General features: G+C 33.4%; 5 protein-coding genes and 1 pseudogene across 8 annotated transcripts in view; 1 reads left to right on the top strand and 5 right to left on the bottom strand.

Moving 5' to 3' along the window:
- The window catches only part of LOC111302644 (uncharacterized), a 5,961-nt gene extending 3,470 nt beyond the window's left edge, over window positions 1–2,491 (bottom strand). The window contains exons 1-4 of one of the 2 annotated variants that reach the window (XM_089742551.1): window positions 1,131–2,491; window positions 802–913; window positions 608–724; window positions 226–330 (exon numbers count right to left, since the gene is read on the bottom strand). In XM_089742551.1, the coding sequence (XP_089598677.1) occupies window positions 226–330; window positions 608–724; window positions 802–913; window positions 1,131–1,213 (417 nt within the window). In that variant the 5' untranslated portion in view covers window positions 1,214–2,491. The remainder of the gene's footprint in view (window positions 1–225; window positions 331–607; window positions 725–801; window positions 914–1,130) is intronic. The other variant, XM_089742550.1, reaches the window with a different exon arrangement.
- A 13,847-nt stretch (window positions 2,492–16,338) lies between these two features.
- On the bottom strand, window positions 16,339–20,240 carry LOC111302643 (uncharacterized). Its single transcript, XM_022898458.2, has 3 exons — window positions 18,726–20,240; window positions 17,859–18,529; window positions 16,339–17,767 (listed from the first exon to the last, which is right to left on the bottom strand). The coding sequence occupies exons 1-3, from the start codon at window positions 19,832–19,834 to the stop codon at window positions 16,743–16,745; spliced, it is 2,805 nt and encodes a 934-aa protein (XP_022754193.1). The 5' UTR covers window positions 19,835–20,240; the 3' UTR covers window positions 16,339–16,742.
- Window positions 20,241–23,918: 3,678 nt separating this feature from the next.
- Window positions 23,919–33,695, bottom strand: LOC111302642 (putative cyclic nucleotide-gated ion channel 15; annotated as a pseudogene).
- A 3,409-nt stretch (window positions 33,696–37,104) lies between these two features.
- Window positions 37,105–41,871, bottom strand: LOC111303541 (E3 ubiquitin-protein ligase WAV3-like). Of its 3 annotated transcripts, none has more exons than XM_089742549.1 (2): window positions 40,836–41,871; window positions 37,105–39,412 (listed from the first exon to the last, which is right to left on the bottom strand). In XM_089742549.1, the coding sequence occupies exon 2, from the start codon at window positions 39,383–39,385 to the stop codon at window positions 37,478–37,480; it is 1,908 nt and encodes a 635-aa protein (XP_089598675.1). In that variant the 5' UTR covers window positions 39,386–39,412; window positions 40,836–41,871; the 3' UTR covers window positions 37,105–37,477. The 3 variants fall into 3 exon arrangements, with proteins under 3 accessions (XP_089598675.1, XP_022755627.2, XP_022755628.2); XM_022899892.2 differs by having other exon boundaries at window positions 41,580–41,871; XM_022899893.2 differs by having other exon boundaries at window positions 40,501–40,907.
- Window positions 41,872–49,474: 7,603 nt separating this feature from the next.
- LOC111304300 (lysM domain receptor-like kinase 4) lies at window positions 49,475–52,525 on the top strand. Its single transcript, XM_022900841.2, has one exon. It carries the CDS (start codon window positions 50,111–50,113, stop codon window positions 51,998–52,000), a length of 1,890 nt encoding a protein of 629 aa, XP_022756576.1. The 5' UTR covers window positions 49,475–50,110; the 3' UTR covers window positions 52,001–52,525.
- A 471-nt stretch (window positions 52,526–52,996) lies between these two features.
- Window positions 52,997–55,014, bottom strand: LOC111304299 (alpha carbonic anhydrase 7-like). The gene is made up of 7 exons (XM_022900840.2): window positions 54,857–55,014; window positions 54,533–54,750; window positions 54,079–54,185; window positions 53,876–53,978; window positions 53,591–53,758; window positions 53,443–53,496; window positions 52,997–53,255 (listed from the first exon to the last, which is right to left on the bottom strand). The coding sequence occupies exons 1-7, from the start codon at window positions 54,945–54,947 to the stop codon at window positions 53,169–53,171; spliced, it is 828 nt and encodes a 275-aa protein (XP_022756575.1). The 5' UTR covers window positions 54,948–55,014; the 3' UTR covers window positions 52,997–53,168.
- Between the last annotated feature and the right edge of the window lie 304 nt (window positions 55,015–55,318).

Here is a 55,318-nt window from a genome sequence, read left to right as displayed (position 1 = left end):
TTGCAAGGCGTATGTTTTGAAGCCGACAATGATAGTGATATAATGCCAAAACAGCCCCCATGCATCAGAACTTTTCTAGTGGAAACAAAATGATAAGCTGCATGTAACGTTTCTAGTCAGCAAAGATGTTAAAAGACAAAGAAAGTTCCAGCCATTTACTTAGATAATATTACTAAAGCACCAGCATTATGATGTTTCTATGTAAATGGTGCTTATGTATCATACCTCACTAGGTTCACCCCATAATCTGTGCAGGTAAAAGTCAGATTCTGCAACAACAATTCCTGGAGGTAATAATTCTGCACCACGAGGATTTGTTGGAACGTATATCTGGGTGAAACACAGAAGCAGAAAACAATTAACAAACCGGATCAAAACCGAGTGCCATGCTGCAATTGTGAACAAAGAGAACTCCTCCAAACAAGAAGCAGGAAAACAGATATATAAGACTCAAGCTGATCTAAGACAAAATAATAATAATTCAAAAACACACTGGAAAACAAAACTTTCCCTGATAATTTGAAAACACGTAATCTGACAAGTATCAGTGAAATGTCTTCCCCAAACAAATAACAAAAGATTACAAGAAAAAAGGAACAGAGAGCACCACAGGCTCCTTAGGAACATTGCTCCCAGTTGTTGCAGGAGATCTGACTATAAAGAATTCTTGGTCATTAGATGTGGCTAGATCAAGTGATGACCTAAGGCTTGAAGGTAAGTGAATCTGCAGGGGTCGACAACAAATCATAAGAATGATAGATCTACTGCAGCATACACAAATATAAACGAAGGCAAACATACCTTGTAAAGGGAAACGGATGGAAACGAAGCACCAATAAAAAATCCAAAAACAACTCCAAGAATTGTTGTGATAATAAGCCTGGCACTATCATTTGTTTTCTTAAAAACTCCACTGCAAAACATTGAAATGGTTTGGTAGAAGCGGCCCCAAAAATTTTTCGTCACAAGCAATAAGCCAAGAAAGTTTGGCAATTCAAGAATCAAGACACGTAAGAAGGCTGTAAGGCTCAATACTATTATTTACAACACTACTTTCCAATAGTGAAAGATAATAATTAATAAGTAAACAAAAAAGCATAATAATTAATAAGTAAACAAAAAAGCCTAACATGTGGTGCATGGTGCCCATATCAGTATGCTCTCTTGTTCTTGATTTAAAAGATTGGATGCCCACAAGAAAGTTATCTCCCATAAGCACCTTCAGGAGCAAATGGACATTCTTCAAGATCACCAAAGCAATGCAACTCTAACTTTCAACCTAGCTTGACCTCTGATCAGTATGAGCGTTTGAGCTTCAATATATATACAAACAGAAGATCTGCAATACTTTATATTTCAAAAGGGTGTGCCAGATTCAATGAATATAAAAATTTGAAACGTTTTAGGTAGCCAAGAAAGGAAAGCAATAAACAGCAATTACAAGTCTATTTATTTTTAGAAAATGCATGTGTAATTACATTACATCCAAAAACTTAATACACTATTCAAACAAGTCACCATATTAATTATTTCCTTAACTCAGCCAATGATTCAAATTTCTAACTTTTGGAACCAATGACATAGTTCAGGCATGTTTTGACCATATTTTAGCTTTAGAATGCAATTTCTGCCAAAAAAAAAAAATTTATCTCAAAACTATTAACACTTAAATGAAAATTGGTATGAATTATGCTATTTATACTGTTTTCACTCTCCAGAATCACTCCTTTAAGTTTATCCACTTTATGGTTCGAACCATTTTAGCTTCCCTGATCCATCACATCTTTTCTAAAACCCAGAACGCAAATGAATTTAAAATAACAAAAAAACCGCCATATTACACAGTGAACATAAATAACCAATTAACCAAATTGCATCTAAAAAGATAACATTTTTACTATCTGCTAAGAAAAATAATTCAGCCATTCCATTGAATTTTTTTATCTGCATCAGGTTCAACAAAAACTCAGATGTTTAAACAAACAAAAATTTTTCAATTTAAGGGTAAAAATGGTCTTTTTCTTCTAAGGAATGAGAATTTTAGATTCCAAGATCAAAGCGGAGAAGTAGAAGAAGAAGAAAACAACATAAACCCAAGAAAAAAAAAAAGAAACTAACTTCATAAAATTTAGTCATCAAGTAACTATTTTTATGAAAAATAATAAAAATTCAACAACAAAATAAATCAAATTTCGACAAGAAAATGTTAGGGTTAGAAACCTAACGGCATTTGATCAATTGATCTTGTGTAACAGATAGAGAAACAGAGAAAAAAAGAGTTCTTTTTTTTCTATAAAATTTTAAAGAAAGACAAAGAGAGAAAGAAAGTAGAAAAATTTACACCTGGGTTTTATTGTTTTTCTTTTGGGCTTTGAACTATAATTAAATAAAAGAATTGTAAGAACTTTAGGAATCAATGTCCTCTACGAACACTACTAATAGATGTGTCTTATCGAGAATTCGAAGTTGTTTATCCACAACAGAGCCGTCTAAAAATGTTTTCTACAGTTGTAATTAGGAATGTTGAGCATGGTCGCTGGTCAAACATCCTTTTGCCATGCAGCCAATTTCTAAAATGAATTACCAATAGCTTTTCTAATAGTTGGCTTGTAAAATGAAGAACATTTTATCTTTGCCTTGCTAACCTGTTTCTCTAATATTAATTGAAAAAAAGTGTCATTTTGGGAATAATTTAAATCTAGATTACACTAGTTAAATTATTCATTTAATCATTTAAAAAAATATATTTAATAAATTTTTTAATTTTAATTTAAATATTTATAATTTTTTATTCTCAAACTACGATTTAATTAACAATAATCTTATTTGCTAGGTTAAATTTTGAGTATAAAAGAAGTGTACTATCTTACACAAGAATTTTAAGCTGTTATATTATTTATTTATTTATTTATATGATAAAAGATGAAGTTTTACTGTAGTGCCATCCAATGCAATTTGCTTGGCACATCACTAATCACCTTAATACCAATGGCCTTATCACGGAAGCTGCAGTTCCGTGGGATTTTGGTGATCAATCAAATATCATAAGAGATTTGAACAAATAAATGTATTTGCTGTTTACTTGTATCTACAAAATCTACCTAAGATCTTGATTTGCAAGCTACCTTGACGAATTTACACATCAATAATTGGTTGTTATTAGGGTTTTAAATAGCGTCGGCGTTGCAGTATAAAGGCTGTTATTTAGTGGTAGTGATACTTTTCATCACCGTTATTCACTTGTAATGAAGTTGTGAATGACAATTATGTTCATAGTGGAATTTTATGGCCACCAATGGCGGCGTAATAGCCAATAGCAGTTGTATCAAGATGTTTAAATTACTTTTCATATTTTTCAAATTAAATCACATAATAAATAAAATCAAATCAGAGAGAAAAACCTACCCTAACTTCAAACAATTAAGTCAAAATCCAATAAATTTAAACTTCGATCAAACTTTAAAAAAATAAATTAATTAATTCGTGATAAAAAACAAAATACCTAATTTTTAAAATTTGAGTTGTGGATAGTTTGAAGAAGGAGATCTCATATAACCTCTATACCCATTGACTTTAGGCTGTGCTCTATGTTGTCTTTTCCAATTTTGACTTTTGAGATAGATAGATAAATGAGACATGGTAATTTAAAAGTTTTGGAAAAAGAGGCAGCGGGGATCTAAGCAAGATATGAGGGTGATTGGTTGTATTTGGTAACTTTATTGCAAAATGAAGAAGAAAAATAGAGATAAAGGAGGAAAAATAAATAGAGGAAAATGGGATGAGGATTTGGAAAGCTAAAGACCATGTTGGCATGCTCTACTATTGGCGAGAAAGAGAAGAAAGAGGAATTCTATTTACATTTTATTTAATATTATATACACTCGATTTCTATACATACTCAAATTTAAAACTCAATTTCCTATTTTTACTTAATAAAGCTCATTCCTTACTTTGTATTTTCTATTCCTACCCTTTCTCTCTTTTTCTCTCTTTATTTTTTGAAATTGAATTTCTCAAAAATGAATATTAAAGAAGTTTTGAAATTTCTCGAAAATGAATATTTGAAAAACTTTAAGAATTTTCGAATATTTACTTTTGATAAGTCTCAAAACTTCTCGAATATTCATTTTTAAGAAGACTTAAATTTTTTTTGAATATCCATTTTCAAGAAATCTTGAGTATTCTCGAAAATAAAAATTTGAGAAGATTTGAGGCTTCTTGGATATTTATTTTCAAGTTCAATTTCACTTTTAATCATTGAAAAATCTTTATTATGTACTTATGAACCTATTTACTTGATTATGTATGTGAATGGAATTGAAATCGAAGTTTTAACATGTATGGCATAAACTTATTCTTTCTCTTACACTTTTAAAAAATTGAGAACACCATTTTTTTTTTAGTTTTGTATGGGCAAAATGGAGTTCTTGCTTTTCTAAGCTTACCACAAATACATTTTTATGTTCATGCATATTTGAGAACTAACATATTTTTTTCATTCACACTTATAATCAAGTAAGAAAGGGCACATCGATAACTCATGTGAATGCATGTATGCTAGTCCGAGCTTAATACCTTATAAAGCATTGACATTGATAATATCATTAGTAGATTAGCAAATTCGATATTATCTAATCTTTCGACCATCAATCTTTACTGTTAGATTTGTTAGTTTGTTTATAACATTTTTTTAGTAGCCCAAATATTAAAGATCTCGATTTTTTTATTATCAAGAGTTTATAATTAAGTATATATTTAAAAAATTTATGTATTTTTGAAAACAGATTTTCGAGAGTTTTATTGTGCTTTTGATAATTCATTTTCGAGATTTATATTATTTTTTTGAAAATTGATTTTTGAAAACACAATATAACTTTTTGAAATTTATTTATGAGAAATATGAGATAATTTTTTTGTATACAAGCTATTAAACGTATTTTTTTCATTTACTAAAGGTTAAAATTAGTATTTGATACGTAAATATTTTTGGAAGAAGATTTTGGGGGTGTAGAAAGAAAATTGGTGATGTATTTAAAATGACCTGAGAAGAAATGGGTTTGGAAGAATTGGTTTGCAAAATGAAGGTTGTCACGTGGTTTTAAAGATTAAAATTGATTTTTTTCTCTTTTTTGGGATTTAGGTGAAATGATTGGACGGAAAAGTAAATACGTATGAGAAATAGATATTTGAAAAAAAAATTAGTGATTTAAATAAGAGTTTATGAGGAATGTTAGCTTTTAATTAGTTAATTTAATTTTTTATAGTTCAATACAAGTACAATCATTTAATTTAAAAGAAGTAATTTTATTATGTAATTTTGATATTATTAACATTATTATTAATTAAATTTTTTTGTAAATTTCATTATGGTCATGTTGCTAACTATTACATTATTTTTGTTAACTAATTATTTAAAATGTTGCGTTCGTATAATTGATTTAATGGTAAAATACAGGTACTTATGTTTATGAAATTATATTTTAATCCCTTACCCCAATAATCATATTTTATAAAAGAAAATTTTAATGTTCATCATCATTTTTTCTAATAACATTAAATATGTATTTATAACATTCATATTCATAAAATTCATAAATATATTAACGAACATGTTAGATATACTTATTAATTAGTTCTATGTATGTGTGATGCACGAATTTATAATAATGTATTAAAAAATTCAATTAAAATATAATTAATACTATAAGATTATAATTTAATGTAAAATAAGAAAGAAACAAAAACAAAATTGGTGATCAATATATAACTATAATAAAATTTTAAAAGAACATACTTTTAAATCAAATTTTATTTAATATATACAAAAAATTTAATAATGTCTTTGATTCCAAACAATTGGATGCATACTTTTGAATCATGTCTCATTGAATAATAATATATACACAAAATCTAATAATGTCTTTTGAATCATATCTCATTCAATAGTAACATATACAAAAAATATTTTTTTTAGGAAATTAGGATCCATATCCCTATCATTCCATATCCCCAAGAAAAGAAAGTAAATTTTTTTGCCTTTTTTTTGCCCTTTATTAAGTCTATACGTATAAGATCTTTTCATTATACATTTGATTGGATGCAAGCCATTTAATTTTCTCACACTAAATTAAAAATTGAAGATATACATTGGTTACATCAATTCTTGGTATGGAGTCAATTGAAATTATTAAATAAATTAAGGTGAAGACATAGGAATTATGAATTAAATTTTAGTTGATTTTACATAATAATCTTTAATTTTCTTTCTTGAATTTCATATTAATAGTAAACCAATATTATAGACATGATTGCTTCATTATGTATTTATTTTTTTATTTTTTTGAGTTGCCTAATTTTTATGGGAAATTTATGTTTCTACTTGACAAAAAAATTAGAAAACATTGCATTCATTTAAAAGAACTATTTCAGAATTAAGTATTGTTGATTCTTACCTCATAATCTTTTGCGTCTCGTTTGATCTAAGATAGATCTCTGTCTCTAAAATGCTCAATAGCTTACAAAATAAAAAGCAAGAAAAGAAAAAATAAGAATTTCGAAACACAAAATCATGTGACAAACCATTTCACGGAAGGAAAAAAATATCGGTAGTTTTAGAACATGTACTCTTTTGCACATGTATTAGAAGTATAAATGATATATTAATAATTATAAATTATTTGAATTCGATTCAAATAAAATTTAAATTAAATTTTATTATTATTAAATTAAGTTTAAGCTTTAATAATTCGATTTATTATTGATCGGATTAAGGTTGAATATTCTCATATCCCATTCAAATAACTCACAAGTCTAATTAAATTTTTATATTTTAATAATTTTTTATTATTTTAATTAATAAAATATCTTGAATGTAAATTCGAGTTTGAGCATAAATAATTAAATTTTTATTAGATATAAAAATTGAGCTGTTTTTTACATGTTAATTGATTTTAATTGAGTGAATTTAAGTAATTTAATTTTTATCTCTAATCAAGTTCGAGCTAAAAAAAAACCGATTATGCTCGAGCTGAATTTCAAGTCTCAAATTTAGAGTCGGGCTCAAGCTCGAGCTTAATGCTATATCAACTTGAATTCGATCGATTATACCCCTAATATGTATAAAAAGTATAATAATTAGAGAAGATTAATTATAATATCATAGTTATTAACAATTAATACACCATAATTAAGAGATTCTTTAATGGCAATCAACGTTTTTCCATTTTAAATATGAGATGTTGAATATAATAATTAGAGAAGATTACCTGTAGAAGGAAAATTAAATTATTTTATAATTTAAATTAATGTCTTTTGCGAATTATATAGAATGAAAATTAATTTTTTATTTATTTCACATGTATAAAAGGTAAGTTAATTAAAAATGTAAAATAAATAAATATAAAATTTAAATCAAATTAATTTATTTCACAATACATTAATAGACAAAATTAAAAATAATTAATTTAGTATTCTAATCCCAAAATAATATTTGCTTTAATTATATTTTATCCAATCTTTTTCTTAGTGCTAGGGCGTATGTAATTGGTGGGTGAATGATTATAAGAATTTTTCCTTAAAGCCATTATAATAGGGTATTTTATTATTTATGTAACATGTTAATTGTTTATAATTGAAAAAAGTCTCGCACAAAATTATTTTACTTATTAATTATGGCAATTAAAATTATTAGCTTTTAAAGTGAGATTGTGATCTAAAAGGAGATGAATTGGATCTCTCCAAATTCTTCCAAAATAAGTGATTTAAATATAATTGAATAAAAATTAAAACAATGAGCACTTTTGATGAAAATACAATGCAAACAATAATAATTAATGAACCTAAAATCAAATATAAACAACAATGAATTGTAAGGAGATAGGGATAGAGAATCAAATATAATGATTTATAGAGGTTCGATCTTTCTCCACAAGGCACCTACGTCATTTCTTCTTGGTTATCCATACCAAGGCTTCAATCCACTATTGAAGAAAAACTCTTACAAGATACAAACCTATCTTGTACTAAATCTCCATCTTTTTCTCAAGGCTTAGATAGCAATCTCTACCCTTATAATATCAAAAGGATACCTCACCTCTTGCTTAAAAGATAACCAAAATAATTTTTGCAAACTAAAATATCTCTTAAGGTTGAGTGTTTGCCTAATGAAGTACAAAGAAAATGATGAATGAAACACAATAATATTTTGGATACAAGAAATACAAAGGATATTGAATTTAAGCTCTAAAAACTCTTGATTTTAAGAAAAAATGAAAATATAACTTGTTAGCACTTACTCACTTGCTTCATCAATATTCTTGGTGTGTTGGAATGCCCAATTTATAGAGAAATTGAGGAAATAGCAGTTGGGAATGCTTAGGAAATGAAATTAACCATTGAATGGTTGATAAAATAGCCGTTGGAGATGTATTTGCCTAGACCCGATTGATCCCTTCCATGAGGGGATCGATTGGTTCATGTTTTGAATCAATTTGCCTTTGAAAATCACGACCCGATCGATCCCCTCCATGAGGGGATCGATCTTGTCAGTGGTTGGGTGGTTATCTCCTATTTTGCACTCTAATCACTAATTTGATTATATCTTGAGTTATATAAATTCAAATCATAAACCATTTGAAGATTTAGAAACTAGACTTAAGGGGCTTTTTATTCATGTAAAATTCATCATCTAATTCATTGAGTATGAATTATAGTGAATTTTCAAAATTAACCCTTGTGTAGTTTTTCTGACAACTGCAGAGTGTTTAGTAAAAATTCAAAATCTTTTCTTAGAAAATTTGAATTTTAATTTTGTTTGATCCATTAGAAAATAGACTCAAAGAGCTTTCCAACCATATAAAATTCAAATATTAAAACTTTATGAATTAATACAAAAAAATAAAATAAGTTCAATGTTGAAAAACTTTGATATTGTAAAATAGCTTTGTTAAGTTAATCTCAAAACCAATATTATCAAAATTGTATTAAGTTCAAAATGAATAAATTCACTTTAAAACAACAATTGAACTTTCATTTAAGCTCAAATAAATAATCTTTAAAGATAGATTTGGTTTGAGAAATATGAAACTAAGAAATGTTTGTTTAAACTTTGAAAATCATATTATTTATTTAGTACCAAAATATAAAACTTAAGAATATGTACTAAATAAATCTTTTTAAACTCTTGATCAAGTTTATTTAGCTTTAATGTTTTGCCATTTCAAAATAAGGATCAATTCAAGGCTAACAATCTCCCCCTTTTTGATATAATAAAACTTAAAGATAAATTTGCTTGATGAAAATTTTTTTTTTTGAAATATTTAAGATTTTGAAAGATATTTTGGAAAACTCTCCCTTAATTTATGCATCCTAATCCAACACAACTCACCGAACATATGTTACAGCATATATATCAAATAAGCACAATCAAACATATGTATGTCAAGCACAAATAAATTTGTCCATATGATATTTCTCTCCCTTTTTGTTATAGCAAAAAGGCATGAGTATATTAATGAGTAAGTTAACACAAAGAGGCATTATTAACAAATATATTCATAAAACATTTCTCTTCCCTTTTATTTATGCTCTTTATACCAAATGTTTAAACTCCTATATCAATTGCAATAAGAAAAAATATCTCTAAACTTTTTCCCCCTTTTTGTCATTTCAAAAGAAAGAGAGATCAATTCAAGGCATGTGATAAAATGCTTGATACCAATAATATCAAGAGTATTTTAAATACATGTAATCAAGTATAATATGCACAATGAAGTTCACATACATGTATTTAAGCACAAAAGTATAAGTGTATCCAAAATTTAGTATTTTAGCACAAGTCATCAAATGCACTACATGAAATTTATGAGCAAAGGATAATGAATTATATGCAATCTACTCATAAATTATGTTAGGATAAGATGTGCTTAGAACCTAAAAGATCAATAGTAATTAAGCATAAATTCAAGCACATGCATACAAGCTCATACCAATTGTTAAAGATATCTTATCAAGAAACGTACCAATTTTTATCACAAAATAAATCAAGAAAAATTGTATTTTAAGATTTCTCAATTTCAAAATAAGGATTAATCAATATAAGGTACACATAATTTTACATGAGAGGTACAAGCTATATCAAGGATAGGCACATAATAAGCATCTAAGAAAAAAAATCTTTAGCAATTTTGATATCAATTGTTACCAATTATTAGCAATTTTATTTAACAATTTTCATAGAACAAACATATTTTAAGCATATGAAAGATTCATTCAATACATGCGTAAATAGTAATCTTTCATAAGCTATCCTATCCAACCAAGAACCAAAAGCTCATATGTATATAATAAATCATAAGTACTAATGGGCAATGAGGTTCAATTATCATCATGTCATAACAAAAATTATTCAAGCATTTTTCAAACATGATGAGCACATAAGCTATAACAAAGAAATAATAAAAGTATAATTATTCAAATATATTTCAAATTATTTCAATGCATAGCAATGAACTTAATCTAACATATACAAGTATCTAAATATATATTTCAATCAAAATCATATAACCATATGCAAAAATATTTCAAATCACATATACCAATATACTAATAAAGATACAAACATTTAGACATAATGTGGTACATGCTATCTCAATGATCTCAATCAATAGACATGTATATAGAATTTCAAAATTGTAAGTTCATAATCCATGAGTCAAGGTAATTAAAAGATTAAAAAATTAATATATTCAACTCATATCTATGTCCAAAGATTCAAACAAATATTAATGCAATAAAAACTATTAATCAAAGCAATCAAGAACTAGACATGAATATTAATCAATCCAAGCATTTAACAAAGTTAAGACAAATCTTATCAAGCAACTTGGTGATTAATTTGTGCCAAGTGTTCACAAATTCAAATATAATATCTCATGTTTGCACATATCAAAGCAAGCATTTATGAAATCATGCATTAAACATTATAAATCATAGGCACATAGCATAGATTCAACACAATTACCTCTATCCTTATCAAGCTATTTTGTTGTGTTCATTATAGTTGAGTGAGGCTTTGAATCCTCCATTCCACATCATTTGAGCTAAGTCTTTGATATACTTAGGCTTGATTGATGAAGATGACATACTTTGCTTGCTATACTTGAAATTCCAAAATGTAGGCTCATCCATACTCATTTCAAGTTCTCCTAACATAGACTTAGAAAAATTTCTTGATAAGGATTTTCATTAGAAACATTAAAAAAATCAATTGATAAAAATTATACCAATTGTTAGAAAATAATTTCAAATTCTAAGTCATTATAGGCAAAAGAAAATTTATTCACTAAGCATAAATTACCAATTGCAAGAGAGATATATCCTTAAGCTAGAGGTCATATATAAATTTAAACATCGAATAACACATGAATGGTACTAAAGCAAAAGTTGTCATGTAATATGCAAAAATCAAACTTTTTAGATAAATCATGAACACAAAATAGACATATCCAATATTCATATATATTCAATAAATCACTAAAGAATATGCCAAAATAAATTTTAGGCCATATGAAAACTAAAAACTCAATGAAAACATATTTATCATCAAAAATATATTCAAAAAAATTTTAGCACAAAAGCATAAATATGTCTACACGAATTATAGGCCATAATCAATAATGATTTAAGCTAAAAATAAGCATCATAAGAAATTCATTTACTTAAGTCATGTAGCAACTATGTCAAGTCAAGAAAAATCACATTTATCATATATACACATACTTGACAAGAACAAAAGATGAACTAATAACATATATCATTTACAAGTAAGTAATTCATCATATTCAAAATCACAAATCAAGAGATACATTAATTAAGCACAAGATCTAAAATATTTCACAAAATTAATAAAACATTTAAACAAAAAAATAAGCCTATTTCATAAAAGTATTTCACAAATTAAAAAAATAGATAATTTAAACACTTTCAAATCATAAGTATTAAGGTCAAATTGAATCAATCATCATATGAGCACATATCTTGACCAAAAACATAGATGAACAAAGAATCAATTTATATATATATATATATATCACTTAAGCACAATATGTTCATCAATTCACAAATCAAAAGTTATAACAATTTAGAATATAACAATCAAGTTTAAAAATATATATTTCACACCATCCAAGCATTAAAAACAAATTAAGTAATTTTAATCAACATAGTCATATAAGAATGTTCAACAATTACAAATCAATATGCATAAAAATCACAAAAATTATTTTCATCATGTTAAAATCATTTAAAAAAGTATATTTATGCAAAATACCATAGGATAAATCATTCAAAGCTTAATATGTCTAGGATTTTGATTTTTGCACTTTAAAACTCATTTTTGCTTGAAATATACCTTAATAAATTTCAAAACCAGTCAAGCTCATTTTAACCAACTTAGAGCATTCCAACAAGTTTCAAATGACAAAACAAAGTTGTTCAAGTGAACATTTGGAATTAGAAACAAGGAAATCAAAAAATCAACTCTTAATCCCCATATTTCCTTGAAAATGGCTATTAAAAAGTGCAAATATGTTTAAACGCCTATTTAAGCTCTTCAAACCATTTAGAAAGTTTTATTTAACACCACTAACAATTTCAACAAGCATCTAAAACATATTTAAGAGTAAAATAAATGCATATTCAATTCATGCTCACATATATCAACAAAACATATACCAATATCCATTAAGCATTCTATGTCTAACAAGAATAGGCAACCAAATTTTGTATAATCATTCAAGCATTCAAATTTAATCAAGAATAGGTAACCAAATTTAAATACTCTTCAAATAAAAGTTTAGAGGTTATCCATCTTCATTGTGTGTCTAGAGTATTCAATCTTCAATCTCACATTGTAGCTCCTTACTTTAGCACACCTACAAGAGACAATCTCATTTGATTTTTGGTATTTAAATTGCTTTGGCTCCTTGAGAGTTAGTCACCAAGTCTTTTGTTCCTTTTGGAACCCATACTTGCCTAATTCTAAATGAGACTTTTCTTTTAATAGAATAAGTATGTATAGTATGACCATGAAAATTACAAAAATTATATTTAATCATTTTAGCACTTAAACTCTTATCTAAAAGCTCTTGTTTTTCATTCATCAAAACATCAAATTTCTTTTTCAAATCAAAAATTTCTTTTTCTAAAATCTCATACCTAATTTGAGAGGTTTTTAAATCTATTTTCAACTTTTCATTTTATTTTTTCAAATCATTCTTTGTACTCATTAAAAATTCATTTTCAACTTTTAATTTTGAAATCATTTTCTTTTGTTTCAAATGCATATTTTCAAATTCAATTGCTAAATCATTATAAGCATCTTGTAACTCATCAAAAGTATAAGAGTTTGAATCATAAGAGTTAGAGGTTACATTTTGTTCTTCAATAGCTATGGGATATGATGCATGTTGGTTAAAAATTTATCTTTCATGTAGCTCATCCAACTTTCTTCATATCACATTTAAGGTTGAGCATTTTGAGACCAAGTTGAAGTTGTAATCATCTAAAGCTCCATAGAAAATGCACTTGACCTTTGCATCATCTATTATTTGCTTTATATATTTTACATCTTTAGAAGGAGTATTAAGCCATTTTTTCATCACATTCCATGCTCTAAAATCTTGAGCCATAATGAACATCCTCAACCTTTTTCTCCATTCGTAAAATTCAAATTTATCAACTATGGGAGCTTTGAGGACTTTCTCATCATCTTGGAACTAAAATTGAGCCATAGGATCTTTACTCAAAGTGATTAAACCTACAAAAAGAGATTAAAGCTCTTATACCAATTGTTAGCTTTTTAGGTGAGATGGTGATCCAAGAAAGAGATGAATTAGATCTCTCCAAATTCTTTTGAAACAAGTGATTTCAATATAATTGAATAAAAATTAAAACAATGAGCACTTTTGATGAAAATATAATGCAAATAATAATAATTAATGAACCTAAAATCAAATATAAACAACAATGAATTGTAAGGAGATAGGGATAGAGAATCAAACACAATGATTTATAGAGGTTCGATCATTCTCCACAAGGCACCTACGTCATCTCTTCTTGGTTGTCCACATCAAGGCTTCAATCCACTATTGAAAAAAAACTCTTACAAGATACAAACCTATCTTATACTAAATATCTATCTTTTTCTCAAGGCTTAGATAACAACCTCTACCCTTATAATATTAAGAGGATACCTCACCTCTTACTTAAAAGATAACCAAAATAATTTTTGCAAACTAAAATACCTCTCAAGGTTGAGTGTTTGCCTAATGAAGTACAAAAAAAATGATGAATGAAACACAATAATATTTTGGATACAAAAAATACAAAGGATATTGAATTTAAGCTCTAAAAACTCTTGATTCTAAGAGAAAATAAAAATATAACTTGTTAGCACTTGCTCTCTTACTTCATCAATCTTCTTGGTGTGTTGGAATGCCCAATTTATAGAGAAATTGAGGAAACAGGCATTGGGAATGCTTAGGAAATGAAAATAGCCATTGAATGGTTGATAAAATAACCGTTGGAGATGTATTTGCCCAAACCCGATTGATCTCTTCTATGAGGAGATCTATTGGTTCATGTTTTGAATGAATTTGCCTTTGAAAATCATGATCTGATCGATCCCTTCCATGAGGGGATTGATCATGTCGTGGCTGGGTGGTTATCTCCTATTTTGCACTCTACTCACTAATTTGATTATATCTTGAGTTATATAAATCTAAATCACAAACCGTTTAAAGATTTAGAAACTAGACTTAAAGGGCTTCCTATCCATATAAAGTCATCATCTAATTCATTGAATACGAATTATAGTGAATTTTTAAAGTTACCTTTTGTGCAGTTTTTCTGACAACTGCAGAGTATCTAGTAAAAATTCAAAATCTTTTCTTAAAAAATTTAGATTTTAATTTTGTTTAATCCATTAGAAAATATACTCAAAGAGCTTTCCAACCATATAAAATTCAAATATTAAAACTTTGTGAATTAATACAAAAAAATAAAATAAGTTCAATGTTGAAAAACTTTATTTTTGTAAAATAGCTTTCTTAAGTTAATTTATTTCTCAAAATCAATATTATCAAAATTGTATTAAGTCTAAAATAAATAAATTCACTTTAAAACAATAATTGAACTTTCATTTAAGCTTAAATAAATAATCTTTAAAGATAGATTTGATTTGAGAAATATGAAACCAAGAAAGGTTTGTTTAAACTTTGAAAATCATATTATTTATTTAGTACAAAAATATAAAACTTAAGAATATGTACTAAATAAATCTTTTTCAAAATCTTGATTAAGTTTATTTAGCTTTAATGTTTTGTCATTTCAAAATAAGGATCAATTCAAGGCTAACAAAAATTTTATTAATTTTTTATACAAAATTTAATTCAAAATGATTGAAGGTAAATAATTAAAAATAAATATAGTTAATAATTTTATTTTTAATTATTAAAATACATTTATTATAAGTCACATGGTCATTTTTTAAGATCATTCACATGTCAATATTATAGGCCATCCACATTGGACATTTTTTTTGGTCAAAAATTTTAGTTTTTATATATTTATATAAGATATAATATTAATAAGGTGTTCAAGATATTTAATGTTTATTATAATAAGTTGACTAAAAACTAAAAATAAAAGTGAAAGGAGTAATTTATGGAATATATAAAAACTATCATTTACTAAATTAATAATATATTTTATAACAATGTATGTTAGAGTGCTTAAAAGAAAAAAAATATATATTCTAGTGTGCTAATAATTAAAAGATATAAAAATATATTCATAAGTAATTAACTTTTCTTTTAGTTTTTTTAATTTATTGTTTTATTAACCAAGCTAATTGCAACTTGTTCATGTAAGGAAAGAACATTGTGTATTTCAAAGAGAATAAGTGAAATTAATTTAATCTAATTAATTATTTTTTAAGTAATCATAACATTTTAAATCAATAAGATGCATTAATTAAAAGACACATGACAATTTTTTAAATTTATCCACATAAAAGAAATGTAAGTTATTGATAAGACTATTTTCTTTTTACCTAAAGTTTTGATTTTTATATATTTATATAGCATTTGAGTTGTAACTAAAAATTTTATTTTAATATATAAATGAGAGAATTAAAATATAATAAATTACTTTAAATATCATAAGCAAATGTTTTTATGATTGTAATAATTTTTTAGTTCATTTTATGATAAGTTATGTAAAATTAAAAAAAAAATCACGATGATAATGAGTGCAACTATTATTATTTTATTCATTATGTTCGTAATTACAATAAACGCGATACAATTATGATTGCAATTTAAATCCTTGGATGTTATAGTTATGGATCCAATTATATTTTTACGCAATAGAATCAAATCAGAGAGAGTAAAATATTCCTGGTTTAATTTCTTTTATTTTTCCTTTCTGGGGACAACTACAATTTACATCAGAGCCACTTTTGGCTTCATTGAAGAACATCAACTCTTTTTCTCCATCGTCAAATCAAGGAAGAAACGATGTTAAACCTTTGTTTCTCGCTGTTTCTCCCCCTTTCATGGTTCCAATGACTGCATATCAGCAAAGTATATAAAAGCTAACAAAAACAATAGATTGTGATTTTCATTCTTTTTTTCTTTTTTTTTTTGAAAGAAATAAAGAATAACCAAAAACAAAGGATTCAATCATAGGAATTTCGAGCATCGCTGTGGCAGGCCTGTCACATGATCAACCGTCACAATCTCTGTGGCATTATCGCAACGTAATACATCTCGACCCAACTTGGCTCCTGCTGCCTTGAGCCCCTTCAGTGAAACAGGATGGTTGAAAAGGTTGAGTGATGGCAGCTTTGAGGCTGGAGGTAACTTCCCATTAGGCAACAGGGTTCTAAAATCTTGCTTCAATAATGGGACTTCAAAATCTGCCTTGTCATGCCTAACATAATTGTCCTTTGCACTGATGTGAGCCCCTGGTTCCATATGGTTAGTTGAAAAGCTTGCTTGGTTTGGGAAGTTGGGATACAGGCTGACATAGCCTCTGAGGTACATCATGTCAATAAGAAACTTCTTCCATGAAGCTTGCCAACCATTTGTTCTAGACTTGGGGATTTGAACTGGATTTGCTTTGGCATCTTCAGTGAATCTCATGTTCATGTACACATAGAACTCTCTCCAATGCTTGGGAAAGAAAACTGCACCCCAACTACAAGGTAGCTGGTGAAGATAAGGTGTATTTTGGTGAATGCGCTTGAAGAACTCGGTTGGGTTCCATTTTGGCCTTTCTTTGACAACTTCAACTATCCGAGGAGTGTAAAGAGCGATCGATGAGAGCTCGGGAAGGGATATTTGAGGGTCATAATGGTATGCTAAGAGAGCATATTTAATCCACAGATAGTAGTAAGGAGAGACTTCGATATCGTCCTCAAGTAGTAGGCCATAGTCATCATCTGATGTTGGGTACCAACTCTCACTAACTGCTCGAATGAGCCCCCCTTGAATGATTCTCCTTCTGAGGGTTTTTGGGCCATGAGGCCACTCAAATGAATCTACAAGTTTAATCGTTGCCTCGTCCACTTTACTGTCCATATTGAAGCTGATAGGAATCTCATCTCCAATATAGTATGCATCTTTGAGAGATTTAAGAAGCCTTTTTAAGGAAGGAGCACGGTTTTGTGTAATTATGTTGACAGAGAGCCTCATCCGGTTCCAATCTGCAGTTAACAATTGACCACTTTGATTATTGCTCATTGCTCATCAGATATACAGATATAGCTCTAAAGGAGAAGAGGTTGGCAATCTTACTTGGTAATGCTGTTGATCTTAGATCAGCCATCCATAGAACCTTCGAGACAGAAGGCCTTGGTAAAAGTACCAGTGTGGTACCATTTGCATTCGCCTCAGATGCCATCTTCAAAGCTTTCTTCACGTTGGGATCGATGTCTGTCACTGTGATCACCACACTGGGGTTGTGAATTTTGATTATTCCTTTCATGCTAGAGTATACTGCTTGCAACACTGGGACCTCAGAGTTTGATGTTCCTGATAGTGCTCCAATTTGCAAATCGAAAATCTTAAATCTTCGCTCTTTACAAACCAGCTTTGGCCATTTCAAAGCAGCAGCAGCATTTTCACAAGGGCAGAAATTGCCTCCAGAGACTACAATATAAGCCTTCTTGCCAACAGTAGATCTAAACTTTTCAAGCAGTGGTGCAAGTGCCTTGACCTCATCAACGGAGTGAGCATAAAAGAGAGCATCAATCTTTTGAGGATACATTGCAGCCCACTGAGTCATATAACCAGTAGTTAGTGCCCTCCACCACTGATCATCTCTGACTTCAACTATGCCCTTGAAGATTACGGTGGTTTCTGACACATAGGCAAGCCTGTGTTCACTATCACCCCAAGATTCTTTGTCAGTTGCGTCAACTGGAAGAACAAATGAGCCTGCATTTCTGTACTTCTGAAGCTGATAGCTGCACAAGTTTGCAAAATATCAGTACTAATAGAAAAAAATGCCTCTGGACTGTCACTATACTTACTGTTTACTATGGCATGGTGACACTGGGTGTGAAAATGAGTAGGACCAATGTCTCTATGCACATGAACAAAATGATAATATTCTCAAAAAAAGAACAAAATCTGTCTGGGTTTAGGTCACTGTAAACGTACCTAAGGTGGAGATCTTCTCCAGTCAAGAATGTGAAGGGTGTCTCAATGAAAAGTGCCTTGACATGCTCAGCAGATAAAAACCATGAGCTGGAAAGAAAATCCACCTGCACAGTTTTATCGACTATAATATCATAGGCAGGGTCAGGCAAGTAAAGCCCTGCCTCCTTTGATCGGAATTTCCTATAGCTTGGGAATGTAAAATCCTTCTGTCTAAAAGGCAAGATCCTTCCTATGCTGCCCAAAACAGAGTTCTTGTACTTTTCAGTTCCTGCTACATGAGACAAAATCTGTAGCATTTTCTTTCCAGGAATCATGTCATCATCGAGGATATATACAAGATCAGCTTCTGTTTGTAAAGCCATTTGAAACCTGCCATAGTACTTGAAATCATAGCTTGAACTAATGAAGCTGATCCTTGAATCGTTGTAGCTCTCTACAATTCTCTTTAGAGAGTGCTCGTTTGGACTCCCAAATGAAAGCACCCAAACATGATAGAATGGAAGCGTCTGTTGAAGCAAAGAATCAAGCTGGGAACAAAGTGTTTTCCTCTTGAAATGGTTCAAGAGCACTGTCACTTTTGGTCTGTTTGGACCGCGCATATCCCACTTGGATTTCATTGCCATTAACTCAGCTAGAGTTTCTGTACCAATGGTCTTGCTTTGAAAACCCAGTATCTCATCATACAACTCTCTCTTCAACTTGATCATTTGAACATCATTGGACTTCTTCTGCATGAAATCAATCTTCTCATGCTCACAAACTTGGGATGGGGTAATTGGAAGGATTTCAGCTCTGATGAAAGAAGCAGACTCTTGGTAGCGGCCAACAACATGTGATTGTGATGGGATGATGAACTGTTTCATGTTTCTTGCAATTCTCGTAGCCCAAGTAAAGTCTGGTTTGGTCCTTAAATCTACTGCTGGACCCATGTAATACAAAAGGAATGTTGCATACACTGCAAAGGCAAATTGCAGGCAGGTGAGAGCTGTCACAAGCCGAGTAGAGCCATTTTTAGGAGCCTTGACCTTAGCCTTTCTTCCAACATAATCACTAAGCATTCCTTCCCAGAAATCCCCACTTCTCATATTCGGACTCCGGACAAATCCCATTTCATGAACTCATATACCAAAAAATGTATACCTACAAAATTCAAAAAAACGAAATATTTATCAGTCAAAACAAAGTTCAAACATTAACGTCAATGTTAGCACAGCATTAGTCTTGACACTAACCAAAATTTCACAGAATATATATCAATAATCAGTGGCTGGCGTTGTGTCAACACAAATACTTGGAAGAATTCAAGTTCGAAAGTGAGAAATGGGAGAGACAAAGTGGGGTGTTGAAGAAGGTGGTGGCGAAGGGTAATGGATCCTGTGTGCCATTGTATATATATAAATGGAAAGGTACTAAATGGTGAAGGTGAAGCACCGATGAGAAATGCAGCAAAGGTCACATGGGGCAAAACGTTTATATTAATAAAGTGAATTAATTAACAATATATTGTTGAATTTACGCGTTACCTTCACTACTTCTCTTCCCTCATACATTTCATTAACAGTGCGTTACCACCCCTAAGATACCACCTTAAAAAGCCGGTTTTAATGGCGTAGAAAAGGGCTACCTTGCGTTTTTGGCACTGCCTTCACAATCCCATTTGCCTTTTTAATTCTCCTCTTTCCCTCTCTTTCCGTATCAAAGCTTTTTAACACTGAAATTAAGATATTCCCTAGATCAAGGCTACCTGTCCACTGAAGTTTAATACAAGTTAAATTATTAAAAGGACAAGAAACATATACACATGAATAAATAAAGACAGCATGGAAGCCATGCATTACCTTGGTCCTAAAGAAAATGAACTAGAGAGAGGTTAATTACAAGGAGGGAGCCTTTTCTTCTTCATAAAATTAAGCAAAAGACAAAAAAGAAAGAACCTTAGATTCAACAAAAGATTATTGTCAATGGTTAGATTGAGTATATAAGAGAAATATATAAGAAGGAGAAATAAAAAAATAAATTGAACAAGGCAGGGTTGACTTTGCATGTAGATACGTAAATGAACATAGCAGCAAGCTCTATCTCTTTGTTAATGGCTTTTTGCCAAACTCCTGCAAGTTGCATTGATGCAAGAAAAAGAAAAAAACCCATAACTGGATTTGCTTGCACAAGGGAGAAACAAATTTTAAAACAGGTTTGGTCGATTTCTCAAGATAACCAAACCAAAGGAATCTGAATATCTAGCACATTGGTTTGGAGATATCAAGAGTACATTCAATTGAGGAATTCATGTTGAATCCATGCTTTTCAACATTGGATTTTGGAGATATCAAAAAGTACTTGCTTAATAGAGTACTATTAAGATTATAAGTTATAACTTTGTGTACTATAGCAACTTCTTTGAAGAAATTAGAACTTTTGTAACATATATCTTAGTACCAATGTGCTAAAAATCTCACCTTGAAATTGATGATGATGATGATGGCATGATCATTCGAGATCTGTTTTTAAGCTTTATGTCAACTTCAAGAATTGGCAATGGAACCTTCCATAGTTCCTCCATAAACTTAAGGATTCATCAAGTACAAAAAGAGGCTTGTTTGATATTATTATCAAATCTTATGAAATTTATTGTTTATTTTATTGTTTACCAAGCACATATTTAAAGACCTTATTCGTTATATTTTTATTGTATGTTGAATCAAAAGAGACTTCTTTTATTACCATTGTTATCTCCCCATTTTTCAAACAAGTCATAATTAGGATAATTACCCTCTTAATCCTACCCACATGAAATGTAAGAACATGCAGCAAATCATCATTATATATAATTACTAGAAATTAAAATCGTTAAACCTTCTTGAACATTCTCTCTCACTCTCTAATTTTCCCCTAACCCTCCCTCCCAAAGTCAAAACCGTATAAACCCCAAGAAGAGTCAACCTTTTAACAACCCTTTTCAAGATCAAATTGCACTAAGATGATTTGAGTCCAGCACCAGATGGCCAACGTTGACAGGCTGAAAATAAATTAAACATGTTAGTGGAAGCCACATAAGCAAAGATTTAAGCAATTTATTGGTGCTATAGTTTTATATCACCTAACAAAAATAGGAAAATCTCTCAGGTTTTGAATCAAAATCCTCTCTTCGGTTTCCATGTGCAGCTCCTCTTCCATACCCTATCATTTTTTTAGAAAATAATACTATTATATATTGTGGCTAAGTCAAGGTGAAGATTTTTGGTCTTAATTGGTGTGTGTTTATATAAATTTTAAGTGGGATGGTGCCTAAATGGATTTTTTTGAAGCAGCTCACATGGTTTTGATATTGACTTTTGGATTTTTTTTTTTTTTGTTCGTTTGTGTAGAGTTACGAGCTTCATGTGAGCCAATTCATTGAAATGAAAATATATGGTGACCTTCAATATTAGGGGAAAAATATAATGGTGATTGCTTTTTTTGTGTGAAAAATTTAATAATTTTTGGATTTAATTATGTGGGTTTACGAATATCACATGTTTTAACTTTAGAAAAATAATACTAGTGTCTAGTACTAGTAATAATAAGTAAACAAATGATTGACTTTTTACAAAAAAATATTATAAATTAAGAAGCATATAATGAGAGTGTTTGACGTTACTCTTGCTATTAGTTATGGAATTTTATTTTAAGAATGTTTAATAAATGGTTTAGGTGTTTTTATTTGTTTTATTTTATACGTTTAAAACCTATTAATTTTATAGGTTATTTGTTAGGTGTTGCTTAATGCTATCATTCCATAATTAAGAAGTTATAAGATCAATAATTCTAGATGTTTTTTTTTTTTTTGGTGTTATCTTTACTCGAGGATTGTGCAAAGAAAACAGTGAAAATTGAATGAAAAGCCCTGGATTTAACAATTACAATCAATTATGCAACACAACTCCGACCAAGAGACAAAATTCTTTTCATTTCATCAGCAACTTTGGCACAAAGTTGAGCATTAGAGAATCAAATTTCAACTTCAAATTAAAAAAAAAAAAAGTTAAGCTTCAAATAATGAACATTTTTAAAATTCAAATATCAAATTAAATATTTTAATATGATTCAAAAAATAATTCATGATATTATTTAAAAAAATTAAAGATTTTAAACTTTAAACCGTAAATTTTAAATCATAAAATCTAAACCTTAAAACCCTAAGCCTAACTGTTCAATCTCCCAACTTAGCTGTGAAGAACTCTCCCATGCTGCGGTTCATACTCCTATTACAAAAAAAGGCTCGTTTCTGTCATTTAAATCGTTTTTATCGTTATACTTTCATTACAAATTCAATAAAAAATATGCTATATTGGTTTCAATTTGGGCCCCCTTTTCTCTCTAAATTACTATGGAGCTGACATGTGGGCTTGCTTGATTCCCTTCAAATTCATGAGCCCAATTTCTCAACAAAGAGCTTGATCAACTCATGGACTGTGGTGTCCAAATCAATTACAGTGGTTCCCTGTCAACTTCATATGAACCACTTGCAAACCCAATCAAAATGGGCCGCCCCTTAGTCCTAAAGGTTGATGGCTTTGAATAGCCCATTCAAATCCAATGACAGTGGCTCCCTTTCAACTATGAACCATTTTCAAACCCAATCAAATTGGGCCTGCTTCTTTGGTCCTAGAAGTAGATGGTTACTGAATACCCCATGGGTTATGCGTCCATGGCTTCCTTACCTCTTTTTTATTAGTTTTTCCTTGCATGGTAGCTCATCCATAGGAAGGTTGCCAATGGCAGTTAACTATTATTGTCAATTTGCTATAGCTCGATCTTAAATTTCAAATTTTTTTTAAGTACAAGAGAGATTGTTATAGCTCGAACTTAAGATCCCTACCTATATTCTATCCGATCCTACTTATCACTTTGAGTTCGTCTAAGTGACCTATAAGATCTTTAAAATGTTTCTAAAGCTCCATTTGGATGAGCGGTTCATTGAATGGCAAAGCTGTCGGAACCCTTCACTCTGTTAACCCAAACAGTCACTAAGTGTGAGCTAAAGATGAATACATGCCATGCCAACACTGAAAGATGATTTGTAAATTGCCTTTTCTGGAATACAATCACTTAATTCTCCTCTTTCTCAGCTATAATATGATTTGTTCTAATTGTGTAAAGAATTTCCAACTTGTAATTAATGTATTAAAACAATGATTCCAATGTCCATTTTTTTTTTACAGCCTAGCGAAGAAATAAACCATTTTGCAGGCATTGCTCACTAATACCAACACACTAGATCCCGATTTGGGGAGTGTTACAATTCATTCCTCATCTACCGAAAAATCTGGCTCTGCTGGTTTCTGCAAGGAGCTGACAACACCGGAATGCATATTAACACCTCTCCTAGTTCTTGCTGCTATTCTGGCTGCAAACATAGCCAAGCCTGAACCAGGTGCGGTTGGTTCAGGTTCAGTAGCCATGAGGTTCTCCTTAGCTCTAAGTTCAGCTGTTTCCTTTCGTCTTTTAAACCGACGCCATGCTGCTTGTATGAAGCAGGCAGCCCATGTTCTGCACTGGTGTGAGCAGAACCGAAATTTGTGTCGTTAGGTGTTTACTATGTAGTCTTCTAAATTGTGATGCCACAAACATCAGATCTTCTGCTCTAAGAGCAGAGGCCTCTACTTCTGATATTGCTTTGACCGTGCGAGTTGAAGATGGGAGAATGACACTAGGACGAGGATCCAAGGCCCATGTCAACAGTTCCTCACCGCAGAAGTCTCCTGGCCCGATCCGGCATGAGTTCAAGAATCCAGTACGGCCACCTTCGTAGTGTAAGAATCTAGGTGGCCTCGAATTATGAAGAGCATCTCATTGACAGGATCACCTTCACGGACTAGGAATGTGCCTTTCGTGCTTAAGGCAGGTTTAAGCCTCTCGCAGATTGCATCTACCATCCTTTCATCCATTTGATCAAACAGCGGTACCTGTTGATTTAATACATAAAGTTACACATCAAGCTTTCTTTTCATTTTCTTCCTCCAAATAAGACTTGTGAAGCAGCCAAACAGTCAAGCACCATTTATGACTTGGGTCTTGGTACCTATAGGCTTGTTGAAATAAATTGCATGAAGTCTAATGTAATCATAACTGTTGGGTCTGATGACTTACTCGTCGAACAAGGTCTAAACAGAGATGGCGTTTGATGTCTTTCCGGAGATCCAAGGGAAGGCCTTTGAGTAGAGCTTCTTCATCAACTCCTCTTGTAGCTAGCCACGCCACTTGTACTGATCATATTTTCTGACATATTGCCTTAACTCAGGAGGAAGCTGCCTGTGACGCATCCATTGTTCTGTATCAGTTCTCTTGATTCTCCATTCTTCCAACCTAACAGTTGTCTTTTAAAAGTATGTCTGCCAGTGAAAAATGATATCAGAATTACCAACAATATAAGAAGTCAAGTCATAACATCAAAATTTCTGGGTAACTCCAAAACCATCTCTAAGATTTCAGTTAGCATTGTATGAGATGTGGCCCTTATGACTTGGTTTTAAACCTTAGAACTTTGGCCTCAAGAATTCGAAATTGAATTTTGTCCGGGCATATGCTACAGCCTATATGCTATTAATCAATCTTTTCTCAAACAAGCTAGATGCTTAAATTTTCAATAACTGCATAAGGACGAATAGTTTTAGAGACATCACTTGGAGTAATCACTTGCCTATTCCCAATGAGCAGTGCAAAGAGAACCAGCCCAACTGTTGCAATAATGATGGCAAAAATTATTTCTCCAACGTAAGTGCTTGTGCCTGGATTTTGTCCCAAAGAACTGCACATAAGAGACACAGCATTAGAGTTTAAGCAACAATTAGTGTCATTCTTTAGTTGGAGATGCACTTTAAATTCTTTAGAAAGAGAGACATTATGAAAGCTTGATTCCATTATTGATATTTTAAACTTGTTGTTGATCGAAAACAAAAGGAAAATGTGATCTGAAAAACAAAGAAGTATTATAATCTTATATGAAAGTGAGAATATTTTGGGAGCAACTTACCTCAAGTTTTTCAAACCCCACCAAAGGCAGTAAAAGTACTTGTTGAAGAATGGTGAGGTTGTGACATCGAATGTCAATAGTTGGAACGTGGACTGCATAGGTTATTAATTTTGCTGGACCTGAACCAGGCATCCCTGCCAGGGTCTTTAACCCTTTGGCAATCAAAATATTTATGCTGACGAGATGACTCCTCAAGATCACAGGCACTCCTCCAACATTCTTGTGGCTTTATTGAAAGAAGGCACCAGAAAGCTCCTAAAACCTTTTTTAAAAATATACAAAAAAAATACACTGAATTTTCACTCCACACATTGTTAGGGATTATTGACATTCAGGCATATCAACGACTTCTTAACTTGTTAATTGAATGATTGTAATGCTCTCAATCCCATATTGAAAGGATCTGTGGATAAAGAATGATAAATATATAGAGATCTAATTCCAAACTTGTGAGACACTTTTTGTAGGATAAAATTGTAAGACCTTCGGATCAAAACGGATAATATCTCGCAGGTTAGGTGCGAGTCTCTACAAATGATATCAAAACGGTCACCAGTCGACGGTTGTGAAAATCACTAAGTGTTACACAGTAGGGACATGGGATGTGATCTTGGTCATGTAGATAGACTCGGCTTGACAGAGATGTTCGAAATCTCACATCGAAAGGATATATGAATAAAAAAATGATATATATGTAGAGACTTAATCTCAAACTTGTGAAGCGTTTTTTGTGGGACAAAACCGTGAGACCTTCGAATCAAAGCGAACAATATTTCATAAGTTAGGTGTGAGTCTCTACAAAGATGTTATCGAAGGGTAATAAGAAAGCAATAAATATGAATATGAACATTAGAAACTAATACTATCAGCGAACAAAAATTTTGTTGTTCTGACTTTTTTGTTTTCTCATTTTCCATACTAAATATGGTTCTTTAAGTAGGAGAACCTATGTTACTCCAACCTTTCATTTTTCTTGAATATCTGTATCCAAACACACATCAGACAGACATGGATATGGAGGTCCAACCCTCCAAATAGAAAGAAAAAATTACGTGTACCTGTGTAGGACACTGAACCTTCTGCAACACCCATCTCGAGTCCGAGTAACATGTATAGAGGAGAATATAGTGCAACATAAAAACGGCCATGTATATTTGTAGAATCACAGTTAATCTTAAAGAAGACAATAGGTTTCAGAATCACTTACATGACTTGCCAGAATGTATAGTAGCAGGTTATAAGCAGCACCTACACATGCTGTTTGTCATGAGCCAACCTTGTATAGGGTCATGACTGGGACTTAGGTTGCCATGAGCCACCTATGTATAGGGCCATGGCCGGGTAGATCCCTTGTGCTAGGAAAAGTGTCCCAATTTCAAACATTATAACGGTTACTGGTAGCATAGCTCTAAAATCTCTAAGGCTCTTTAGGGGGTGAACCGGCAGTGTAGTGTTGGGCTGTCTCACCGGGTGCTATGCGAGCTTAGGCCACCCATCAAGGGCTGCCCCCTGGCCCTGGTGATGGTGGGAGGTCCCGATGTATGATTCCCGTTTATAATAAAATTCACCTCGATTGAATGCCCGATTGTTGCCTCGATGCGTTTCTTTCTTCCTCGATGCGTTTCTTTCTTTCTCGATATGAATGTACCTTGTTGTGTGTGTGTATGCTTGAAATTGACCTCGATATATTGTGTCTTATTGTGAATGCTTGAGACTAACCATGGTTTATGGTTACTTGTTCAGATATCGATCTATTGAAGGCTGACTTGGGTGAAAGCGTCTATTCAAGTGCCGCACAGGTTAGTGCTTGTTGAGAAAAAGCTTAGTCCGTGACACGTGGTATCAGAGCACGGTTGAGAAGTGCTAGAAAAATGAATGAGATGGCCACAAATGGTGGACCGGATCATCAACAGAGAATTGAGGAACTTAAGGCCGCGGTGGCCGCAATGAAAACTCATATGGTGACGAAAGACCGAGTGAAGGAGATCGAGATAACCCAGCAGAAGTTGTCCGATACTCTCCACAATGTGAGCGAAGAGGCTAGAGATGCCTTGAACATTCTCCAAAAGGAGTTTGAGGAGCTCAGAGCACAGGTGAGCATCCTACAAATGGCTATGACCAGATCAGATTCGAGCTCGATGAAAAGGGGACAAAGGCCCAAGGTGCCGGAGCCTCGATGCTATGAGGGGGCTAGGGATGCTAAGGAACTCAAAAATTTCTTGTTTGACATGGAGCAATACTTCCGAGCTATACACATAAATTCAGAGGAAGACAAGGTGACAATGGCATTGATGTACCTTACAGGGGATGCTAAGCTGTAGTGGCGCTCCAAGTTTGTCGATGACGAGTGCCCGAGTAAGACTTGGACGGATCTGAAGCGAGAATTGAAAAACCAATTTTTCCCGAAGAATGTGGAGTATATGGCTCGAAAGAGACTTCGAGAGTTGGTGCAAACCGGAACGGTGCGAGAATTTGTGAAGAGCTTTTCTATCCTGATGTTGGATATTCGAGACATGTCCGAAAAGGATAAGATGTTTTATTTTCTTGAGGGCCTCAAGCCTTGGGCAAGGACAGAACTACAAAGGCAGAAAGTGCAAGATGTGGCCACGACCATGGCTGCAGCTAAACGCCTTCACGATTACAATGATGGCTACTTAAAAAAGAAAAATCCTCCATCAGCTGGCAGTAACTTTAACTTTGGGAGTGGGAGAAAGATGACTAGGTTGGACCGACCCTTCAGTGGGGGATCAGACATGAGGTCCTTTGGTCGAGATAGCACCCAGCCCAAGATAAGCAACGCAGGGATTTTCAAGCCTAGGCAACCACTAGCTTGCTTTTTTTGTAAGGGGCCACATTGGGTGGCTGAATGCCCGTACAGGGGAGCCCTTAATGCCTTAAAGACCTCATCTCAAGAGTCCGCAAAAGCGCTAGAGAGCGTTGAAGAAGCTGAAGAGGAGCCAGCCATGATAGGTTCAATAACATTCTTCAATGCCCTTCGCACCCAATTAAACACTATAAAAAAAGCACAGAGTAGAGGCTTGATGTATGTGAACTTGACGATCAATGAGAAAGCATCAAGGCCATGGTGGATACGGGTGCAACCGACACTTTCATCACACTAGAAAAAGTAAAAAGGTATGGTCTTCAGATTAGTAAAGACTGTAGACGGATGAAGGCAATCAATTCACCAGCCTTTGCGATCAGTGGAAGCTCCAAAAGTGTAACAATCCGATTGGGGCCATGGGAGGGGAATGTAGACTTTACAGTTTCCCTCATGGATGACTTCGATGTTGTCCTTGGATTGGACTTCACGATGTTGGTTCAGGTCATCCCTATCCCCGCCGCTAGCTGCTTGTTGTTCTTAAGAGAACACTCATGTGTGGTGCCAGCCAACATCCTACCAAAGAGTGAGAAGAAGATGATTTCAGCTTTGCAGTTCAAGAAAAGGATAAAGAGAGAGGAACCCTTTTTTGTGGCGGTGCCGATTTACAAAGAAGGGTCGGAAGTAAAACTAATACCGGATGGGGTGGAAAAAAGTGTTGAAAGAATTCAAAGAGGTGATGCCAAAGATGTTGCCTAAAGTTTTAACCCCTCAAAGAGCAGTGGACCATGAAATCAAGCTCCTCTCAAGAGCGAAACCCCCTGTTAGAGCGCCGTACCGCATGGCCCCGCCAGAGTTGGTCGAACTAAGAAAGCAGTTAGATGAGCTGCTACAAGCCGGGTTCATCAGACCATCGAAGGCTCTTTTCGGAGCGCCAGTGCTATTTCAGAAGAAGCACGATGAAAGTTTGCGATTATGTGTTGACTACAGGGCCCTAAACAAAGTCACCGTAAGAAATAAATATCTCATTCCCCTTATAGCAGACTTGTTTGATCAATTGAGTCGGGCCAAATACTTCTCCAAATTGGACCTGAGATCTGGCTACCATCAGGTCTGAATCATTGAGGGAGATAAGCCAAAGACCACTTGTGTGACACGATATGGTGCATTTGAATTTCTTGTTATGCCTTTTGGACTGATCAATGCTCCTGCCACATTTTATACACTAATGAATCAGGTGTTCCATGACTACCTAGATAAATTTGTAGTCATCTATTTAGACGATATAATGGTATATAGCTCTACTTTGGAAAAGCATCAAGAGCACCTGCGTCAGGTACTTCAAAGATTACATGACCACTAGTTATACGTAAAAAGGGAGAAGTGTGCATTTGCTCAGACCCGAATCCATTTTCTCGATCACATTGTCGAACGTGGCCACATTCGAATGGACATGGACAAGGTTAGAGCCATCAAGGAATGGACAACACCGAAGAATGTTAGTAAGCTTCGCTCATTTTTGGGGCTAGCCAACTACTATAGAAAGTTTGTGGAAGGGTACTCTCGCAAGACCACAGCCCTTACGGAGCTATTGAAGAAGGAGCGTAAATGGTGTTGGACGAGTGAGTGCCAAGAGGCCTTCGAGGGATTGAAAGATGCTATTATGAAAGATCTCATCTTAGCTCTCTCTGATATTGAAAAGCCCTTCGAAGTTCAGACGGATGCATCCGATTTTGCTATTGGATGAGTGCTTTTGTAACAACATCACCCGATAGCATTTGAAAGTAGGAAGCTAAATGAAGCTGAAAGGAAATATACAGCCCAGGAAAAAGAACTCATCGCGGTGGTTCACTGCTTGAGGGCTTGGCGACATTACTTGTTGGGTTCACACTTTGTCGTGAAGACAGACAATACAATCGTTAGCCATTTTTTCACCCAACCAAGGCTTACGGCAAAACAAGCTAGGTGGCAAGAATTTTTACCGAAATTCGACTTTTGTTTTGAGTACACCGTTGAAAAGACCAATCAAGTGGCCGATGCATTGAGCAGACGAGCAGATCTAGCGAGCTTTAGAAGAATTACCCTAATGGCGACTAGTAGAGCCACTACAGACATTCACAAGTTGATTGGAGATCACTTAGGGAAGAACCCGTAAGCCTGTGCCATTCTGAAGCTAGTGGAAGAAGGGAAGTCCAAGTACTTCTGGTAAGAAAATGGGGTCCTATGGACCAAGGGGCCTCGAGTATTTGTGCCAAGAGCAGAAGGTCTGAGACAAATGTTAATGAGGGAATGTCATGACACACCATGGGCGGGACACCCGGGTTGGCAACGCACCTTGACGTTATTGAAACAGGGATACTATTGGCCTCACATGCGACAAGATGTGATGGACTATACAAAAACTTGCCTCATTTACCAACAAGACAAGGTTGAAAGGAAGAAACTTGCAGGCATACTTGAACCACTACCAGTACCCACCAGACCTTAGGAAAGCATCTCCCTCGATTTCATTTCGAGCCTACCCAAGGTTGGTGACCTTAGAGCGATTTTGGTGGTAATTGATCGGTTTTCTAAGTATGCCACATTCATTCCCGCTCACAAGTACTGCATCGCGAAAGACACAGCTCGACTATTATTCAAACATGTGGTCAAATACTGGGGTCTCCCTTAAAACATTATCAGCGATCGAGATCCGAGATTCACGGGGTCATTTTGGAGAGAACTTTTCAAGATATTGGGGTCCTAACTCAACATCTCCTCAAGCTATCACCCCTAAACCGATGGTCAAACGGAACGGTTCAATGGATTATTAGAGGAATACTTGAGGCACTTCGTTCAAGCGAATAAAAAAGACTAGCCTTCATTATTGGACGTAGCTCAACTCTGCTTTAATTCCAACAAAAGCTCTTCCACCAACAAGAGCCCATTTAAGGTGGTCACCGGACAATTACCAAGGCTACCCCACACTTCCTTGGAACAATATGAAGGAAAAAATCTGAGAGCTTTCAATCTCAGTAAAGAGTGGAAACAAAACACAGAGATTGCGCAAGCCTACCTGAAGAAAGCATCAAAGCGGATGAAGAAATGGGCAGACAAGGATCGTAGAGCTCAACAATTTCAAGCTGGTGATTTGGTTCTTGTCCGACTAGTTTCTGAACAAATCAGGTTCCTGAGAAAGAGAGATCGTAGATTGGTGCGCAAATATAAAGGTCCAGTAAGGGTCCTTTCCAAGGTGGGGAATGCTTCTTACAAAATTGACCCACCAAAGTGGATGAAAGTGCACCCAGTATTTCATGTGAGCAACCTGAAACCTTTCCATGCAGATCCTATAGATGCTAGCCGAAGGGAGCCAACCAGAGCCGCCATCACCATGAAGCCACCTTCAAAGCGTCGAGTTGAGGAGATCTTAGCTGACAGGGAAACCAAGATATCTCGAAGACTAGTTCGGGAGTACTTAGTGAAGTGGGAGGGATTAGGACTAGAAGAAACCAGCTGGGAGAGAGAGCACGACCTCCAGAGATTTCAAAGGAAGATTGAAGAATTTCAAGCCAGCAAGTCGACGAGGATGTCGATAGAATAGGTGGGGGGAGGATGTCATGAGCCAACCTTGTATAGGGCCATGACTGGGACTTAGGTTGCCGTGAGCCACCCATGTATAGGGCCATGGCCGGGTAGATCCCTTGTGCTAGGAAAAGTGTCCCCATTTCAAACATTGTAACGGTTACTGGTAGCATAGCTCTAAAATCTCTAAGGCTCTTTAGGGGGGGTGAGCCGGCAGTGTAGTGTTGGGCTGTCTCACCGGGTGCTATGCGAGCTTAGGCCACCCACCAAGCGCTGCCCCCCTGGCCCTGGTGATGGTGGGAGGTCCCGATGTATGATTCCCGTTTATAATAAAATTCACCTCGATTGAATGCCCGATTGTTGCCTCGATGCGTTTCTTTCTTTCTCGATGTGAATGTGCCTTGTTGTGTGTGTGTATGCTTGAGATTGACCTCGATATATTGTGTCTTATTGTGAATGCTTGAGACTAACCATGGTTTATGGTTACTTGTTCATATATCGATCTATTGAAGGCTGACTTGGGTGGAAGCGTCCATTCAAGTGCCGCATGAGCTAGTGCTTGTTGAGAGAAAGCTTAGTCCGTGACACTGTTTCTGTCACAACACCAGTGGCCTTGACAATTTGTGATGAGAGTGGAAACATAAGGAAAAGTCTGGGAAGGTACTGAAAAATTATTATGAATCGGAGCCCGTTTTTGGTGTCTGTCATTGTTGAACCTCTAAGATTGGGAATGATAATCCAAATCAAAACCCGGAGTAAAAATGAAACAAATTAATGCCATAATTTTACACATATTAAATCATTAAAATGCTATGAAAAGAACAAATATATATCACTTTCATTATAAGATACCTGAGGAAGGCGGAGGGCAGCAATTAAATCAATCCAGAAACTCTTCTGAAGGTACCTGGAAGCAATCTTCCTGGAATCTATAACAAGCTCTCCTCTCCCAAATACACGAGAAGGAGGTGCAATGTAAGCTGTCCGAAATCGAATGAAAATCTGAATTATGTAGAAGGCATCAGCCAATGATCTAACTATAGTGAGGACAACTTCAAGTGGTATTCCAATATCAATGCAGAGTTCCTCCCAAACTACTGGCAAATAAAAGAAGAGAGGATCCACAAACAAAGAAACTAAGCATGCTACTAGAAAAATCTTGTTCCATCGGCGAATGATTGGCCCTCGAGGATCCAAAATCTTCTTCTTCACTGTCTCAAAGTCCTCGGAGAAAACTCTGGACAGTATTTTAGCTTTTAAGAATTTTCCTGTCCTCCTACTAGGCAACTCCTTCTCAGCCTTCTTGGAGCTAGACTCCGATATTAGCTTTCCATCAATATTATATTTCAGCTTTATCATACCATCTCCATTAATTGTGGGGAGCTTTGCTAATTCAACATCATCTTGAACTCTGAAAATATACATAATGAAGCCACTAATCAATGATTGTTCCATTGCTGGTTTGAACGATTAACTTATGTAAAAGCAGATCAATGGGAATAGAAGAAATCCTAATAGAGACATTAAAGAACAAAGGTGGAACAAACCTTACAGATCTTGAATTACCATAACCCATGTTGTTGCCATCGTTTCAGTTATTAGTTTTGATCTGTAAAAGGACAAGACAGAAAGGCAAAGAAGTTCACACAGGGCCGGCCGGCAAGTCGCAAGAACTCAAAGCCACAGCCCACAAGAGCTGAAAAGGCTCTTCAATGGCATCTTGAACCAGGAATCATATGACCAATGGCACTGGCACAGACCATTCCCTTCCTCTACCCTTTTTAGGCCAAAAAAGGTGGTCAAAACATGTGACCAACTTCTTTATTTAAATCTTCATGATGGGCTCCTTTCAGACCACCATAGAAAATTGTTTGATTCCATAAAGTCAGTATGAGTTGAAGCAGGGAAAATATATCATATAGCCATACGTTATCTGTATTTTTTTTGTTGTATATATCAAATAAAAACAAACACCAAAAACTTAAGATTTTGATACCCTAACTCCAAGCCAGAAGAAGCAGTAAATAAATGGCGAAAAAGTCTTGGATTCACTATTCACACCATTTGGAAATTTGCTCAGCAAGATTAATCTTGCAGAAGAATGGAAGATAAAATATTGAACACGACAACAAAACAAAGCTAAACGGAACATGATTCTAAATAGACAGAAGTTAGATCTTTGTACTGATTCCAATATACAGGTAATAGCATTGCCAGTTGCTAGCAAAAGCCTAGAGAAACCGCTACAGAGAGCATAAGTCCAAACCATGTCAAATAATATTATGTTGTTTTACTGTGCCGAATTTTTAAATAATCAAATTATTAATAGGAATGGAAAGACAGGGAAACAGAACCATTAACCATATGAGTTTGTCCAAAGGCTTTAAAAAGAAACTCAGAAAAGAGAAAGGAGAAGAGGGTTCTGTCAGTTAATGTACTTTTCAATTCATTTATTACTATTATTGTCTTTTGTTTTTATTTATTTGACTTTTTTTTTTGCAAGATCAGAGGAGTTGACTACGTTAGATAAGCATGACGATGGAATCTTGACATGTATTGTCCGGTGATGTACGATGTTTCGGTGTTACAGCAGCAAAATGTTTGGTAATAGAAGTTTCATTTTCTGTCTTTTTCGGGACGACCATTGCAAAAATGTATTTCATCCTTATTCAAAGTAAAGCATTTTAAAAACCAAATTGTTAACTGGTATGTAATGGCATTGATTAAAGTCAAATTAAAAAATATAATTAATAAAATATTTTTTGAATTTGATAAAAATAATATATTATAATATAATTTTTTAAAATAATAATTAAATAATTTTTAATTAGTGCATATAAACTTCAATTAAAGGATTTTTTTTATAAAAATAAATTTTCTCAAATTTTTTGGCCAATATAATTTCTCTTAATTTAATTAATAATGGTATGATTTGTATCTAAGTTGCACAATGACTAGATAAAAGGCAATATTTGTTTTTAAATGATTATATTATACTAATAATCTCTAAGAAAAGAAAATATGAAATAAGCAATTATTCTATCATCTCAATTTCCTTCTTAGGTAATCAAATTTTAATTGACAAGAAAAACAACTCAAGAAAAAAATTGTGCTTTCCACTAATTATCCACTTTTAATTGTTAGGAATAAAATTTCCATTTAATCATCAATTCATCACTCACGTGAAAATGGTATTGGTCAATGGTTGAAATTGGACATTTGTGTAGAAACTGACAAACAAATTAATCTAAAAGTTTTTCATCTGTATTCCAATTAAGACAAAGAAATTTATTAATGGAATTAACAATAGAGTGTTGGTACCATGAATCCTGAATATTATTATTCATTTGGATAAGCTTACCCCACATCATCTTGAAAAATTGAATGAAGCTGAAGAAATTCACCATTTAAATCAAGGTTGAAGCAGTTTTTGTAACAGGGTTTGGTCTCCCTTTCTTTGTGATGGTGCAGAAAGTTTCCAGAAATTTCAAACAACTGTGTTCTCTTCTCCTTTGTTCCTCTATAAAATCCTGCCATTTCAATCAGTTCACATATTATTGCTAGCTTAAGCTCACCAACCATATATTTTTCTTTAACAAATCACGAGGATTACTTGGAAAACTTTATTAGAGTTTATCCGACAAGCCAGCAAGATCTTGCCCCGTACCATGAGGATGAGACCAGCTCAATGTTATATGATGGTACAGCAGCAAGGGAGAGCCCTGCTCTGCTAGAAAGTAAATTCATGGCCCCTCATATCTTGGAAGCTACAGCCATATTATGGAAGCCACAAAGATCTTTAAATTCTATGCATGGATCAATGCATGAGCGACACTTCTTTGATGTATAACATACCATTTCTTTTTTAATTTTCTCTAGCCACTTGATATGTATATACATACACCTACGGTCTTAGATTGTTATGACATTAACTGGATGAAAGTTTCACAAATTGTTCTCACGTTTCTTTTTTTTATATGGCACGAAATGGATTACTGATGTGTGTTTCAAACGTATCGACGATTCTGATTGGGAACATGTTACAGCTGCAGATTGGTTAGACTTCTCATTATTGATTTTCATGTCCCCCTATATGCACCTGATTAGAATTTTGATCCTTTTTTTTTAATGGGGAATGAGATTTCATCCATCCAAGCTGTCAAGGATATATGGCTATTAATTAAGTTACATCCTGACAACCTGCGAGGAAAATGACTTGTACTTACTGCAGTGCAATTTAAGTTTTACTGGGCTGAAACTGGGATAAAAAACTCGAGCTCCAGATGGTGGCATAACATTCACTAACGATCAATGCTCTGGCGTATTTGTTGTTCCTGGGACCAGATGCCATTGCCAGGGCCTGTAGTTTATTTGGCCCAAGCAAAACAAAACAAATCCCACACATGCAGCCATTTAACACTAGATACAGAGATCGACATTTAAATTTGAAGCTTAATATAGTGTCTTTAATGGTATAAACCTGAGGATTGATGTGTTGTCAGTATCTCCAAAACTAAAGCAACTGCAAAATGCATTTACAATTTCCGAGTGAAATCCAGTAAAAGACATTGCTGCCATTGATGCAGTACAAGATATTTTCATCGTCACCCGAGAGCACTTATTTTCATGGTATTTTCATCCTTATCAAAAAGAATTCAGATTTAGCCATTGATAGACTGATTGTATTTCTTAGTTGATGAACTTAAAAATCTAGTGAGTAAACTTATAGGCCTACCAACCTGACGCACTTGCTGAAGAATAGAGTGACAAAAAATATCCAGTGATGGAGGGATACCACACAAAATAGATCTTTCTCGTACATTGGTGTGAAGTCATAACGGAGTTGCTGGACAAAACGGAACAACCTTGTAGAAATGTTACAATATCTTTTGCACCAGCGACACATTCGATTACATAAGAATAAAGCATATGCTTAGCGTACTTTGGTTTACCAGCAAATTCCCAAGAGTATTAGACAAAAGTCGTGAAAAAAGAATCAAAAGCAGATATACCATACCATATATTTGAGTGACGAATTCAGCCCAAGTATCCCACAATTACATGGCTATACCTTTTTTCTAGGATAAAAAAAAAATACATTGCTCCCTATGTACGATGCTCCATTGTCCATCATCAAAATATGTAAACACCTCACTTCCGGATTTCCCCTTTATCTCCCTCTCAAACCAGTCATTTCAATTGTCTCCAATTTTTATTAATTTACTTATCAGAATAAGAAAATATACCCCCCAGTTAAAAATACCGAGCCCTTTTTGTGCTACTCCAATTTATACCCCATTTCCCAACCCACAAAGATGAATGTAAGGAGAGTAGAATTTTCGAAGATTTCGCCAATGATTACCTTGGCTTTGGACGGCCTGGAAATGACTGAGCTTGTCGAAGCTTTCGTTGTGGAGGGTTCCCAAAGAACATGGTCTGAGAACGGGTCACCATGTCTGTCATGGTAGGGGTCTGGTATGCTTGAACTAGGCTTGTACTATTGGTGGAATCACCCCGTGCAGTTGCTCTCTGCCAGGAATGTGAGCTCAAACCTGACAACACATAAGCCCTTCCAGATGACTCATACACTCGACGGTTTGCCATTCTTTCTTGCATCTCCTTTAGCTCAGCACATAGTGCGACACATAACCTATCACCAGCCCGTGCACAAATGGTTTCTGATAAAGCCCTGCGACAACTCTCAAGCAGAGAGACAGCACCAGTTAGATCACCACGTTCAGCAGCAGCTCTAGCCTCGGCCATTGCCTCCGCCACGCGGAGCCTGCTCCGCTGCCTGTCTACTTCCATTGATACTACTGGTTGTCCAATTATTGTGGGCCTCAGGATCTTTACTTCATCAGCTTCTTCCAAAGACACCATCTCTTTTGATATGGGATCTCTGTAAATACATCTAACTTTCAGCAATGACATCTCATCACAGGATTCATCAACTGGAACATTGACGGTCACCAAAAAATCTCTTTCTTCTTCAGCATACAAGTCACCTACATCAATAAAACCTGTTTTTGCATCAGCCATCATGCTAGTTCGATAACTCCCAGCCTTTACCGAATTAATTAGCAAATTTGAGTGAGCACACTCAACTTTAACAGATGCCTCCTGCACTACCACACTTAAAAGCCCTCCAATGCATTGGGCAAACGCATCTTGGATGACACCCTCAGCTTCTATGAAAGAAAATGTACCCCCAGATATCTCAGAAATTGAATGCATTGAAGCAGCATCATGATCTGCACCAAACCCAAAGGTATGCACAGGGATACGGTGACCTGCCCCACCATTGTGATCAATTGAGATAGGAAGAAGTGATTTGTAATCTGCCCTGAAATGAGCTCCATTAGGACTTGTAAATGTGTAAGTATCCTGCCCATCCGATAATAAGATGATACTTCCAACTGGGTTCTTCCACTTGCGATCTACTATCACCTTGGCACCTTTCCTAAGCCCTTCAGCAATATTTGTCCCGCCATTTGAAGTAAGAGAGTTAACAGCCTGCAACGCTTCCTGCCGTCCAGTCTCAGTCATCTGGCGAAGAGGAAAGAGGCGACGGGCTGTGGAGGAGAATGCTATAATAGAAAGCCGGTCAGAGGGTCCAAGATGCTGAATGACAAACCCCATAGCTCGTTTTAGCAACGCAAGCTTGGTACCAGCCATGCTGCCACTAACATCAAGAACAGTGACAAGGTCAACTGGGGCACGAGAATTTTGAGTTGTGGAGGGAAATATAGTTTGATTTCTGGCATTTTGCCCTCCACTTGTATGGGGAGCCTTGAGATGGATTAATATGGCAAAATTATTATGACAGGTTGCTTTTGGAACGGCTGAAACTTCTGGATACATTTTAACTTCTATTGCTCCAATAGAATTTTTCTTAGTAGAATCCTTAGCCAAGACATTTTCTTCAGTAGTCTCATGCTGCTGATCTAGGACTTCATCATCATCAAAGGTTCCTGGCTCAGAAGCATGGAAAAGAGAAGAAATCTGCCTAGTTGAATCTAACCGAGGGGAAGGTATCCCTCGTACGACAGTCATCCAGGCATCATCCCCAGGCCAATCCGCGGGGTTGATTCTATATCTTCCGTTGGGAAGATCAGAAGTAGAGCTCTGAAAGGGGATTTCCTTCCATTTTGCTCTGCAGACTGGACAAATCTGATTTCCATGTTTCACATTAGAAGTTATACATTGAAAGTGGAAAGAATGGGAGCATTCTGCTGTGAAAATAGCCTGGCCTGGACCTGGTTTCATTGTTGTCAGGCATATTGAACAGGTTCTCTGCAGTTTGGAAGGACAGGTAGGTGAGAAAATAATACGAACCACGTCTGAAGTAAAATAAGGTAGCTAAAGCAAAGATTTAAAGCAATTACTATACTAAATGACTGATAAATTTTAACATCCCCTTCCCTAAACAAAAAACGGATCCTAGAGAAGACAATCTGCAGTATTCCAAAACTCCAGCTGCTCAAGGAAGCTAGAAAACGGTCACAAATAGGAAAAGAATATCACTCTTTATATCATTTAATTCACCATAATGTATGTTGATTCCGAAAGATGGATTAACAACCAAAAAGAATACTCAAAGATTACAATGTGGCTTCACATGAAACAAAATCACAGCTGAGCAATTGATGTTTTCCCCCTTTTGATAAATCATAGCAGCTGCAACCAATATATCAGACAATCTTATATATCAAATATTCATACCATGGAGGGATTTTAGAAAGGAAAAAGTAATTAAGCGCCTGACAGCACTAGCCAAGATGATATTTGTACAAAGATTTTTGTGAATTTAGTATAAAGGGTGCATCAAATTACAAAAACATTTCCCAAATAGCACCATAACTAAAACCATTAGGCACTTATCAACAAATTTCTTATTCCCCAAGTGCTACAGAATTTAAAAAAGGACAAAAGGAGCTAGTTGCAATTCATGGGCATCAAAGTTGCAGATAGCTTCTAGAAGAATTCAGAGTCATATTTTCTAGTCTTAACAGATATAATTTCTCTATTCTGGTTCAAATCCATATCTAACTCACTTGAAACCTAACACCTAACAATTACCTTTACATAGTAAATAATCTAGTGTTTCTGGATAAATGTGAAATTTCAAAAGGTCAGTATAGTGCCCATCACTGACTCTTTCTGTCACTATACAGCTCTATTATTGAGACTGGCGCATGAAAAGAAGAAATAGAATGCAACCTATCCACATGATAAACCACACTTGATTTTAGATAGGGTTAACGGCTACATTGAAATTGCTAAGAAACTAAAGCTAACACACCATAAAAATAGGTCAATTGTAAATAGTCAAAGCATTAAATAGGACATATAAAGAATTCAACAAAAAACTAAGGGGTGACCTTCAAAAGTAAGAATGATCAAACAACCGTCTCAAACTACTGATGAACCTTTCAAACCAAATAACCCAAAAAAGAAATTAAAAAAATACAAAGTTCTTCGAAAGAAGTGGAAATGATGGGGTTTGGCCTAAAATTTTTATTTTCAATCTCCATTTGCCATTATTTTTTTTTTCTTGCTGAAGCTTATTAGAGAAAAAGCTCACAATCAACGGTTCACAGCCGTTTACAAAATTATCATCGAAAGTAGAGATAGAAAAACTTGTGCAAAGCACTTTTCCATCAAGGTGAAAGTGAAGGACAAAGAAAGGGGGAGAGAGAAAGAGAGTACAGCATACAGCAGGGTATTGTATTCCTTTTCTAAAGCCAATGGGCAATGGTCCTTAAAGGGTCTAGTCCACTTTATCCTCACATTGCCTCCCTATGGCCTTACGGGAGAGTTGAAGACAACACAACACCAACTACCCATCTTCAGAAATTTCAGCATCAGCACACTATCACAACACAATCCCCCACCACCCCTACCCCACATGATAAGAAGCCTTGAAATTTGAAACCAGGTAGAGATTTATATAGGTAAAAATCACATATCTACAGAAAATAAAATAAATTAAAGCTTGACAACATTAATAGTAGTTCTTTTTATTAGTATAATATTTTATCCCCACACCAACCTTCACATTTCATACATTGAATTTGAATCCCATTATTGAAGATGAAGATTAGATAAAAAAAAACAAAAAAATGTAGGCAAAGAACACAACTGACACTAACAGTAATTTGAATTAAAATAGTAAAAATTTATTCACCTTTCACATAAAACCCACTATCATTCAAGATTAAAAGAAATTAAGTTTTAGATTAAGCTTATTAAAAAAACCAGAATCTCCTCTAAGATCCAGCAAGGGAGAAAAAAATTAAAAACCACAAAACACCAATAATTGCAAATAAAAAAATCAACCAAAATAAGCAAGAAAACCAACTTTAGAAGATCTAAAAAAGATAGAAAAGATTTCAACTTTATCCACATTCAAAAGTTTAAAGAAAAGTGAGTTTGGTAAGAAAACTGGAAAAATGTGGACCTTGGAAGATTTTGAGCTGGATTTGGACAACCGGAGCCCGGAAGAGGAAGGGGTAGGAGTTGTGGGGCGGCACTCGTTGCCTGAAGGAGAAACTGGAGACAGAGGAACAGCATCTGAAGAAAACCTTGAAGGAACATTAGCAGCATTATGAGGATGCTTAATGGATGATGATGATGATGATGGTGGTAATGAATCTTCAAGCTTTTCATGAGGAACATATAAACACATGTTCATGCCAAGAGCCAACTTTGCTTTCCTCCATTTACTACCCATGATATAAAACTTTGGGTTCTCCTTTTTCAGTTTCAAGATCTCTCCTTTGTAGTAAAAGCCGACTCTTTTTTTGGTTTTCAGGATGTTGGAAAAGCAGAGATATTGTTAGGCAAAGGCAGCATTTTGATTGAAAAGAAATAAGGGTATTTTTGTTGTTGTTGTAGCTGTTGCAAGAAGAAAAAGGAAGAAAACATTTGCTTGAGGTTTGGAGTGAATTACATTACAAGTAAGGTTAATTAGAGAAAGAGAGAGAAAGGTATGCTTTTGACCAATTGGGTTTACGATATTGGATCAGAGATTTAGCAGCCTTGTTTAGGGGCTTTTTTTTTTTTTTTTTTTTTAAATCTGATTTGGAAATGGAATGGAGCTGCTGTTGAATAGGTCATTGTCACATTTACTGCAAAATATTTTTTATTTTATTTTATTGTTTTTTCTTACAATTATTTTTGAAGTTCTGCTTTTGAGAATTGCCCTTAACTTTAACCTTGTTTTCATCATTGCCACTTCTTAGTGCTGGCCATTTCGCGCATTTTCTTGCCTTATTATATGTCCTTTACTTCTTTTTTTTTTATGTAATGTTTTATTTTATGTCATATAAATGTTATATTATGCATGATAAATTCATGCTATGAATATGAATTTTATTTTTTATCCAAATTCTAAATTTATTTAACATAGTTTTAATATTATTTTGGTGTAATTGAATTATTGTATTTATCATAAATAAATTCAAGTCAAAAATACTTTATAACCTCGTTAATCAAAATTGTTAAATTTTAATTCAATTAATTTATATAATTATTTTTAAAAAATAATTTTAAATAATTTTAAGTTTTAATATTTGTATTTTTTAAAGTTATTATCTCATATATTATTAAAAAATTTTTAGAGAAAAAAAATGTCTGTCTTTGATATCTACCAGTCATTTTCTCAGCTTACCAAGGAAATGCTTTAATCAATTTACTCGATAAAAGAATGCTGCTTTGTCTTGGTTGGTTTCGAGAAACATGATTAGTCAAAAAACTCAAAATCAGAGCACATGTTCAGCATTTACTGCTCAATTAGTGTTTTGACCAGTTGATTCCTTTTTGGAAAAGCCAAATCCAACACTTCTCCTTGTCCAATGGGGTTTTTTTTTGGTACGATAGCTCCGTGATACCAAAATCAAGGCTTCTTCCAATTCATCCATTCGTTTCACTTTAAAAATCATTTAAAATTGTTGGATAATGGATAGTCTTGATTACAATTTCATCCTTCTAGATTATATTTTTTTACGTGGATAAAAAACCCTCTCTATAACAAAAATAATTTATTTTTATTTTTATTTTTATGTATTTCATATCAAATATAATTTATTAAATTTAAAATTTTTTAAAATAATTTATAAAATACATTTATCATGTTAAAAATTTTGTATTTGAGATTGAATAATCGTAAAATTATAATAAAAAAGAACGATGGTTGGTATGAATTTTTTTTCCCCAAGTAATCTAAATAGCTAAGCCAACCGACTCAACAATGGCAAGATAAGGGGAGAGATGAAAGTCTTACCAAATAGTTTTTCCTCATAAATATATACGTAAAGAGGTCAATTTGCTCATCCTACTTGGGTTGGCTAAATATTCAAACCAACATAAATATGTAGCCACTTGGGTTGGCTATATATTCAAACTAACATAAATATGTTGGATATATATATAGGACAAAAACTTAACTTCTAGCCATTAAACGATATTACAGACTCTCTTTCATTTTACCCAATCTAAAGTCTATTTCGGTTGTTTTTGTGGGTTGTACGTGATGATTCGTATATTTATATTATTTAAAATATTTATATTTATATATTTAAATTATATTTTATATAAAAATTACATATTAATATAAAATATAAATTTTTTTTATTTTATTAAATTTATATATAATTATTAAATTTTAAATCATTTTTGCTTTTGTATCTTTTATTATATCATATTTATATTGTATTAATTATTATGTTTTAAATTATCAAATTTAATTATATATACGTTTGAAGTCACTTTCGAAAACTTACAATTACTCATAAGCAATTATATTCGGTACAACTTTTTTGACATAGGCAGGAAAAAAATAAAACTTACTTGGGCCCATTATGATGGATAGATGAATGGTGGGGATTGCCTCATCATGTTTACCTCCATGCGAGATTATAATTATTTATATTTATAACAGGAAAAACTTGCTTCAAACCTCCAAACCTGCCTTTTAATAAGATTTAAAGTTTAATTTTCACATATATATAATAACTGAAATGGGAAAAAAAATCTTTGTGAAATCACTATATTCGCTATGAAATTTAATATTTTATATATGGTCTGATTTTCTTCTTTCTTCTTTCTTCCTAGAAGCCCAGATTTTTTTTTTTTTTTGTACCTAACCAAATTAAGTTATTAATGTACTTCGATGGAATTGGGTGATCTCCCAAACAAATCCTATCTATGGGTTAAGGAAAAAGAAATGTTAGCAAAGGTTATAAATGCAACATATGCATTTTTCTTATACAAGTTTACGGCCTCGTTTCCTGCTTTCTTCCAAGAAAACCCATTATTTATATTGGTAACCTACTGCTACCTAATTGAGTAATTACGGAAAAAAAATTAGCTAGCCTTAGGTTTAGGTCATGAGTAGGTGTATATATGTTGGGTATGACTGAGGTTCGAATTCGAGATTGTCAGTTTTAAAGCCAACTCCATTATCATTAAGCTAACAATTCATTGGAGTTATGTTTTGATTATCGTACTAACCCTTTTTGTTTAACTTAATTTTGAGTTTAAAGCAGATTATAACCACATTTTTTTGTAACATCTTTTCGTTTGATCAATACCCTTAATTAAGAACTTTGTGAAAAGTTTTATTCGAGTAATATATAGTTGAGTAAACACTCATTCAAATTAGAAGTTTGTGATTTAAATACAAAAAAAAAAAATAATTTGATTTAATTTTAAGTAAAAATAATATAAAAATAAAAAACCTAACTGCTTAAAAAGTTGATTTTACTATTAATCTTGAATTGGGAAGAAAAAAAAAAAAGGAAGGCTAGGGTCATTATCATGCTTGAGGAATAATGGCCACTCATGGCAATTTTGGACCATGGATTCACTTATTGCTCGACTCCAATGGCAAAATCAAAGGGCACTGCACGCCATGATCCTTTCATTAACCATATGATAGACATCAAGTGGGGTTTGATGGACCCAAATGCCAACCATATATATGTAGTTTTATCACCATTTATACTATAACCAAGCCAATTAAAAATGCATGTGGAGCCTGATCTTGTTAATGTCAAATAATATCCTTCGTCACAAGCACTGAAAAGCCCATGTGGAGAGTCCCACCCACACCTCACAAGCTTAGCCAAAGAGATATGTTGACCTTTAATACAACCAGATAAAATCATAGGAGTTTTGATCAATAATTACTTTCAGGGCAAAAAAAGATAATATCACATGCTTAAATTTCCCTTTTTATGTCTCTTTTTAGTGTGCTTTTGGTGCATGTGCATGTGCAATTGCTATGGCATATTACATATAACTAAAAATGGGTTTTAATAAAATTTTTTTTTAATATTGATGTAACAATTAGGAACAAAAATCAGTTAATAGTTAAATAAAAATTAAAAAAAAAGTGGTAATAATTCATGCTGTTAAGCTTCTATAGGCTATGATCAATAGCCCTAAAATGAAATACTACAAAATTAGGGACACTATGAGGAGGTGATGTTCCCTTGGGAAAGCCTGCTTTCTACTTTTTTGTTGACTTTGCCCCAGAAAGTGTGGCAAATTTAGGGCAACAAAAGAGAGTCCAACCCCACAAAAAGGAGCAGTAGGGATTCTTTTACTTGATGGTTCTCTTCTCTCCCACTCACCGTAATTAATTAAAAACCTCTCTTTTCCTCTCTTTCTACATGGGAATCAAGTTGGAAACATAAATGTTGGTCTTAAAAGGAGTTAAATACAAAAGGATCCATTGCCTTGGGTCCCTTGTGCATGTTCTCTTGTAGGGAAGAATAACTTTTACATCTAAAAGATAAAGCCCCTCTCTCTTTTACAAGACCCCCTTAGTAAATGGAAACAACTACTTAAACGACTTGGAATTAAGACAAAATATATATCAATCTTTTATAATCTCCTGCTTGTGTTCTTATAGACCCCCTTAGACAATCCCTCACACGTGTTTTTTACAATTGATTTTTTTTCTAACTAATTAATCTTATTATTTTCTTGACTAATCTTTTGTAGCATATTTGAACAATTTCAATCTCCACTAACTATTGAACAGAGTTGTTGGTTTGAAATTTTGAGTTGGATGACTTCGAAATGTTAAGTATATTGATTTGAGTGTCCTAATGAAACAGATGTTCATTTGAAGTAGTTAAGATATTGGTTAGGTTTCTTGAATTGTAAGACAGGAAGCATGCCTGGATGTGGATGGAAACTTAATTTGAAAGGGGCTCTTTCAATGCTCCATGACCTAACATTTAAGTGAATGAAAATGGTAGAGAAAAAGAAAAGTTGCAAAGTTTGAATGCTAAGAAGGGGTGGAGGAGAGAGGAGAGGTTGTCATGCATGCAACAATGGTGACCAAAATGAATAGCCTTCTCAATGGAGGCATGGTCCTTAGTGGATTTGGCAGTTGTCAAAATTGATTGCTTCCCATAAAAAAAAAAAAAAAAACAAAAAACCTAAAAGGTGAGAAGTCAATGGTATATGATATTAATAAAAGCTACAACTGAGATCATGTTTTTTTTGTTTTCAAAAAAGATCGTATCAAATAATGACAAAGCATTTAAATTCAAAATCTATTGAATGTCAGATAAAAGTATGAATTAATTAAATTAAATTTTCAATTTTAATCCCTTTAAATTTAAGAATATTGAATAGTAACCCAAATGCATTGAAAACTAATATAGCCGACAAAATCATCTGGCCTATATATGTAAAATATATATATCACTATATGATCATATCTTCCAAGTAGTTTAGAAAAGTTCCAATTCTAAAAATATATATTTAATTTGAGGATAACAATTGGAGTTATAAAAAAAAAGGGAAAGTTTGGTCAAAGACTCAAACCTTTAATCATCAGCTTTGGTTTCAAATTCTGAAAAATCTGCTAGCCTTTCTGATCTAACAAAATTAACAAACATTGGTATCATATGAGGTTTCAAAATCAATTTAATACTTCTATGAATTATAAGCTACTTTGAAAATTAATGGCTTCAGTCCAAATTTTTTTAAATGGGATGACTTTGGAATGACAAAACAATAATATTGCTTTTCATGTTGCAAAATAAAGCATGTGGGGACTGCTGAATATGGATTTAGAACCAAAATATTTAGAATTCTATTGATTTTGTCTAGTATGGGCATAAAGCTGTGATGATGTAGAATTATTTGGAATTTTATTTTATTTTTGGCCATTAGTCAAACCTTCCTTTGTTTAATCATAAGCCCTCATTTACTAATGTTGGAAACCAATTGGATGCACTTTAAATGATTTAAAATTAAAACCCTTAATAGCAATAAATAAATAAACCCGGAAATCTGAATAATTTTGTAAAAAGGGCCTGGGTCACCTTTCAATTGAAATTGATCGTATTATAATTGCATCGAATAAAAGAAAGACCAAAGAGTATATAGTTGTGGTCCAATTTTCAAATAGTAAAGGCCCAAAATCACAACTGTCCGTATTTTTTTATTATTAAAATGAACTTGAGTGCACGCAATAGCATTGTCTCCTTAAATCTTAAGAGAACATAAATTCAAGAGAACCAAAACAAGCCACTAATTGAGGCTTTCATTTAACTGCAAAATGACATATTGAGCTTTTTAGAAGATTTAGACTCTAACTAAATCTACAATAAGATATCTTATGTTTTATATGATCAAGTGATTTTAATGATTTATTTTATCGGATCAAGTTATGATTAATTATTTTTTATACTCAAAGTTATCAAAAATTAATTTTTTATTATTAAAATTAAGAATTAAACATTTTATTAATAGATTTTATGATTATTGATATGTTATGATTAAATATTTTTCTATTGTTATTATAGGAGTAATTCTAAATTTATCCAAAAGCTGAGGCAAGTCCTGGTAAAACATGCCTTGACAAGCGATGATGATTTGAATAACGCAAATGCTTCAATCTTTCTTAAAATCGGCTGTTTTGAGGAGGAATTGAAGACAGTCTTGCCAAAGGAAGTTGAAAGTGCAAGAATTGCTTTTGAAAGTAGTAATCCAGCAATCCCAAACAAGATCAAGGAATGCAGGTCCTACCCCTTGTATAGGAGGGTTAGGGTACAGAGTTTCAAACAGGAGAGAAAGTGAGATCACCGGGTGAGGATGTGATAAAGTATTTGTTGTAATGTGTGAGGGGAGGCTGATTGATCCGCTGCTCGAATGTCTCAAGGATTGGGACGGCGGTCCGCTTCCAATATATTAAGAGCAAATTTGGATGCAACTATATTTTTTATGTGGTGTAATTAATTTTCAGCAATTGAAAGTGCAATTAAATTTAAAAAATCATCAATAAAAAATTAATGAGCTATATTTGATTAAATATAGCATATATTTTTTATTAAAATTTTCAAATCTAATATAATTTTTTTTCAGTCACAACTACAACAATTAATTTCATCATTAATCTAAATGAATCATAATGGATCGTAAGAATCCTTCCGCTCGATCCTATTAAAATGTTACCTTTCAAAGCTCCTCATTAAGACTTAATTGACCTTAGAATGCCTTGTGTGCTGCGATGCTGTTCGTTTGACCGTTCAAGACTATTCATTTTTCCAAGATTTCTTTTGTTATGATTTGTATTAAAAATAAAATATTTAGGAATTGAATTTGAAAGAATAAGAATATTTTGATTTTTATATGAAACCATTGTGTTTAATTAATTTTTTGTAAGTATTTATTCATTATGATTTTACTTTTTGGTAATACTTGTTCTTTTAAAAAACAAAAAATTTTAGAGTATATAAAGTAAAATATATAAATTATGAAAAAAAAAATTAACATTCAATTGAGTTATACTAATGTTTTAAAGAAAATAAGTTTTGGTGCTCTTTTGGTCTTTTAAACAAATTAAAATATCTTTTTTACACTTTGAATTTGGACCCATTTGATATCTAGAAATTATTATTAAAAGGTACATTAAAGTTTATGGAAAATTAATGTTATGATTATAAATTATAATAATTATCCTAACTGGGTTCATAATGTTTTTTCTTTTTTGTACATTTAATATTTGTTTTATTTAGTACAATAAAACCATAACTTAAATTTATTAAATATTATCTTTTAAATTTAACTGAACTAATTGAAATAAATCTTGAATTTTATATATTCGGTTTTTATTCACATATATAATTTTAAATTAATAATATACATTTTCATTTGAGAATTACAAAGAGTTATGAGGTGTTTTTTTATTACAAGTAAAAAATTTTGGCTTTGACTCCAATTTGATAGATAGGTTGGAGATTGACATCAAACAATTTCAAGATTTTCAGGGCATGTTCTACAAAATTAGTCAAAACCCTTTTAGATACTTCACTCAAATCATTGAAGATGCAAAGCCATCTGAATCTGTTCCTTAGCGGGCTAATCGAGAGACCAAAACATCAGTGAAATAACCAACCAGTATTATTTTAAACCTGAAATGGTGAACTTTCAAGCGAAACTAACTGCAGATTGGTGGTGGTCTATCTAATGCAATTCACCTAAGTTTGACGTTTATCTGAAGAAAAACAAAAATGGATGGACTGCTTTGGTGTTGGAAAGTTCATGATCAGTAAACAACAAGAAGAAAAGATCCAAAATTTGTTATTGTATTACTTTTAATTATTTCCCAGTTGGCCACTTCTTCTTAGGCCGGCAGTTGATGGCGCTTTCAAATTTGATCACAGCATATTTTTTGTTCAATTATAAGCTACTAGTCTAGGATTTGAATATTGACATATGCCAGGGTGGGGTTATGCCGCTTGAAAAACAAAAAGAATTTAACCTGAGGAAATTGATTACAGATAGATTACATCGAGCAAGGATTTTTCTTTTTTTCAATCACCTGATTCTCCCTTTCCTAGAGGGAGCAGTATTGTAGTATCTATCTGATTATTGTCTTTATTTGAATATCTTGAGGAATTGGCTTTGATATTCCTTGTTGCTTTGTACACTTGACAGAATGTAGCATTTCTTTGTTCGGGTAGAATGATTTATCTCTTGTTTCTTATCTGGATCGTCGCCAATTCAAGCTTTGCACAACAATACTATGACCCGTCTGCTTGTCTATCCAATACGAGTTATCCAGGTTCAAGGTACACCTGCAGTTCTAATCAACAGTCATGCAAAACATTCTTGGTCTACAGAGCCAACCAACAGTTTGGAGTCCAGAATCTGCTGAATATCTCTGCCTTGTTTCGGAGGAAATCTGGTGAGTTGCTTGACTTGAACAACATAGCTTCACCTTTAGAAACTCTCAAACCAGGTAGAGAAGTACTTGTTCCTATAAATTGTTTGTGCTCTGGACAATACTTTCAGGCAAGTTTAAGCTACATAGTCCCTGAGAGAACATCATATTCGGAAATTGCTTGCGGAGTTTTTGAAGGCCTGTTGAAGTCCTTAACCCTGCTCCAGGAAAATCCATCTCAAGGGAATGATGTCCAGAATGGTGTTCAGCTTAATGTACCTTTGAGATGTGCCTGTCCTGATAATTTTACAGGTGCTGGCAGAGTAAAATATCTTGTGACATACCCTCTTCTGGAAGGAGATGGAACAACTCCACTAAGTGAGAAATTTGGAATCTCTGTTGAAGATTTATTGGCAGCCAATCATTTGGAATCTATGTCAACTATTTTTCCTAACACAACTGTTCTAGTTCCTCTGAAATCAGATCCTAAAATAAATCTCACTATCCCAGATTCTCCACCTCCAACTCCTCGTTTTCTTCCCACCATCACAGTTGAAAAAAGAAAGAATACAAAATTGAGGAACTTGTATATTGCAGGATCAATTGTTGGGTTTTTCCTGGTAGGTGTAGCATTGCTTGTTTGTGGATTGTATGTGAAGGTCTTAAAGAAATGGAAGGGAGAGAAACTACAGTCTTTTACTGATAGAAACTCTATACTTTCATGTTCAACAGCCAGAAGCTCTCCTCTATCTGGCCAAACTGGTAGAAGCTCTCCTCGATCCGGTCAAACTGGTAGAAGCTCTGCAAATTCATGTTTATCGCCTGATCTTCTAGCTGGGATTAAATTTTCTTTGTACAACTATGGCATTGAGGATATAAAAAAAGCAACAAATGACTTCAATGAAGATAACAAGATTGGAGAGCAAGTCTACAAGGGGTTGATTGACAATGCTGAAGTCATGATCAAGCAAATGAAATTTGAAGACACTCGCCAGGTTATAGATATGCATTCTAAGATCAATCACATTAATATTGTGAATCTCCATGGTGTTGGTTACGGTGAAAATGACTTTTGCTGGTCATATCTGATTTTTGAACTCCCTAAAAATGGTTGCTTAAGGGACTGCTTATCAAATCAGTCTAATCGTCTCCACTGGAGTCGCAGGACTCAAATAGCTTTTGATATAGCAACCGGTCTTCACTACTTACACTATTGTATTTTCCCATCCTATGCTCATTTGAGTGTCAATAGCAGGAATATTTTTGTAACATCAAAGTGGAGGGCAAAGCTAGCAAATATTGGATCAACTCTTGCTGTCAGCTTACGGAGAATGAATGACGACATCGTTACTGTCAATGGATGGGTTGCTCCAGAGTACCCAGCGCACGGATCAGCTTCTGAAAAGGTGGATATTTTTGCATTTGGAGTTGTTTTGCTTGAGCTGATTTCTGGAAGAGAGGCCACAGAAGGAAATTTGTTGAAAGACTCAATTGGATTTTTGGGAGGGGGAGCAAGTGAAGGAGGTTGTTTTGAACAACTGAGGAGCTTCATTGATCCATCTCTGAAAGAGGATTATCTCCTAGCTGAAGCTTTATGTTTAGCAGTTTTAGCCAAAGCGTGCATAGAGGATGACCCTCTCCGTAGGCCATCAATGGATGACATCATCAAAGTTCTTGGAAGAATGGTATAATGATAAGAAAATGATCAAGAAGCATTCGACCATTCTATTCTCTGCCAGGAATTTAATTTTTTGTTTGTTAATCTTCTTGATGCTAGCTTGCAGATATAATCATCAAATGTTTTCCCCAAAAAAACCCATTAGCCAATGAAATCTTGAAATTCTAAGCATCTTTCTAGTTTACCTAAGTTTTCAGACAATGCGATTTCGTTGATATGTTTGTGCTAAAAATGGCTTTGAGGATATGTACTTACAAAATCAAGACATCAAGACAAAGGTGGTCAAAAGTGGCTTTGGCCTTTGTCGTACATGTTGGCCTGTCACTATCAACAAGCTCCACATTATTTAAAGATCATGAACCACAAACAACTTACATGGCAGTTTCATTGTCTTGATATGAATAAGATCTTGCAATTAACAGGGAACAATACCCTAGTCATTAGATTCCATCTGAATTATTGACAGAATAAGGCAAGAATATATTAGGTGATTTAGCATCAGTTCTTGGTTTCTACTAATTGTTGTTTATGAGGTTAAGGATATTCCATAATTAAGTCTATTCTAGTCTGGCTATTGGTCTGTTCCTTGGAGCAATTGTACATCACAACATTTTTGTAGTGATGATATATTATAATGGAAATTGATTTTGACCCATGATGAGCAATAGTTGTTCCTTGGAGCAATTTTTTATTTTAGATCTTTTTTTTAATTAATTTGACAAAATGTATACATGTCAAAGAGGGAATATACTTGGAAACCATTGGTTCCAAAATCATTTTACCTTCTATTTTAAAAACATTTTTGTTAAAATTATTAAATTTAAAAAAAAGGTTTTAAAAAATTGAAAGGATGTAATTATTTTATCAAATCAACTATTATTTTTTAATTGAGAAGATTCGAACTCAAATATTTAAATGAAGTGGATGGAATCACAATTATATGAAAAAAAAATTATGATCCAAACTAAACTAGATAAAATTTGATAATTGACTATAAAAATTTTGAACATGCAACAAAGAATTCTACGTATATTCAATCAACTCAGTGCTAGTAATGTAGAATGATAATACAAATAAGACGAAATACATAAGCTCGCAAAATTCAAAAGATATAAAATATTCCAAAAAAAATCAACGTATAATCAAATATTTATTTAAATCTGTGATATTATATAAAGATTTTAATTCTTTTCCTTGTCATCTGGTCTAAAGAGTTGAATTGATCGGTTGTTTATTGGCTGCGGTGGTCTTGCATTAGTATCTGAATCCTGCAAGATCAAGATTACAAATATATCAGCCTCTCCATTAATGCAGATATAAATTTTATACACACTAAACATTTAAGACAATCTCCTTTTTGGCCAACACGGATTGTTGATAGAGTTTTTGACTCTTAATTTCAATAATTAGTGTTCAAATCCTGAGAATTCTGAGAAAGTAGACTTAGAAACTTACATCGTGAACGGCCACGCGAAGCAATCTCACTTGCTCCCTGGTTACAGTCCTCACCTGATCAAAGAGGGGTTGGTAACAGTTAAACAAGTTACGTCATATAAAATTAAGAAAGATTATTTGAGTGAGTTAATTAGTAGGTTAAGCAAACCTTTCTGACAATGCTCCACACCACATTTTCATGACAAGGAGGAACAGTTAGAGAGCCAATGTATCTGTAATATTTTCTGCTGCCAATTTTTATGTGCCTTGGATCGATCACACCTACCACTCTCTCTCCTTCCGTGATATCAGTAACGGTTGCTAAATGATCCGACAACTGTGGTAACCAACAAGGCAGATGAGTGGGATAATCATACATGATCAGATCATTAACACAAGAAAAGAATTCGGAAATGAAAATAGTTATTTTGGATAGGTCAACTCTTTTACTTACTGATAACAGGAAAGAATCGGGTCTTCCAATCTTGTACATGATCCCTACTACGGCAACCTGGCCATCTGCACTTTCATGAACCATGTGCACCTCTAGAGCATACCTGAAAAATTGTATTAATTTGAAGGGATCAAGCGATTTGTTCTTTTTTTAATTCTTGTTGTTGGGTCTATGATCAAGGAAGAGAAAAGAAAGTATATTACTTTCTGCCATTGATGGTGTGTTCGGAAGGTGAGTGCCAATGGCACTGTTGGAGTACATACTCAGTACCATTGATCTCTATAGTTCCTGCTCCACCTTCCCATCTCAACTGCATACACAAATCGACTTAAATTAGGGAAAAAGTTTTGATAAAATATGGCAATATGATCTTTAATATGAGAAGAAAATAGTAAGGAATACATGGAATACTTTCCTATTTGATCAGCCCGTAACATCTCACCTAATACAACTTTTCAAATCACGTTTAACAATAATTAAATTGAAAATCATAGACTAGTAAAATCCATATTATAACATATGAACGTAGGGCCATGGTAATACATGGGGCTTTTCTCTGGCTTCAAAAATATTCAAGCTATATATAGGTAGCTAACATGAAATTCATTGGCGTGCATCCACCGAAAAGGAAAAAGAAATGTCCATAAGTTTCATTACCATCATATCATGGCCTCTGTTTCTTAGAGTGGCATTGCTTGGATTGTAGCTTCTTTTAAGCCTCCCTAAATGGGACACTATTTCAACTCTTTCATTCGACATATCAATCGGAGATTGCATTGTTCCATTGCTACATGCAGCCCATTCTGGATGAATCTCTCCCCATCTTGCTGGCCCTCTTCCACTAGTTTCACTATAATCAAACTCACTTTCATCCTCTGCAAACAAGAAGAAAAAGAAATGAAAACTAATCCTGAATATTCACGATGAAAGCAAAATGCAAATATAGAAATGCATGGGATAATAACTCCAAGATTGACTTACCGACTTCTTGAGCTGTTGCTGGGCATGAATGCAAGACGACAAGAACAACGAAGAAAATGCATGCCAAGAGCTGGGTTGTTAGCTTTGCCATCTTTGTTAATGTAACTTGTAATATCCAAGAGACTCTGGAGTTAATTGAAGAATGGAGAGGGGAGGCAACATATATATAGAGTTTAGTTCTCCTTAGAAAAATTAGTTTATTCTTTTTGAAAATGTTGATAAAGAGGGCTTTCTTGGGGGTTAAATTTCTTCCTAGGGTGTGCCTTTTTGGTAGCAAATATGAACACAAGAAATCAACAAGTTGATAGCCTACGTTTTTTATTAGTCATCCAATAAATGGAATTCAGTTTGAAGAAAAGCCCAGGTGTTCTTTGCAGTTGTATGTGCCTTTTCTTCTGCTTTGTCTTAAAAAAATACTTTTTTCGATTGACGTCTAGGCTGACGATGGACAAAAAGCTTTCA

Source organism: Durio zibethinus, chromosome 13, assembly GCF_047325235.1.
Source record: "Durio zibethinus cultivar Kanyao isolate XHJ-2024 chromosome 13, ASM4732523v1, whole genome shotgun sequence".
Lineage (NCBI taxonomy): Eukaryota > Viridiplantae > Streptophyta > Magnoliopsida > Malvales > Malvaceae > Durio > Durio zibethinus.
The sequence above is the reverse complement of the archived record's forward strand: the minus strand, read 5'-3'. Positions and strand labels throughout refer to the sequence as shown.

Coding starts and splice junctions, on each gene's coding strand:
- LOC111304299 (XM_022900840.2), bottom strand. CDS start 54,947: ATGGCAAAGCTAACAACCCAGCTCTTGGCATGCATTTTCTTCGTTGTT. Junction 54,186..54,532: donor ACAGAGGCCATGATATGATG/GTAATGAAACTT, acceptor TTGTGTATGCAG/TTGAGATGGGAAGGTGGAGC. Junction 53,979..54,078: donor CACACCATCAATGGCAGAAA/GTAATATACTTT, acceptor ACAATTTTTCAG/GTATGCTCTAGAGGTGCACA.
- LOC111302643 (XM_022898458.2), bottom strand. CDS start 19,834: ATGGGATTTGTCCGGAGTCCGAATATGAGAAGTGGGGATTTCTGGGAA. Junction 18,530..18,725: donor GGAGAAGATCTCCACCTTAG/GTACGTTTACAG, acceptor AAACTTGTGCAG/CTATCAGCTTCAGAAGTACA. Junction 17,768..17,858: donor AAGATCAACAGCATTACCAA/GTAAGATTGCCA, acceptor TGTTAACTGCAG/ATTGGAACCGGATGAGGCTC.
- LOC111303541 (XM_022899892.2), bottom strand. CDS start 41,852: ATGGGTAGTAAATGGAGGAAAGCAAAGTTGGCTCTTGGCATGAACATG. Junction 39,413..41,579: donor CCAGCTCAAAATCTTCCAAG/GTCCACATTTTT, acceptor TCCAAACTGCAG/AGAACCTGTTCAATATGCCT.
- LOC111304300 (XM_022900841.2), top strand. CDS start 50,111: ATGATTTATCTCTTGTTTCTTATCTGGATCGTCGCCAATTCAAGCTTT.